The 70,424-nt window shown below is 44.6% G+C and overlaps 4 protein-coding genes, 3 long non-coding RNA genes and 1 other non-coding gene across 15 annotated transcripts; 4 read left to right on the top strand and 4 right to left on the bottom strand.

The window, feature by feature from the left end:
• The first annotated feature begins 17,192 nt into the window (after window positions 1–17,192).
• Window positions 17,193–21,851, top strand: LOC127293218 (uncharacterized). The gene is made up of 6 exons (XM_051322797.1): window positions 17,193–17,715; window positions 18,710–18,827; window positions 18,966–19,345; window positions 20,743–20,859; window positions 20,938–21,036; window positions 21,113–21,851. Exons 1-6 carry the CDS (start codon window positions 17,288–17,290, stop codon window positions 21,666–21,668), a joined length of 1,698 nt encoding a protein of 565 aa, XP_051178757.1. The 5' UTR covers window positions 17,193–17,287; the 3' UTR covers window positions 21,669–21,851.
• Window positions 21,852–22,318: 467 nt separating this feature from the next.
• LOC127297810 (small nucleolar RNA U3) lies at window positions 22,319–22,540 on the bottom strand. Its single transcript, XR_007849498.1, has one exon. It is a non-coding gene; the product is annotated as a small nucleolar RNA U3 (small nucleolar RNA).
• Window positions 22,541–22,761: 221 nt separating this feature from the next.
• Window positions 22,762–32,914, top strand: LOC127293216 (uncharacterized). 4 transcript variants are annotated; one of them, XR_011742616.1, is made up of 5 exons: window positions 22,762–23,167; window positions 23,251–23,348; window positions 24,364–24,528; window positions 32,231–32,420; window positions 32,504–32,910. XR_011742616.1 is itself a non-coding variant. In XM_071818687.1 (4 exons), the coding sequence occupies exons 1-3, from the start codon at window positions 22,859–22,861 to the stop codon at window positions 24,521–24,523; spliced, it is 567 nt and encodes a 188-aa protein (XP_071674788.1). In that variant the 5' UTR covers window positions 22,762–22,858; the 3' UTR covers window positions 24,524–24,528; window positions 32,231–32,914. The 4 variants fall into 4 exon arrangements, 1 of the variants encoding a protein (XP_071674788.1); XR_011742617.1 differs by lacking the exon at window positions 24,364–24,528 and adding an exon at window positions 31,992–32,154 and having other exon boundaries at window positions 32,504–32,909; XR_011742615.1 differs by lacking the exons at window positions 32,231–32,420; window positions 32,504–32,910 and adding exons at window positions 24,605–24,791; window positions 24,875–25,215.
• On the bottom strand, window positions 27,360–31,431 carry LOC127293217 (uncharacterized). 5 transcript variants are annotated; one of them, XR_011742619.1, is made up of 4 exons: window positions 31,080–31,431; window positions 28,408–29,237; window positions 28,022–28,109; window positions 27,360–27,937 (listed from the first exon to the last, which is right to left on the bottom strand). It is a non-coding gene; the product is annotated as an uncharacterized lncRNA (long non-coding RNA). The 5 variants fall into 5 exon arrangements; XR_011742621.1 differs by having other exon boundaries at window positions 27,360–28,109; window positions 28,408–28,503; window positions 28,595–29,237; XR_011742618.1 differs by having other exon boundaries at window positions 27,360–28,109.
• Window positions 32,915–40,676: 7,762 nt separating the features above from the next.
• Window positions 40,677–41,456, top strand: LOC139830484 (uncharacterized). The gene is made up of 3 exons (XR_011742614.1): window positions 40,677–40,836; window positions 40,957–41,102; window positions 41,186–41,456. It is a non-coding gene; the product is annotated as an uncharacterized lncRNA (long non-coding RNA).
• A 2,108-nt stretch (window positions 41,457–43,564) lies between these two features.
• Window positions 43,565–44,683, top strand: LOC127293215 (uncharacterized). The gene is made up of 2 exons (XR_011744372.1): window positions 43,565–43,971; window positions 44,298–44,683. It is a non-coding gene; the product is annotated as an uncharacterized lncRNA (long non-coding RNA).
• Window positions 44,684–48,413: 3,730 nt separating this feature from the next.
• On the bottom strand, window positions 48,414–50,900 carry LOC127293214 (uncharacterized). The gene is made up of 4 exons (XM_051322783.2): window positions 50,724–50,900; window positions 50,553–50,628; window positions 50,281–50,453; window positions 48,414–48,786 (listed from the first exon to the last, which is right to left on the bottom strand). Exons 1-4 carry the CDS (start codon window positions 50,834–50,836, stop codon window positions 48,702–48,704), a joined length of 447 nt encoding a protein of 148 aa, XP_051178743.1. The 5' UTR covers window positions 50,837–50,900; the 3' UTR covers window positions 48,414–48,701.
• A 4,762-nt stretch (window positions 50,901–55,662) lies between these two features.
• LOC127293213 (basic blue protein) lies at window positions 55,663–56,517 on the bottom strand. The gene is made up of 2 exons (XM_051322782.2): window positions 56,122–56,517; window positions 55,663–56,028 (listed from the first exon to the last, which is right to left on the bottom strand). The coding sequence occupies exons 1-2, from the start codon at window positions 56,312–56,314 to the stop codon at window positions 55,829–55,831; spliced, it is 393 nt and encodes a 130-aa protein (XP_051178742.1). The 5' UTR covers window positions 56,315–56,517; the 3' UTR covers window positions 55,663–55,828.
• Between the last annotated feature and the right edge of the window lie 13,907 nt (window positions 56,518–70,424).

Below are 70,424 nucleotides of genomic sequence, written 5' to 3'. Positions count from 1 at the left end.
AGCCTTGAGGAATTGATATGCAATAAAATTGCTAGATAGGCATAGTTGGGATGGATGAATCATGAGCATGATTTAGTATACTTCCCAACAAATGCACTCATCTCAAATTACTCACATTCACAATAAAGAGGATTCATTAAGACTTTTGCCAAAAAGCACAATATTTGCAAATCAAGAAATTCATGCCAAGATGCAACCATAAGGTTGGATACAAGAAAAGTATGCATGAGAAGATACTTGTTACCAAGATAGCATTGGTGTGGATGTAGTAGATATGTGTTCGTTGACCATCCTAGCTTGCCTCAAGTTACCATTGAGTCACCACTTATTCCCAAGAGTGAGACAAGCATCCAATGCATATCCATTGTACCTAACACAAAGGGAAAGTACAAAAAGGTCCCCAAACTAATTGGGTCCGAAGTAGTTAGACACACTACAACATATAGGACAAACTCCACAATTCTATGTGCATATAGATATGAAATTGAATTTCATGCACATCTTAGCCAAATTAGGATTTGATGGAGTTTACCCTATATATTGGATCAAAGAAAGTGACACATGACATAAGATATACATATATTAAATATGCATGCACAATACTTTCAAGAGCCAAAGGAAGATACAATTTGGACAAAACACCAAATAAACCAAGAGACAATGGTTGTCCAAATTATATCAAAGAATCAAATCAACACAAGATTGACCAAAGACTTATCTCATTATAAGAAGCTAATTAAACCTAATCACAAAGGAATGAGATAACCAACTCCCAAGAGAGCAAGGTTCCAACAAATAAACCAAACCCTCGACACTTTTTATGATGGCACAAAGTACCAAAAAGAAAATTTTATGTCTCCCAAAACCAAATTTTTGATAAAGATCAAGAGATGTTAAGCATTCTAATAATATAGAAGAGCTCCCCCAAGTTTGGTGCATTATCTAGGATTTTTTATATGAATACAAAATGCACAAAACTAGGATCATCACGCTACCTATATCTTCTAACAATGCTATGAAAGTTTGAATAGACAACTTAGATCCATAAGATGCAAAGAAGACACATGGGAGTCAAAGCACAACAAATTCATGGCAATAAATAAGGCAATATAAATACAAGAGCCAATGTAGATATGATCAATAAATATCTACCTCATAATTGATTACCAATTGTCCTAGGACAAGAGGTATTAGGAAATATTTACCGGTGGTAGTTTGTAAGTATACATAAGATCATATTTACAACGAACAAAGCATATGGTAAAAGATAAGAGTTAACCATCATGCAAAGATAGTTTCTTGATAGCTTCATTTAGTCATACCAACATGCAAGGCAATTAATAGTATTCATACCAACATGCAAAGCAATTAATAGTATGACTTGAAGCACATGGTTTTCCAAAAATATATTGAGGGACACGTTGGGAAAAACCATGCCAAGAAAAACTTTCACAAATAAGATCCACAAAGATATTAGCAATGAAGCCATTTAAGCAAATTGGAGCTTGTTTGAGCAAACATGCCACATAGGAGAGAGATAATTTACGGTATCAATTCTATGTGACATAACCTCAAATGTTCACATTTTCTAGGCTTGTAATATGCACAAAGCTTATTACTCCCCCATAATGTGATAAGGAATTTATTTTCACAAGAGGCAAATAAGATCCAACTAGAGATATTAATGAACATTAGAATTTGAATTTCTCATGAAGATGACATACCACATAGAGACTAGATAATCTTGCAATATCAATTCTATGTGATATTCCTCATGTACACACATTATTAGGATTGTGAAATTCCTAAAGGAATATCACTCCCCCAAAATGTTATAGTCCATTAATCTCTCATAAGAGCCATATAAGATACAACAAGATGCAAAGAGGCTCCAACACAAACACAAATACATGGTGTGCAACCCAACATGCATAGACTTGATTTCTCAAGAAAAAGCAAGTAGGAAGCACAACATATACAAACACATGTTAGGAACAAAACTAACACATGCAAAGGGGCGAGTAACTTTCAATATAAATGAGTTGAGCACATGTTACCGCAAGGAGGAACATTGAATATATGATAGAAGCAAGATAACCAAGACTTGGCTTGAGATAATATAAATGATGAAGATCCCTTAATTCTTCATGATGTAGCCAAGTCTCCAATGCCCTCCAACAAGCACCTATTGATCAAGTTTTGGATCGTTGGTCCCCAACTAAGTTGGGTCCTAAGAGGTTAGTCACAATAGGCTTGGCAACCCAAATGGTTCTTTTCTTGACACCACTTTGAGCACCAACAAATTTGGCAAACACATTGCCACCCTCATCCTTACGAAGAGAATAAACATCATCAATGGTGATAGAGTTGGATGAGGTACCAATAGTGCAAAAGGAGGAGATGTGACCCTTCTCACGGCATATGTAGCAAGTTCTTTTCTTCTCCTTCTTCTCACTAGATTTCTCCACAATGGGAGCATTGGCTTGATTCTTCTTGGGAAGTGGCATTTCTTCAACTTGAGGTTGAATATGAGTTTGAGCTTGAGGCCGCTTCCTTTTTGCTTCTTCTTCAAAGGGCAAGATCTAACATGATGCCCTTCAATTTTGCACTTGAAGCAAACAATCTTGGCCGGGTCTTTGACTTGTAATTGGCCCTTCTTAATATTGTTGATCTTGGACTTGTTCTTGTTGTTGGAGTTGAATCCAAGTCCACTCTTGTCATTGGGGGATTGTTGCACACTCAACATCTTGTCAAGTTTGCATTTCCCTTCATGACTCTTTACCAAGTCGTTCTTCAAAGAAGAGACTTGGGCCTTGAGCTCTTTGATTTCCTCTACATGGTTAGTAACAACACAAGTACTAGAGGAAGTAGAACCTACATTGTTAGAACAACAAGGCAAGGAAGATAATTCATCACAAGATTTAGCAATACTATGAGTGGATGAATTACTAGGACTAGCACATGGCAATATAGCATTTTGAGTAGTAGTGCTAGTATTCACATGAGGCTCACAAGGTGTTGCCTTTGATATGATAGCCTCATGAGCTAACTTTAGCCTATCATGAGAAGCTAGAAGATCCTCATAGGAGCTAGAAAGCTTTCCATGATTTTCTTCCAATTTCCCATAATTGCTAGTTAGCAATTCAAGTTGAGCCCTTAGCTCAACATTCTCCTTCAAGATAGATGCTTCACAAGAAGTAGAGTTAGTAGCACAAGCATCATTATTAATAGCAATGGGAGAAGGCAAGTTGGCATGCTCTTTTAAATAGGAAGCTTGAAGTTGCTCATGGGACTTGGTGAGGATAGAGTGTTCGCTCTCCAAGACCTTGTGGGCCTTGTCTAGATCATCTAGATCCTTAACAAGTTTATCATGACCAACACCAACTTTGGAATTTTCCTTTTTAAGCATTTTTACTTGAGCTTTAGCATGGTCTCTTTCCTTAGTGAGTTTAGAAACTATTTCATTTTGAGACACTTCAAGGGTTTCAAGTTGCTCTTCAAGAGAGGCTACGGTCTCTTGTTCTTCTTCAAGATCATTCTTTAGGGATGCTACATCATTGGCATACTCTCGTTCAAGAGCACCCTTTTTATCAATGGTGTTCTCATGCATCCAAATAAGTTTTTTGCTCTCAATAGCGGTAGTCAAGATTTCAAAGAAGTGAGTGCTAGCAAGTTTATCTTTGCAAATAACCTTGAATACGCTCTTACCCTTATCGCGTAGAGAGACAACCCAATCCTCTTCTTCATATTCATCCTCATCCTTATCACCACGAGACATATTAGGTTCCATGGTAGGAGGTACCGTGGAACCCTTGGCCATAAGGCATATATGAGGACCGTGAGATAAAGATGAGGAGTTACTTGAGGCTCCTTTCAAGATCTTGTCTTGAACAATAGAATCTTTGGTTTCCTCTACATTGTTAGACACACAACAACTAGAGGAAATAGAATCATTTTTATCATGGCCACAAGACAAAGCAAGCATATCATCATTAGATTTATTCAAGCAACTTACACATGATATGCAAGGACTATCAACACAAGCATGTAAATCATTTCTAGTGCTAGATGTGTTTAAGTCCATAGATGAAGCATTGTAATGAGATAGAGATGAAGAATCATCAATAGAAAGCTCAATATCAACATTGCAATTTTTATCACCACTCACCATATCATTACCTTGTGTCTTGACACACTTTGGTGAAGTGGATGAAGATGAGAACTCATCACGGCCGGAAGTGGAAGTAATGCAATCATCCTTCATAATATTGGACACATCATATTTATCTTGAATTTTTATCCATAACTCATGAGCGCTCCAAAAAGGCAAGTATGGAAAAAGACCTACATCTCGCAAAGCATTCATAAGAACATAAGAAGCTTGAGAATTGAGATATAAATTTTTCTCATCCTCTAAAGATAGATTTTGTGAATCCATAGGAGGAGAAAAACCTATATCTACAATTTTCTCCATATGAGGGTCAATGTCCCGAAAATGACTAAGCATGCAAATTTTCCAAACATCATAATTTGTGCCATCTAATATAAGAGTGTTAACGTGCACTAATCCTCTAGCCGACATCTTTACTCTCAAGGCGGTGAAGCCTAAGAATGAGAGACCTTGCTCTGATACCAATTGAAAGGACACGGATGTCGCCTAGAGGGGGGGGGGTGAATAGGCAATTTAAAACTTTTACGAGATGGGCTTAACAAATGCGGAATAAAACTAGCGTTTACTTTGTCAAGCCCAAAGCCTATATACTATTGTTCACCTATGTGCACCAACAACTTATTCTAAGCAATGCAAGCAAGTATGTGATAGCAAGATATATATAACTTCAAGCACGATGGCTATCACAAGGTAAAGTGCATAAGTAAAGAGCTCGGGTATAGAGATAACCGAGGCACGCGGGAGACGATGATTTATCCCGGAGTTCACACTCTTGCGAGTGCTAATCTCCGGTGGAGAGGTGCGGTTGCTTAGTGCTCCCGAACGCCACAAGAGGCTCACCTTGAGGTGTGGTTGCTCGATGCACACCAACGCCACAAAGGCCTCACCCCAAGATGCGGTACTCACACCACACACCGAACACCACGAAGGCGCCTCACCTAAATCTCCGGTGACCCTCGCCACAAAGGCCTAGGTCACGGTTCCACTAAGGGATTTCCTTCGAGGCGGAAACCGGGCCTTACACAAAGATTGGGGCACACATCCACAACTTAATTGGAGGCTCCCAACAAATCGCCACAAAGGCCTAGAATCCGTCTAGGGTTCCAAGAACCCAAGAGTAACAACTTTCTTGCTTTCACCTCCACGAATCACCGTGGAGAACTCAAACCGATGCACCAAATGCAATGGCAAGAACACCACAAAGATGCTCAAGTCCTTCTCTCTCAAATTCCAACAAAGCTACAAAAGCTATTGGGGGAATAAGAGAGGAAGAACAAAGGAATTCACCAAGAACACCAAGATCAAGATCTAGAGAGTTCCACTCACAAAGAGATGGATTTGATTGGTAGAATTGTAGATCTAGATCTCCTCTTCCTTTTCCCTCAAATGGATTCAAGAATCATTGGAGGAGTAGAGGGATGTGGAAAGCTCTCAAGGTCAGCAATGGTGGAGAGCCAAAGGAGGAAGAAGAAGTTGGGAGAAAGAGGAGGAAGAAGGCCTTAAAAAGGGGCCTCAGATTTCTGCCCGTTGGGGCAAAAATCGCGACAGGCCGGCAGTGCCGGCCTTGTGCCACCGGCAGTGCCGGGGTGGCCGGCAGTGCTGGCCATTTTCCACCGGCAGTGCCGGGGTGGCCGGAAGTGCAGGCCTTGCGCCACCGGCAGTGCCGGGGTGCTCCCGGCGGCAGTTCCGGCGGCAGTTCCGGCCCCCCAGTTTTTTTGCCCAAACACCCGATACGAAAACTTTAAGAACTTTTGCATCCGGACTCCGATTTTGATGATCTTGGGCTCGTTTCGAAGCTAGTAACAAGCTCTACAAGATCATGCAGGGAACCATCATAGTCCAGTAAGGTAGGATAGAAATAAAAGACGAAAGGTTTGACATGTCTAAAAAAGACATACCGGTAAAACCTCCAACCTCGAAAATGCAACAAGTTGAGTTAGGAAACTCGGATTTAGGTGAAACCAATTTTGTTGTAAAGGGTATGACAAGAGCTACCCAACAAAGAGTGAAAAGCTTAAGAACAAGTGGGGTAGGTTTTTCTATGTATTTTAGAGTGAAACCTCTCAATACGAGAAACCGAGAAAAACTCCAATATCGAAAACGCAACAAGTGATTCATGCGGAATCCGTTTTCGATGAACTAGAGCTTGCTATGGAAGTAACCACAAGCTCTACATCACCATATGGATAAGATCCAAATAACAACCAAGAAAGATGATGATGAACCAAACTCGAAAACGCAACAAGTGATCTATACGAAATCCGTTTTCGATGAACTAGAGCTTGTCATGAGAATAAGCACAAGCTCTAAAACATCACATGGATAAGATCCAAATAACAACCAAGAAAGATGATGCAAGGATGCAAAGGTTTGAGCTCTCTCCGAATGATACGATCGAGTTACTCACTCGAGAGCCCTCTTGATAGTACGGCAACTAAACTATAAACCGGTCTCCAACTACACTATGAGACCGGTGAGAAAGAAACCCTATCAAGAGCAAACCTTAAACTTGCGCATTCCACTTGAGCTCGATGATGACGATCTTGACCGCAACAAGATGGAACGCCTTTCTTGCTTGTGCTTTCTAGATGAAGTCTTGTAGATTGCTCCCCCATAAACCACCATGGGAGAGCTTCTTCTTCGGCGCAACTTCACATATCCATGATCACCATATGGATGACAAGAGTCAATCAAAGGATCTCTTCGAGATGGCTCATCTTGAACTAGCACTTCATTTCTCCATGGCAAGCTTCAAGCTTATGATCTCTTCGAGTTGGCTCATCTTGAACTTGCACTTCAATTCTTCATTCTTCATCATGTTGATGTCTTGAAGTAACTTGAGGGCACACTTCATCTTCATCTTCAAGACATACTTGACACTTGATATACTTCATCAATTTCTTCTTATTGCAACCTTGAAGCCAACATATGGTTCAAGAATTGCCTATGGACAACTCCTACAAATATAACTCAATGCAAACATTAGTCCATAGGGATTGTCATTAATTACCAAAACCACACATGGGGGCTCCATGCACTTTCAGCGCCGCCCTAGGGTGTGGCCACCTCGTGGCCCCACTTCGTCTCCTCTTCGGACTTCTGGAAGCTTCGTGGCAAAATAGGACCCTGGGCGTTGATTTCGTCCAATTCTGAGAATATTTCGTTACTAGGATTTCTGAAACCAAAAACAGCAGAAAACAGAATCGGCACTTCGGCATCTTGTTAATAGGTTAGTTCCAGAAAATGCACGAATATGACATAAAGTGTGCATAAAACATGTAGATAACATCAATAATGTGGCATGGAACATAAGAAATTATCGATACGTCGGAGACGTATCAGGATGCCCAAGGCATCCCCTTCTTCATCAACTTATCAGGTTCCTCCCCTGAAACTATATTTTTATTCGGTCACATCATATGTGCTTTACTTGGAGCGTCTGTGTGTTTTTATTTTTGTTTGTGTTTGAATAAATTCGGATCCTAGCAATCCTTGTTTGGGAGAGATACACGCTCCGCTTTTTCATATGAACACTTGTTCTTCGTTTTACTTTTAATGTTCAATGATAAAAGTTGGAAGCTACAATACTTATCTTTGTTTGGTTGGAAATAGAAAATGCCTCATATGTTTTGGATAATTTGATACTTGGCAATTGTTTTGAGCTCTCAAGTAGATCATAAGTTTTTGCATGTAGTTTAAACCTATTAGTGGAGAACTACCGTAAAGCTTGTTAAAATTGGTTTGCATAATTGATCTCTCTTAAGGTCTAGATATTTTCTGGTAAAGTGTTTGAGCAACAAGGAAGACAGTGTAGAGTATTATAATGCTTGCAATATGTTTTTATGTAAGTTTTCTTTGTCGGTTCATACTTGTGTTTGCTTCAAACAACCTTGCTAGCCTAAACCTTGTATCGAGAGGGAATACTTCTCATGCATCCAAAATACTTGAGCCAACCACTATGCCATTTGTGTCCACCATACCTACCTACTATGTGGTATTTCCTGCCATTCCAAAGTAAATTGCTTGAGTGCTACCTTTAAACAATTCAAAATGCTTCTCAATTTGTGTTTATGTTTCATAGCTCATGAGGAAGTATGTGGTGTTTAGCTTTCAACCTTGTCATTTACTTTTGACGGACCCTCACATGGACTAGTGGCACATCCGCTTATCCAATAATTTTGCAAAAAGAGCTGGCAACGGGATTCCCAGTCCCAAATTAATTAACTTAAATAGACACTCCTCCATGGTTTGTGATTGATGGACGGCACCCGAAGGATTCGGTTAGCCATGGCTTGTGTAAGCAAAGGTTGGGGGGAGTGTCATCATCATAATAAAACTAAAATAAAAAGGCACTCCTTCATGGTATGAGATTGTTGGCAGGCACCCGAGGATTCGGTTAGCCATGGTTTGTGTAAGAAAGGTTGGAAGGAGTGCCACATAAACAAGCAAATAATTCATGGGAGCCACTCTTGGAAGTCCGGTTGGCGAGGTAGTTAGTGTACCCATTACCATTCGTTGACAACAACAAACACCTCTCAAAACTTTACTTTTATGCTCTCTTTATGTTTTCAAAACCAAAGCTCTAGCACAAATATAGCAATCGATGTTTTCCTCTTTGAAGGACCATTCTTTTACTTTTATGTTGAGTCAGTTACCTACTTCCTTCCACCTTAGAAGCAAACACTTGTGTCAACTGTGCATTGATTCTTACATACTTGCATATTTGCATTCATCATATTACTTTGTGTTGACAATTATCCATGAGATATGCATGTTGAAAGTTGAAAGCAACCGCTGAAACTTATATCTTCCTTTGTGTTGCTTCGATGCCTTTACTTTGAATCAATTGCTTTATGAGTTAACTCTTGTGCAATCTTTTGATGCTTGTCTTGAAAGTACTATTCATGAAAAGTTTTGCTATATGTTATCTATTTGTTAGCAACTATAGATCATTGCCTTGAGTCACTTCATTCATTTCAGATGCTTTGTAATAGTATGATCAAGGTTATGTAAGTAGCATGACACTACATAAATTATTCTTTTTATCGTTTACCTGCTCGGGACGAGCAGGAACTAAGCTTGGGGACTGATACGTCCCCGACGTATCCATAATTTCTGTCGTTCCATGCTTGTTTTATGACAATACTTACATGTTTTGCTTGCACTTTATGATGATTTCATGCGTTTTTCGGAACTAACCTTTTAACGAGATGCCACAGTGTCAGTTCCTGTTTTCTGCTGTTTTTGGTTCCAGAAAGGCTGTTCGGGCAATATTCTCGGAATTGGATGAAATCAACGCCAAACCTCATATTTTTCCCGGAAGGCTCCAGAACACCGAAGAAGAGTCGGAGAGGGGCCAGGGGGCCACCACACCACATGGCGGCGCGGGCCAGACCCTGGCCGCGCCGACCTAGGGTGTGGCGCCCCCAGGTGCCCCCCTGCGCCGCCTCTTCGCCTATAAAATCCCTTTCGACCTAAAAACACCGCACCAATTGACGAAACTCCAGAAAGACTCCAGGGGCGCCGCCACCGTCGCGAAACTCCAATTCGGGGGACAGAACTCTGTTCCGGCACCCTGCCGGAACGGGGAAGTGCCCCCGGAAGCCATCTCCATCAACGCCACCGCCACCTCCATGCTCCGTGAGTAGTTCCCCCATGGACTACGGGTTCTAGCAGTAGCTATGTCGGTATACTCTCCCCCATGTACTTCAATACAATGGTCTCATGAGCTGCCTTACATGATTGAGATTCATCTGATGTAATCGGTGTTGTGTTTGTTGGGATCCGATGGATGATACATTATGATTAGTCTATTTATAAAGTTTGTGAAGTTATTGTTGCTGCAATCTTTTTATTCTTAATGCTTGTCACTAGGGCCCGAGTGGCATGATCTTAGATTTGAGATCTATACTTATTGCTTAGATTGTATCTACAAGTTGTATGCACATGTCACTGTCCGGAACCAAAGGCCCCGAAGTGACAGAAATCGGGACAACCGGAGGGGATGGTGGTGATGTGAGGGACACATGTTTTCACGGAGTGTTAATGCTTTGCTCCTGTGCTCTATTAAAAGGAGTACCTTAATATCCAGTAGTTTCCCTTGAGGCTCGGCTGCCACCGGCTGGTAGGACAAAAGATGTTGTGCAAGTTTCTCATTGCGAGCACGTACGACTATTATTGGAAAACATGCCTACATAATTAATAATCTGGATATTCTTTCTTAATGCCTTTGATTCCTATCAATTGCCCAACTGTAATTTGTTCACCCAACACTTGTCACTTGTTATTGGAGAGTTACCACTAGTGTAGATCGCTGGGAACCCCGGTCCATCTCTCATCATTATATACTCGTTCTACATGTCATTGGAAGTAGTATCAACTATTTTCTGGTGCCATTGCTCTCATATTGCTATTCTTTAACTGTTATTCTTTGTTACTCTTTGCTCTCATATTACTGCTACTTTCACATCACCCCTGTTGCTAGTGCTTTTCCAGGTGCAGCTGAATTGACAACTCAGTTGTTAAGGCTTATAAGTATTCTTTACCTCCCCTTGTGTCGAATCAATAAATTTGGGTTATACTACCCTCGAAGACTATCGCGATCCCCTATACTTGTGGGTTATCACTAACCTATTAACAAGATGCCACAATGCCAGTTCTTGTTTCATGTTGTTTTGTATTTCAGAAAAGTTGTACAGGAAATATTCTCGGAATTGAACGAAACAAAAGCCAACCCTCCTATTTTTCCTGACACGAAGACGGAGTCCGAAGCAGAGACGGGAGAGGGCACCAGGGAGGGCACACCATGCCTAGGTGCCCCCCTTACCACCCCTAGGGGTGGTGTGGGCCCCTCGGGCGCCCACCGACCTCGCCCTTCCACCTATATACTGCCTTCGACGCGAAAACCCTAAATACCAGAGTCATATTCCCCGAAAAGTTCCATAGCTCCGCCGCCATCGAAGACAAATTTCAGGGGACAGAAGTCTCTGGTCCGGCACCCTGCCGGGACGTGGAATTGCTCCCGGAGCCATCTCCATCGACTCCACCACCATCTTCATCACCGTTGTTGACTTCCATGATGAGGAGGGAGTAGTTCTCCCCCGGGGCTGAGGGCTCTACCAGTAGCTATGTGGTTTCTCTCTCTCCCATGGTGTGATCTTTATGTGATCATGAGCTTTGTAATCTAGTTGAATAAGTAGATGTTACTCTTCATCTATTATGCTACTCAAGTGGTTTTATTATTGTGATCTTCGGAGACACCTTGTCCCACGGTGTGAAGGTCACAGTGTGCGCACTGTGTGTGGATCTTAGGCTAAAGATTACATAAATACTTATCATGAGTTATAATTTGAGTTGGATGTCTCTATGAAATTGTGGTATTTGTTAGTACTATCTTTGGATGCTCAAAGTGACAGGGTGGGGTGTCCCTAGGTTGGGAATGCGAACTTTAAGGTGTGCTTTTCTAGCCCTACACGGTGAATTTGTGTTCGTTATACAACCAGAGAGTGGTTTAGAGTAGCATAGTGAAGAGATGATATTTATGTATTCAATTATGATATCATTGTTGGGAGTGTCCACTGGTGAAAGTATGGTCCCTAGGCCTTGTTTCTAAGCATTGAAACACCGTTTATACCAGTTCTGTTACATGTTTGCTTGCTGCCATTTTTATTTTAGATTGTAATTACCACTTATAATCATCCATATTACTTGTATTTCACTATCTCTTCGCTGAACTAGTGCATCTATACACCTGACAAGTGTATTGGGTGTGTTGGGGATACAAGAGACTTCTTGTATCTTAATTTCAGGGTTGCTTGAGAGGGATATCTTTGACCTCAACCTCCCTGAGTTCGATAAACCTTGGGTGATTCACTTAAGGAAAACTTGATGTTGTTCTACAAACCTTTGCACTTGGAGGCCCAACACTGTCTACAAGAATAGAAGCGTGCAAAGACATCAAGCTCTTTTCTGGCGTCGTTGCCGGTGAGGGAAGGTAAAAGGTACTCACATTCTCTGGCTACTAAGCTATCTTCTAGTACTGTTCCTGGTGTGTGAGTGCTCGAAGTTATTTCCTTTAGATTCTGCAATTATATCTTTTGTTTCTTGTTTTAATTTTCACTAGTTAGACTTAATGAAAAACAACAACAAAATTAGAGAATTTTATAGTCTTTATCTTGAGTTAGGACATGAGTTGTTTGAAGAGAAAATTAAAAAAGCCTATGGAACTTTATTTGCATACTAATAGCAATGTTATTAGTATGAATTATTTAAACACCATCATTACTAATGCTATGGAAAAGTCTAAGCTTGGGGAAGCTGGTTTTTTTACCCTTTTAGTTCCCCAGTTTTAGAGGAGAGAATTTGCTCTGATGATACTTTATCTCCCATATGTGATAATACTAATGATGCTTGTGATATTTTTCCTCCTACTAAAAGTATTCATTTTAAAATACCTATGAAGATTGTTGAATGTCTTATGAATAACTGCTATTTTGGAGATTGAACTGTCCATCATGGTGATCATTTACTCTTTATGCATGAATTATGCAAGTTGTTCAAGTGTGCAGGTATTTTTATGGAACAAGTTAAGAGGAAGCTATTCTCTTTATCACTGAATGGCTGATACATCTCCAACGTATCTATAATTTTTGATGTCATGCTAGTTTTATGACAATACCTACATGTTTTGCTCACACTTTATAATGATTTCATGCATTTTCCGGAACTAACCTATTAACAAGATGCCACAGTGCCAGTTCCTGTTTTCTGCTGTTTTTGGTTCCAGAAAGGCTGTTCGGGCAATATTCTCGGAATTCGACGAAACAAAGACCAAACATCATATTTCACCGAGACGGACCAGAACACCGAAGGAGAGTCGGAGGGGAGGCCCAAGGCTCCCAGACCACAGGGCGGCGCGGCCTGGAAGAGGGGCGCGCCAGCCTATGGTGTGGCCCCCCCAGGCACCCCCTTGCGTCGCCTCTTCGCCTATAAAATCCCCCGAGACCTAAAACCCCGATACCAATTGACGAAACTCCAGAAAGACTCCAGGGAAGCCACCGCCGTCGCGAAACTCCGTTTCGGGGGACAGAAGTCTCTGTTCCGGCACGTCCTCCTCCGTGAAGGAGGCGGCGGGAGCGGCGGCGGAGGAGGTAATCCCCCCCCCCCCGTTGTAGCTACTATCCCCGGAGGGGGCCGGGAGGAGGTCGAGTGGCGCTCCTCCTCCTCCCTATCCCTGGGTGTTGGCATGGCGGCGCTTGTTGGCGCTGTCGGGGCCCGCGAAGGGGGAGTTGGCAGCGTGGGCGGGGTCCCAGAGCCGGGAGCAGAGGTGGAGCACGTCGCGGTCGTGCGGGGCGAGGCGGGGGTCGAGGCCGTTGGCGACGCGGGCGGCGACGGCGCGGTGCTTGTTCTTGAGACAACGCAGCTTCTCGGAGAGCTGGGAGCGCGTGTAGGGCTGCGGCATGGACTCAGAGAACTTGAAGGCGGGGTTGGAACTTGAAGGCGGTGTTGGGGGAGGCGGGCCGGAGGAGGAGGGTGAGGCGAGGGGCGCGGCGGGGAGCGGCGCTTGATGGGCAGCTTCCGCGCGGCGGTGGTGGAGGTGGGGGGCGGGTCGGGTGCGGTCGGGGTGGTGTGGATCTGGTTGTGGTTAGGGTTGGACGGGGCGGGGAGTGGGAGGGTCTGGTCCGAGGCCATGGATGGATCGAGGTGAGACGATGCGTGGGGATCGATCTGGATTGGGTCGCGGCGCGGCGCGACCGGACGGGAGAGGGTTGGTTGGGACTTGGGGGAGGTGCGAGCGAGCTGAGGTTGGAGACGGCTAGATCTAGACGAGTAGACGGCACGGTATGAGGTCCATCCCGTTCGCGTGCGTGGATTCTGCCTTGGGATTGGGTGCGTGCGCAGATGTACCTTCGGTGGGACTAGCCATCGACGCTGATTCGTGGGCCGCGACAGGGTTCGACGAATTCTTTTATCAAAACCAACTATTTTGTTTCATAATAAAGAGCATATATTAATATGCATCAATTACACCAGTCTCTACAACCACGCATTGCCCTAACGACGTTACGGATGCACATAGCGCAAAAAGCAAGTAAAATTATATAAAAAACTACATGGATCAATTCTTGTAGCAGCAGACCTAACATCATCAAGACAACACTATAAATCCAGCTTATCGAAAAGTGACATCTCCAGGAAGGAAAATAATGCACAAGCGTTGTCATCGTCCAATCAAAAATCATAGGTTTTCACCCTGTAAAATGTTCGCTCACAAAACAATGCATCCAACAAGGCAATTGCCACGCACAACCAATTAAGGTCAGACCTTGGATTTTCACCCTGCAATATAAGACTTTGAACTCCTCACGTGATGTCGCCTCCACTTACAGTGTTGCGGCTCCAAATCAAGAATAACCAAACCAGTTCCGCAACACCACAAGGACAAAAAAATCACCATTGCTAGTCCTCATATCATGGTTGTCCTGACATTCTTCGCTTCTGACTTCAACATGGAACGTCAAAGACGTGTCACGTACATGATGGTAACAAACAGCAGAGCTGCGCAACGCTACCTCTGAAACCAAACAATTAGAAAAAAGACGGGCGCGCACGACCAAATTCAATCCGATACAACGATCTCCAGGCCAGATCTGTGAGGGCAAGCATGAAGCTGATGTTCATCTTCGCGTGGAAGGAACCCTAGCACCACCCGCTTCCTTTGTTCTGCAAGTCATGAGATCCCATGATCCGCCATGTCTCGTTGTGCCCCTCCAGCGGAAGGAGGAGGTCATTGCGCCATATCCGGGGCCACCACCCTGGCACCCAGGTGATGCGGGCAAAGCAACGGGCCATCAGTGCCACCGGCAGGAACAAAGGCAGAAGAGTTCGGGGCCCTCGGAGCACCTGCAGATCTAGATTGGCCCTCGTTGTCGGCTAGCACCACCACAACAGAGGAGAAGCAGTGTGCATCGCCGCCACCTCTCCTAGGCTCAGCCAGCAGGGGCCCCGCCGCGCCACATCGGCTTTGCCTAGTGGTGCCTCCGGCGGTGGCGAATGGAGGGGAGAGGGTGAGGGAGATCTTGAGCAATGGGAGTAGGAGCTTCGGTGCGGCGTGCGGCGCCGCCGCACGGGGTTAGGTCGGTGGAGATTTTTCATGTACGAGTGCTGAACCGGATACGTACCGTTGCACCCCAGGTGTTAGTGCGTTACTCTTAAAAATGGGAGAATTTCACTTCCCGACCTCTGCACCAACTTAGGATGCACACATCCATTAAACATTAGCACTAGGATTTTTAATCTTGGTTAAGATTAAAGCATAGTTCTCAAGATAAATTGCATGAGTACTAGGTTCAGCCTAGGGCTCAAATATAAATAAAAACCTAAATCCGCGTCTGTGGGGATTTAAACTCTGCTGTTGGGTTTGCACATCCACTCCTCAACCAGTTGAGCTAAGCTCACTTCCCAAAACCAATTATTGCATCATGTAAAAAAAAAACATCTCCCTCCGGCTTAAAATACTTGCCGTGGGTGTTTCCCTATGTTAGTCATCTGAGGGCACGTACAATGCGGTGATGTCAGCCTTCACTTAGAGATGTCACGTCAGATTTTTGCTTAGTTGGAGGAGCGAAAATGAAGAGAGAGAAAACTGTCTTCTCTTAGCTAAGAGGTCATCTTTTAGAAAATAAGGGAAGACTATTTTCTCTATTGTATCATATATTTCTCCCCTTAGTAACAAATTTCCTACCAAAATTTAATTATTCGTATTAATTGCTAGAGATGGCTCTAAGAGATAATGAATTGTGTGACTTATATCTAATGCCATCTCTAGCTGATATGACGGGGTAAGGGAAGACATGCCTTCTCTACCATTGTACATGCCCTGATACTTCGCGAAAATCACGCGATGGTACACCCAACATATACTATGTTATCAAGATCTTTGATGTTATTACCTGAGAGAAAAAACGTTGATGTTATATCATTGGTTATTTTTCTCCAACGCTGTGTTTGGATGCGTAGAATTGGGCTCGGAATCACCGAATCTGGAATTTGCAGTCAGTTTCTACCGTTTGGACAGGCCTCGGAATCATTGCGTGGAAAGTGAGCCCAATTCCATGGTACCGCTTCGGCCTGTGTAAACCGCTCGCGAGACTTTCCGAGCTCACACCCTCGGAATCCCGTGGAAAGTTTGCGTGCCTCTTCGTCCCTCGAGAAACAGAGCGAGACCGTCGCCGCCTACCTCCCGACGCGGTCGTCACCGCCTACCTCCCGACGCGAGCGATCGCTGTCGCGTGCCCCTGCAACGTCGCTGCCTCCCTCCCAACGCGACCGCCTCCGCAGGCCCCTGCAGCGTCTCCGCCTCCCCCCGCCGCGACCGCCTGGCGTGCCTCTGCAAGGTCGCCGCCACCCTCCCAACGCGACCGCCGCCGCGTGCCCCCGCAACGTCGCCGTCGTCCTCCCTAACGCGACCGCCGACGTGTGCCCCTGCAACCGCCGCCGACGCGTGCTCCTGGAGGAGATCCGTCCGAATCTGGCCCGCCCCAACCACCGCCGCCGCGTGCCCCTTCAACCGCCGCCGGCGCGTGCCCTTGGAGGAGATCCGTCCGACTCTGCCCTGCCCCAAGCACCGCCGCCGCGCGTGCCCCTGCAACCACCGCCGCTGCGTGCCCCTGGAGGCTGATTTCGACCACCGCCTGTCACCGGCTCCCTCGCGTGCCATGGGGAACTCGAGCATGTTGGGGACGAGCACGGCCCTTTCCATCCAGTCAGGTCGTGTGCAGCAAATTCAGAAATACATCGAATTCCAAGTTTATACATCCAAACATGATTTGGAATTGGGTACACTCTTTGATTCAAACAACAAATTCTGAGCACATCCAAACAACAGAATTTGAATTGGAAGCCAATTCATTTCCATCTTGGATTTGGAATTTCTAGTCCAATTCAATTCCATTTTCAATTCTATGCATCCAAACACAGTGCAAGTGATAAACTATAGTGCAACAACGCTGTTCTCGTTCCTAAACCCTTTAAACCCTAATCCTTCTATCCATTCCCCTCTCTGCTCTCACCCCGCCTCCATGCTCATCTGAGGAATCCCATACACGCCCATCTGCCATGGCCTCCTCCAAGCTCCTAACCATGGCCATGAGCGCCTCCTTCCGGCGCTTCTACCGCCTCGCCTCCTCCCCCCTCCTGCCCCCGGCCTCCCGCCGCCTCCCGCCGCCATTCCTCTCCGCACGCTTCTGCTCCGCCGCCGCCGCCGCCACCGCCGACACCAAAACCGCCCCCGAAGCGCTGGATGTCGCCTACTCCGCCGTCGCCGCCGTATCCACGGGCCACCCGTGGCCGGAGTGGGGCGACTTCCTCGAGAAGCTCCGGGCCAAGGGGTACTTCGAGCGGCCCCCTCCCCCCGGCTCTGATGCTGCCAAGGGCGCCGCCGGAGATGGAGAGGTGGCCACGGCCGACGCTTACGTCGTAAGGGACCAGAACAGGGTGAAGAACGCGTGCCTCAAGTTCGCGCGCGAGCGCTTTGATCTCCTCAGGTTGGGAACCCGTGAGATGGATTTTGCTTCTGTTCATGCATTGCACTTTAATTTGGTGCATACTGTACATATGGTCTGCGAGGCCTCACTTAATCTGGAGTATGCTGCTCTCTCTTATAATGGTTGGATACAACCAAATTGATACGCAGCAAAAACTGAAAATTTGGGCTTTAATCTGTTCCTGAAGTATAACATACTCAATAGTTCTCCATGTAGTTTTTTTTCACCTGGCTTGGGTGTTTTAGTTAGTAAGCTGTGGAATTTCTACTCCATTTCTGTTCCGCACTTTAGCATATCCTAAGGGCACTTTGCGATGATGCCAGTCTTGGAGCATCAGCTAAATTCGTTGCTGCAGCTATTTGTCAAACATTTGTTATAGTTATGATCCTAGTCATAGGATCTTATGATTCTATGATCACACCAACACAATATCAGTATGTCTTAAAATTGTACCCCGAGTCACAGTACTCGGCTCTCCTAGCATGGTAGAATCCTGCATACTCTCAGATCTAGTGTATTCGGTTCCGTCCTGTCCTGCAGTTTAAATTGTATGTTATGTAGTACTTGTTAGAAGAAACTCAGACACAAAGGTCCGAAATAACAAATATTAACTTTACTTTTTAAATGGTCTGGTAATCAGGAGATTGCTCAAATCGACATTGATAGCATCAGATGGCACCAAAACAAAACCAAGATTCTAGTGAGTAATATATAAGTCAAATTACTCGCAAGATGGCAAAGAAGAACACTGTACAGTTGTGAACTGTGATATGGCCCTAAACTGAGACTGTCTTTGATTCAATTCAGATGCTAACAAAATTTCCATTAAGATTAATGTTATCCAGAACATCATATGGTAATTAATTTTAGTATCCTGGTTGTCGACATTTCAGCAGTGGCTCTGTGATTGGTTTCTCTGTTTATGCCTAATACCTCTCTGTATTATATGTTTCTAGCTTGATTGGAATTTAATTTGACTGCATTATTATCGCAGCTCTCTTCCAAAGCAGGATATTCAAGCTATTGTTGAGTGTGGATGTCCCAATATCTTCCGAAAGGCTGTCTGTTCTGCAAAAAGGCTGAGAGAATTTGTGCAGGTTGACGAAAGCGATGTAAGTTAAAGCGTTCCTTTTGAGCATGTGTTCCCCTTGTAACTAGTCTTAATTTTGTTTTAACATACAACAGGTTTCTTTCTGTACTCAGTTTATTTTGATCTCAAAAGGACAGTCATGTTTTCTGCTTTAATACAGGCATGCAGCGTTTGCAAATTACGTGGATCTTGTGATAAAGCCTATGTCATTCCAAATGCTGAGGAAGCTGCTCGGACCGTTGATGTTGTGCGCGTACTCCTAACTTATGCAATAGATCCGACCAGCCTTTCAGGAGAAAATCCTGTTGCCGGGGGTGTGCAAGAATCTGCAAGAAAGCTTCTCTCGGATCTTACAATGCTTTGTGACACGACAATTGATCCTTCTCTTCCTGAACCTGTATTTCAAACTTCTAGCAAGAAGGAGTCATCGACCAAGGTTGGCAGGGGCACACAATCACATGCAAAGTCTAGGGTATCAGCTGGAAATGGTAGAGAAACAGCTGTGACTGAAATGAAGAAGGGTGATTGGCTGTGCCCAAAGTAAGTTTGTTTTGCTACATTAACTGAGTGTTATTCTGCTCTGCTTCTGTTTTGTGAACCTTGAAGTTTGTTTTCTTAACATTGCACTGTGAGATTCCTAAGATTTTTTTTTTGACGCATATGAGAACATAGATTGACAATTAGTTGCGTGCTGATATTTATTTTTCATTTTGATCAATGGTTCAGTCACCTCACATTGTGTAAACGTTGGTGTTCAATACCATTATTAGCATCAGTTATGTTTCCCCTAAAAAAAGCATCAGTTATTTCTGCACAGGTTTTGACTAGTTCTGTTTAGTGGTTGCCACAGATAATAAGATTATAGAACTACTGCATGCCATATTATATAAGGCCGTATTTATTGTTCTTTGTGGTATGATGATCACTTTTTCCCATTATAATGCTTTCACTGTTTTATAAAAAAAAAATCCATTTCATGGCAGTCGCTGTATCCTCATGTACCACTAACCACAACTCATTTTGTCCTTTTCTTACTGCATCTTTTATATGATTCAGAATACCTCCTTTTGTTATTACTGTATGGCGGTCAGGTTTTTCTCCTAGATTTTGCTCCTACCATGTTAAAAATTCTGAATTTCTTGGTGAAATTGTCCTATTTTTTCTGTTTCATTATTTGCACTTTCAGCTTTTGACTTGCTTAGTTACAGTGTATTCTACTGTACTTAACCCAATGCTCCTTAACAGTGTCATCAAGCTCCTGCTGCAATCCCGTGCCTCAGTTTCAAATATATATATTTTTACGAAAGAGTTTTTGAAGTAATATCAGTTCTGGATTGATTTTCTATAGCATAATATATTCTACTGTACGTGCAGTGTTTAGCCAAGTCTATTTGCATGTTCAGCCATAGTCTCTCCATGGAAACTTGGACAAAATTCAGATGTATCTATTGTTTCTTGAAGGCAAGCTTGAAATACCTAATGTTGTTATAGGATTCTCGACTCCCTAGCATATCCATAGTATCTAATAAAAGATTAGGAGGTGATCTCAGAAGCAAAGGGAACCTTCTAAAATCAACTTATAAACCTCATCCCTGAGGCTGTAGTTAAAGTTTGTTGGTACTCCCTCCGTCCCAAAACATAAAGTGACCTTGATTGGATCCTAGAATCAACTATTACTAGGAGGTTCAGAACCTGTGCAAATTTCGTCAGCGGGTCATAATGCACCATTTAGATGGGATGCATGTTGTTTATGATCAATTTTCTATTTGGTGCCTTTTATATTATATTTATACTATTGTGGGAAAGCTAAGTTTAATTGGTGGCCTTTCTTCTTCGTCCCACTGTCTTACTTTTATTTTCTTGTGTGTGTGGAAAGGAAGTTGGACTATTAGTTGCTTGTTATTGTCTCATTAATAATTTTTTCTGTATTCTGCCAGCTGCAACTTCTTAAATTTTGCTCGGAATCGACAATGTCTCGAATGCAAAGAAGCTGGACCAAAGAAGATTGAAGCAGACACCACTGAAATGAAAATGGGAGATTGGATCTGTCCACAGTAATTACCTAGTCCTATATAATTTTTCTCCTAGTTTCACTGCTCTATTTTATTTAATCATTTGAATGTGCTTTTCAGGTGCAACTTTATGAACTTCTCTCGCAACAAGATGTGTTTTAAATGTGAAGGGCATCGGCCAAAGAGGCAGCTCAACCCTGGAGAGTGGGAATGCCCCTCGTATGTGACTTCACACTCATCCCATTTGGTACCCTTCCCTGCTTATGAACTAATCAGACATTATCTCCCTTTATAGATGTGACTTTGTGAACTTCCGTCGCAACCAGGAGTGCAAGAAGTGCAGCCACGACCGCCCTGAAGATGATACCCAGGATAGTAAGCTTGGGTATGATGTATGGAGAAACACCAAGGGAGCTGACAGTGGCAGAAGTTTCGACGCTCATGAAGATGACGATGGCGACGAAGAGGTGATGCGAACAGAGCGCAAGCATGTACCGAGTAGAAGGGCGCCACCGGCCCAGAGGGGGTACGCTGGCAATAGCAGGAAGGGTGATGATGGAGACGACGCCTTGCCATATGAAAGGGAGCGCAGGCATGTATCAAGCAGAAGGGAGGCACCAGCCCGTAAGGGATTGAGGAAAGATGACGATGATGTCGAATTCGATGTCTTGCCATTCGACGGGGAGCGCAAGCATGTATCAAGCAGAAGGGCTGGACCAGCTCGGAGGGAATTCAGAGAGGATGATGGCAGCGAAGACGATGTCTTGCCATACGAAGGGGAGCGTAAGCATGTAGCGAGCAAGAGGGCGAGTCCATCTCCAAGGAGATTCACTGCTTCTAGAGGCCGTTGATAATATGTGATAGCTATACAGCTTTGATTTTTTTTTTTGATTGCAGATACTGTATTGCGTAAATTTTAGGTGATTGACGAAAATAACAGCGTTTGGGAAATGTAGGGACAAAATATTTGGCATCCTCATATATTCTGCTGATGTATGAGAAAAACGAGATCAAATGCAACTGTTTTTTTTTTTTGAGGGGTGCTGATGTATGAGAAAAACGATATCAAATGCAACTGTTTTTTTTTGGAGGGGTGCTGATGTATGAGAAAAACGATATCAAATGCAACTGTTTTTTTTGGAGGGGTGCTGATGTATGAGAAAAACGAGATCGAACACAACTATTTTTTTTGGAGGGGGAATACACAGCAAATCAACTAATCAAATGCTTTGATTAAAGAAGAGCTTTTGTGGCTAAAACCTGAAATACCAAAGGATTTTTAAAAAGCAAATTTGTGGAGTCTGTACAACCTCAGAACTGTAACTCTATCCACTGCAGCAAACACACAGAGATACCATCACAAAATGCATTTCGCTTCCATCGCCATCAGAGAGGAAAGGGGACAGAACATATCGGTTGCCAAACTCTCAAATGTTTTGAACTTTTGTTTACAGAATAAACGTTATGTGGTTAAAATCCGAAATAGCAAAAAAATGTGTGGAGCCTGTCAGACAACCTCTGGGCCACCCTGCACCAGGGGTTAGCTGGGCAGGAACGATCCTCTACAGCCGTCGGATTGCTCCCATCAGGAGAACCCTGGCCGTTAATCACGCTCTGGCCCAGAGGTCAGAATGCATCAACCAGACTTAAGTGCTTGCCTCCTTATTGGTAAAGGATGCAGCGGTACGATCCTATAGAACAGATCCTGTTCAAGTAAGGTCGTGCTACCCAAGCTCAGTCTCCGCCTTATAAACCGCTCCGGCTGCTCCTAGACTTCCGAGGTGGGACTAAAGTTTCGCACCCGACGCCTCTGTGGTACGAGCTTGCGGTGATTCGCGTAGTTGGGCTTGGAAAACAGAGACGGCCCAGCGGGTCCAACAAAATATTTTGCATCCTTTCGTCCTCTCTCCTTTTATTTTTCCTTTTCGTTTCGGAGAGGCTCGCTGAACTCGTGACGAAACCTTGCTCCTTCGGAGCCCAATCAGATCGCCGTCGACGTCGTCGTCGCCGCCGCCGGTTCGCGTCGCAGCGCACCTGCTCCATGGCCTTCGCCTCTTTCACGTGGCCGTTCCGCCGCCGGAGCAGAAGCGGAGACGGCCCAAGCAAACCCGTCGCCCCCTCCGCCGCCGAGGAGGAGGAGGAGCTCGGCATGACGCCACCGCTCCTCGACTTCCTCCGGACGCTCTCCTCCGACGCCTTCAAGTCGTCCGCCCTCCAGCTCCACCAAGCCACTCCTCCAGACCCGGTTTCTGAAAGTGGTTTGCCGCAGGTGAACTCCGCGGAGGCGGCGGACGGCGAGCTTTCGGACTGGCAGCAGCGGCACGCCGTCCTCGTGCTCGCCAGAGCCAAGGTAGGTTTCCCTCCGGATCTCGTGTCGCGTGGCCACTTTTTTTTTCTTAGGCTCTGAAATGTCTGTGTGTGTGCTCTCTGCAGGAACTCGCTAAGATTCGGTATGACCTGTGCCCACGCCAAATGAAGGATGAGCAGTTCTGGACATTATACTTCCTGCTCGCCAGGAGCTACATCTTACCGTAAGCTCTTTTACCTTGTTTTGCTTTCGCCCATGTTTAAGTGCATAATTGTGCAAGTCGGAGAGCTTAGTTAATTAGCTTCATCGTGTTGATCCCCATCGCAGTACTGGTTATGTGTAGAAATTAGCCCCCACGATTCAACATCGGGTGCAAACTAACTTGAGAATAGCTCTGATTTTGTAAATATTCAGCGAGGAATTGTAGTCTTGCTATCCATAATGCAATTCGGTGTCCAAACATAGCTATTTCCCTCACGCACGGTGACATTTTCTGTACTTGTACACAAAAATTCAACAGATAAGGGAATAGATCTTTTATAAGATCAATCATGCAAAGTGCCAACCTCTGTATACGCAGTTCTCTTACATATCAGCTTTGATTTGCCACCCATGTATGTAAAACCGAATTTCATCCAAAGAAATTAAAGTATGCCAAATGTGAGTACCTCTGTTTCGATACATTCAGCAAAAAGGGATCTCCAATGTTTCAAGGTCATCATTTAAACTGTCTCTGTTTGCTCAAGTATTTGTTCAGGTGTAACTCCACTAGATTTAGCTATAATACTAGTCCTGTTGGTTTCATATTTTTTTCTCGAATAGCATCATTATCTCAATAAAGCAACTAGTATCATGGATTATTGGAGCCATGGAGACGTTTTCATTGCAACAATTCACTAACTTTTACTGCCTACATCGAATGGGTTTACAAAGAATCTGAAAAGCAGAATTTACCGTTCTTAGTTCATCCTGAAGATGTATTCACTAAGTTGTGCAAGATTTAAGAATTATCTACTGAAGCTACCCTATAGTGCAATCTTGACATGCAGCCATTTTGCCTACACCATGCTGTACTTCCATAATTCAGGCTAGCACAATCATGTATGATGGTAGACTAAAATGTCAAACGTGCAGTGGTCAGAAAAATTTAGCTGTAGCTGTTGTATGATAGTCTCATTTTCTCTAACCATGGGTCATTGACAGCATCAAGATTTTGAAAGTATGTCATGTTCTTGCAGGTACGAGCTACGTGCCATACAGAAAGAGAAGGTAAGAAGGATGGAGACAGAAAACAGGAAGCCCACAAATGCGAGTACTGTTGAGGTGGAGATGCAAGAATCGAAGTGCAGTAGAGAATCTCAAACGTTAACAGATGATTCAGAAAATCATGATGCTTAGTTAGTGTAAGAAACTACAATCTGTGCTCTGATATTTTGCTATCTTATTCCAATCCCAATTTTGTTATCTGAACAATAACAGGTTTACAAGTCTGGAACCTAAGGAAGGGCGCTTGATATCACTAGGTTTAGTAACTATCGCAAACTATATAGAGAACTGGGGCGCCTATTTATCCTCCAGGGCCAATTGGAACACCCATGAGATCATGCTGGCAGCTTGTATTCGTTGACTAGGAGAACGATGTCCTCGTCGGTGATGACCCTTGGCAGTAAGTTCTGCAACCATCCTCCTAATGATGTTCTGTGCTTCTATGCTGTTCCTTATAGTGCTGCCGCACCTTCGCGCGTGCAGGGAATTCGTGAACAGCACGTCCTGTATAAAGAACCTTCTGTTGGATATTTTGGTGATCTAGGCTGCTCTCCTAGGTCAGATCTTTTTGGGTTGCTACAGTAGGACGGTGCTACAGTAGGGCGGTGCTACAGTAAATGGCCACCTATCCTTATGTGTTGTCTTGATCGGAGACATCGATTTTGATCCAACGGTGCTGGTTCCCCTAGTGCATAGTGCTAAACATATAAAAGGGGTCAAATGACCTAGAAGAGGAGAGGTTGAAGACGGCTGCTGCTCTCTGCCTTCTCTCTTACACACTCTCTCTCAAGAACAAGCCACCGATCAAAGTTAGCACTAAAGCACTAGGAAGAACCTAGCACAAATTGCTCCATCCTGGTGTGAGCAATTAAACAAGAGGAGGCATGGCATCATCTTCGCACCAAGGTATTTCGATCTTATTCTTTTGTGGCTCAAACTAGAGCTAGTTGATCTCTTTGGATCCAACAATGGTATCGTAGCACCTAGCTCTTAAGTTTGAGCCCTCTTATGCTCAAGTTCATGCTTGATTTATCAAGTTTATGTTAAGTATCAAGCTATTCTTCCTTTTTTTGGCTTGATCTTTTTTCTGGCCCTAACAAATCTTTTGAAGCTCAAGGGTTTCAATTATGAAGTTAAGTAAAAGGGGGTCTGATGCAACAACTGAAAATCCCCTATTTCTAGAAACCCTAGAACAGAAATTCCTATGTTTTTACCCCTAATTTGGATCAAGAGTTTCGGTTATGTAACAAATTGATGGGGAAAGAAGCAAATTTTGCATAAATCTTGATGTTTTTCCCAAATCCGAGACTCTAATTTAAGCAATTATGTGTTTCCCTCCTGCAATAAAGCTTGTGGTTTTGGTTTATGCTAAAGATTTAAGGGGAAACCTATAACGTGATTCTTAAGATGATTTTCCCCAATCCGAAACCCTAAAGTGATGAAAATTTCCCCTGTTTTGATGCTCATGGTTTCGGTTAAGTATGAATTGAAGTGGGGACGGATTGATTTGATGCCATAATCAATCCTAAATTATGAAATTCCCCAAATTTTCGGAACCCTAACCCTAATTTAAGAATCATGGCGGTGGAAACTTACCTTATGGGTGTCGTCGCCGTCGCTGGCCACGGCGGCGCCGGTGCCACCATTTTATGATGGCGGTTCTGCTCGGGCACACACCCGAGAGGACCTGCCGTCCACCGCACCGGACCCCGGCGCTCCTTCCTCGCGCGCTCGTCGCCGTTGAAGGCCGCCGCGGTGCCGGACTTGCGCTGGCCATCGACGCCGTCGCGGGGACGCCCGCACGCGCTCGTTCGCCTCGCGCAGGGCGCCGCTCGGAACCGCTCGACAGAGCTGCGGTCGTTCCTGGCCGTCGGATTGCATCCGACGGTTCAGGTCGTCCTGGCATGTTGCAAATGGGCTGTGGCCCAAGAGGGGATCAGGGGGAGCAAATACTGGGCTGGGCCAATTTCGCCCGGTTAATAATTATTATGCAATATAAAAAAAAAAAAAATTGGGGCTGAAATAATTATTTTCAGGCTGATTTTTCCTGCATAAATTTATTATGTCTATTTTAGGACACATTTTTTTTTAATTACCATGCCTAGTTAATTTACATGTTGTTATTACATTTATTATTAAGTTTGTTTATGATTAATGAATTATGGTGATTTTCATCACTATAATTATTATGTGATAATGCTTTCGCTACAAAATAAAGTTTATGGATCCTCAAATAAAGTGTGGTTTTATGCCTTGTCATTCTGACCAAAGTTGTTTGACGGGCATTTTAACTGCAAAATTCTTTTATTGGTCTGTTTCACTTCTGGCCAAAGCTGATGTGAACCGGGTCGGTAAAAGAAAATAATGAATGAGGATCATTAATGTGTGGCTTCTATTTATCAATTTGGCCAAAGCTAATTGATGAATATTTGTCCACAAAATTTTGTTGTTCATTTTCATCTCTGGCCAAAGCTGATTTGAATTTGATCAATAAAATTTAATGATGATTATGATGATGCTTACTAAAGCATTTTGAATTTTTCTTTTGCAGCAACTAATGTCTCTAATATTGCTGGAATGCTAAATGGCATCGAACAGCTAAATGGCAGCAATTATGTCACGTGGAAGGAGAAGCTTGAGATCACTATGGCCTTACTCAATATTGATTATGCTCTCCTTAATGATCCTCCTGAGGTGCCTAAAGAAAATAATGAAAATTATGAAGCCCTCAAGAAGGAATATGACATTATTAAGGCTAAGTGGGATGACTCTAATCGCAAGTGCCTTATGATGATAAAGGGCTCCATTACACAGAGTATGAGGGGAGCCCTTCCTGATTGTGAGACAGCAAAAGGGTACTTTGCAAAAATTGAGCATCAATTTAAAGGGGGTGACTATCTAACAGATGTCTGTTTTCCAATTGGGGAACAGACACTTTTTTAGAACCAATCAAATGGTGACAACTGTATACCAGAGAAAACAACTCAATTAATCAAAAACTGTCTGTTTCAGTCTAGCAAAACAGATACATTTTCGTTACACGGCATGTGTTTGAGTCCCATTGATTTCTGAGTTGAGTCAATGTTGAGTTCTGAAAAACCCATTACAGAGGAAATCCCATAATCAGTAAAAAGCTCGCGTGCATCTTGTACCTGTTCGACCTTCTTCTCCAGCAAGCAAAACAGTTCATGTGCTCCAACCACTTCTTTCAACCACTACTTCCAAGCAGTCCCTCCTCTCTGGATCTAGATCGAGAAGAAAACAGAGTAACAATGGAGGAAAAAGAAGAGCAGCCATCAGACAAGAAGAAAGGCAAGGAAATACTGCAAGAAACCATGCTTCGAATTGGAGATGCTAAGGTACGGTCCCTGAACTCCCTTACATAGATCCTCATAGCTACCTTCATTTCTTGAAGATTTTTTCGTTCCAGGGCAGAAGATGCACACATGTATTAGAAACGAAAAGCTCAACTTTCATGTGTCAGAAAAACACTTAAATTACATCCTTATACTCGCTGATAGTGCCAAAATCGAACAAAAGATGAATCTGCATGGAGTTTTGACAAAAAAAAAAAAAGTTAGGAAAATGCTGCACCAACAACTAAAGACTGAAAAAAGGTCACAGTCCTACTTTGCAATACATGGGAGTCGATTCACACATCCACATACACAAAACCCTCTAAAATCCTTTTCCACTAAAAAGGATCTTGAGTGTCCCCCTACTTACATTGAAATGATAGAAAATTAAAACATTGCGAAGAAACATAGATAGAACAGTATGACAACGAGAATAGCCCCCCCCCCCCCCCCCGCCCCCCCACCACACACACACACACATCTAGGGTCACTAACGGAGTGAGGGAACAAAAACTGACAGAGAGCATGGGGAGAAAAGGTACATTTTCAGTTTGAGGTGGTGCTACTTGCGCCTGATTTGTACACCAGCAATAGAGGTACGAAGACAAAAATATGAGCAGCTAAAACTGATAAAATTAAATAACAGAAGAAGAAACAGACTTACACAATACAGTGCTACTCCATCCTGGCTTTTAAGAAAATGCTCTTCTTTGAAGAAATGAGACAACAGACCCCATGCGTAATTGTGTAATAAACCTACAGGTGGAAACACATATATCGCTTGAGCAATTACACTGAAAACTGAGAGACTGCGAATAAAGGATAGATAGACACAAGGGCTCTATACCAATAAAGGACATATAGACACAAAGGGACCTATACCAAGAATGGCAGAGAGAGACTGCAAATAAACTTCTGGATGAAAATAGCTAGTTAATTCTGGGACGTATGCATAGTGCTAGACATTATGACAGAGTGTAGCAAATACTATCTGGGTACGGTTTAGCATGGAAAATCCCTTAGGAATACTCAAGCAGGGTCACTGGTCACTTAGAACTCCTCAAGCCGTATGTTGGAGTGGATCCTTGAGGAATTTACACTAAAAAATAAAATAAGTGACAAACTAACAGAATTTAAACTAAGAGATTAAAGAAAATGTCACATCTTAACCCACTGCAAACTGAAAATCTGCAGAAAAAGGAAATACAATGAAGAAGTAACATGGGGAAGAGACGTAGGGGTTAGCCAATCAACACCTGAGAGGACAAAGTAACCAGAGGACTAAAACATTAAAAGAAATGAGATAATAAAGAAAAAAAAACAGTAACACTTTTGAAGATACTCGACAAAGAGAAAGTGAGGGATGCAAGAAACAAGAATCTGAAGAAAAAACAAGATCGAGAGAAATACAAAAGAAGAAAATTACTGAAGAAAGAACACTCTTTCCGCTGGTAAAGGATGCCGGGCAAACCACACAAATGGCACCACATCTGCATATTCGGAATGAAAACTGAAAGTTAACACAGAGAAAATATTAAGTGGTGGACGGAACTCAAGGATGAAGACAAATTTTAGGTAGGGAGTGATACTAGGACAATACTGATGACCTAAGACTAAATAAAAGTAAAACTTAGAGATTGAGGTACTGAGGTACTCAAGAAAGAATAGAAAGAAGAAAGAGGAATTGGAGACTACAAATGGCCAGATCTACAAATGGCCGGCTGCTTGTGGATGCTTGGAAGGCTGCGCCATGTGAGGAACGAATTGAAGACTCGTGAACACATAAAAGTGACAATTAAAGACTTGAGAAATGACTAAAAATAACTACATATGAATGAGTGAAAATGACAGATGACAACAGGAAAAAATATAATGAAATAAATGACTGAGGAGACTGAAGACTTAAAACCAAAAAAAAATTATGACTGACAAAATGAATAAAAGATGACTGTAGGTCAGGGTGGATCCGATCGGCGAGGAATACAAGGGGACCTGGAATGCAAACTGAGCGAATTAAAACTCAGAGACTGAGAGAATTATAATTGAAGAACTAAAGGCTCAATATTAACTGACATACTGAGCAACTTAAACCGAAGAAATGAAAATGTGAAACTGAGCAAACATAAACTGAGAAACTTAACCTGAGCAAATATGAGAAAATAAACTGAGCAAAGCTGAGATTAACTGAGAAAATAACTAACTGAGCAAATGTTATTTTAAATGATTAAATATAAACTGAATCATTCAAAAACTCAGAGACTGAGAGAACTAGAAAACTGAGGAAAGATGAAACTAAACTGGCATACACAGCAGAAAAAAGATCAAGTCAGAGGATCACATACATAACTCACCATGATGTATTTAACATGGATGTGCATCTCCTATATATATACAGTGGATCGATATAAAAGACAGTAACAAAGGCTATCACACAAAAAATGCAGTCCGGCTGCCAGGAGATTCCATGATAAGAAGTAATAATACATGTGTAGAGAAAATTTACACACACTGCCTAAGATTCAGATAGTTCACATGTAAGAATGCTACAAGGGCTTGTTAACAGAAACATAGTGGGCAACTCATTGAGCTACTAAATTTAGACTTGCATCTGCCAAGACAGACATTGGACATCACATGATTGATTCCATGAGAGGTGGCGTATGAAAACCTGCATATTAGCAGTGTTGATTATGTGATGCACCAGCAACATGGACGAAGTAGTATAGCTGTGTATAATCTAGATAGGTGGATCCAGATCCGGGGAAACTTGCATGTGTTGTACAGCCAATTTAATCCTAGAACCTGAAAATCAACTAAAGCCTAATATAATCAACAAGCTAAAACCTATCTAACTCAGAATCAAACTCATACTCATCACCCCCTTGTAATAGAAACCCCCATCTGGCTACCTCCAATAATAATCATGAAACCTTGCAGATGACCTTGAGAGCGCAGGCTAAAAACATATCCAACTACACACCGCATCTTAAATTTCAGAGAATGGATCCTAAATGAGCAAATCTGCCTGCATCCAATCAAACATCAACAAAAACCTGAAGATGAACTTCATACCACAGGCTAGAAACATCTCCAACTTCACAACGAATCATAAATTTCATACAATGGATCCAGAATGAGCACATCTAACTACGTCCAAATCAACATCAACAAACCCTACAGATGAACATGATAGCACTGACCACACATGACCACATACATAGCACGCCACGTACTTTATGAAATTGAGCCAGGAAGCCCCTAATTCCAGTGAAATCGAGACATCAAATTCTACAAACAGCAAACGCAGGAGAAGTAACACCGAGAGAAATTACCCATGTCGCCGGCGTCGAACTTGCCTTCCGCGCTCGATAGTACTGTACATCTTCCCAGATTGACGGCCAAGGGTGCGAGCGGCAACCTCCCCCATCTCCGCTCGCGGCGTCAACCCGACACCAGCGAGGGAGCGAGCGTGACGACGTGTCCCCGCAGGAACTACCCGCATCTCCGCCGAGCGAGGAGCACATGCCGTCCACGCAACACAAGCCGCATCAGGGGCAGGATGAGCAGGATGCGGCGAACCCCCGCCGTTCTCCACCATGGATCCACCTCTGCGACAAAGCGCGAGAACAGAGAGGAGAGAAGCGAAGGAGGACTGAATGGATAACGTGATTCAAAAATAAATAATAAAATGGAAACACCCTGAACGGAAACCACAGTGCCGCGCGACTGAAAACAACTACTCTAGAAGCCTTGCGCGGAGATTCGGACAAGGGACGTACGGTTCAAAAAGTGGCTGTTTACCAATTGAAAAACAGCTAGCTGTTTGTTAGGAAAAGTGTAAAGCAACTATTATCATGGATTTTGGAGCCTTGGAGACTTTTCATTGCAACAATTCACTAACTTTTACTGCCTATATCGAATGGGTTTACAAAGAATCTGAAAGCGGAATTTACCGTTCTTAGTTTGTCCTGAAGATGTATTCACTAAGTTGTGCAAGATTTAATAATAATCTACTGAAGTTACCTTGTAGTGCAATCTTGATATGCAGCCATTTTGCCTACACCATGCTGTACTTCCATAATTCAGGCTAGCATAATGGCAATCATGTATGATGGTAGACTAAAATGTCAAACGTCCAGTGGTCAGAAAAACTTTAGCTGTAGCTGTTGTATGATAGTCTCATTTTCTCTAACCATGGGTCATTGACAGCATCAAGATTTTGAAAGTATGTCATGTTCTTGCAGGTACGAGCTACGTGCCATACAAAAAGAGAAGGTAAGAAGGATGGAGACAGAAAACAGGAAGCCCACAAATGCGATTACTGTTGAGGTGGAATGCAAGAATCGAAGTGCAGTAGAGAATCTCAACCTTAACAGATGATTCGGAACATCATGATGCTTAGTTAATGTAAGAAACTACAATCTGTGCTCTGATTTTTTGCTATCTTATTTCAATCCCACTTTTGATATGTGAACAATAACAGGTTTACAAGTCTGGAACCTAAGGAAGGTCGCTTGATATCACTAGGTTTAGTAACTATCACAAACTATATAGAGAACTGCGGCGCCTATTTGTCCTTGAGGGCCAATTGGAACACCCATGAGATCATGCTGGCAGCTTGTATTCGTCGACTAGGAGCACGATGTCCTTCTTGTCGGTGACGACCCTTGGCAGTATGTTCTGCAACCATCCTCCTAATGATGTTCTGTGGTTCTATGCTGTTCCTTATAGTGCTGCCGCACCTTCGCACGTGCAGGGAATTCGTGAACAGCGTGTCCTGTATAAAGAACCCTCCCCGCAGGAGGTGCAGCAAATGGGCAAGCAGGGTAGGCTAGGTAGTAGCAGCTGTTGCGTCTGTTGGTTCGGTCGAAGTCAATTTCTGAAGAAGAGAAGCCGTTCGCAGCTTAAGGCTAGCTCTGCTGCGTATGTTTCCGTAGCCCTTTTCCTTTCCCTAGTTTTTCCGAGACCTGGAACTCGAAGCACATAGATCATGCCTTTGCTTTGTAAGTTACGATGTATCTGTCTGTTCCATAATGCGAAAACGTCTTACATGCTGAGCACAAGATGGTAAAAAACTTGTCAAAGAACACAATCAGATTAAACTGTTTTAAAAATACAAACTATAATATTTTTATATGTAGAGGAAATTAATGATTGGGATCAAATAATACCGGTACCATGTTGTAAATGATATAAAAGTACTTTTAGTTTAGCGTTATAGAAGCATCAAAAGTTGAGGTGTATGCTTAACTTCAATAAGAGTTTCTCTCTCAAGCAATTAGACGTTAATATGGCAATTACATTATTTCAGCGACATTAGTTATCAGATTATGGCACGATATTGTGTGATATGTTCATTTTCTTCTCTAAATCTATTCCATTTAACTCTCGCCAATCAAGAGGTGATTATGTGTAAGGACATCGTTACCCTTGGGAAGGTTAAATAAAGATCTTACCCAATGGTAATAGATCACCATAGTCGTTAGATCAACCCAAGTGGACGATCCAGAGACATTTGGGAATGTCATAAAAGCTCCTTTTTTACCTGATGTCCACACACATCTCACATAGTTTGATTTGCCCATCCATCTGCAGTGAAGACCACATCACACACAATTTTCCAACCATGAGTGATGCATGTTCTTTCGTACCGTGTGTGATTGTGATTACTATACAAGTGTACCAAAGTGTATATGTTACTCTGACCTGTTTTCAATGGATACCAAAGGCAGTTTCTGATGCTCCACAAGTCCACATGTGTAAAGCAATGGTAGGTTCCTTGAAGACGTCTGTATGTAATGCATAGCACGCGTATCAAAATGCTTGATTTGACACAAGAGTACAAATACATGCTTTTAAGTTTCAACGGGCATGCATGTGAGCTCGCCTGCACTATTATGTAAACTATGGTTATAAGTTGGAAGTGTGCGAATTTGATATGGTAGGTAGGCCGATGAGCCTCGCTAGTCTCCCCATCATGAGCAAATAACTGTTGTTGTGAACTTGGAGAACCATATATACAGATTGCTGAGTGCAAAAGGGGTGACCTTCACACCACACAACATATGCATTTTCACATTACTACATTTTGCCAGACTCAATAGCTATTGTGAAAACTTCCGTCAGAAACTAGAATTGTTTGTCAATTGTAGCTTAAATATGATGCATCAGTCTAATGATCGATCTGATCAGTGGTAAGCACAAAGTGCTAAAACGGGAGCATGCACCTGAGTAGTTGTCCATGAGAATGAGAGGCATCAGGATGTTCCCTTGAAGCTGTTGAAATCTCACCAGTACAGAAGAGGCACTTTCACGAAGTTTCTTATATGTGTGTGTTGGGCTTTTTCTGACAGAGAGATATGATTTAGGCAGGCCCTAAAAGATAATCTTTCTATCCTCCTCATTTACCAGCAGACTGCCTACTGCAGAGGGAAGATCAATTGGGTAACTTTGGGAGACTCTAATTTAAAAAATCCACTCTTTGGCTTCAGTTCGGCACAAAAAAATTCACATTGCATCCTTTACAGATCCTTCTGGTACACAGCTTAGGGCCACTTCTTTTGGGCTTATGCTTATGAAGAAGCCAGCTTATAGATTTCGGTGGGGAGAAACTCCGGTGGAGAGAAGCTCCCTGGCAATTATTCAACCCTTCTTTTGGGCTTGTGAAGTCTAGACTTGTTTGTTGTGTAATGTCCCTACTACCCCTAAATTTGATGTGCAACTAATTATTTGTTTCAAATCAGTACAAAGAAATCTGCAATTGTTTGAAGTAACACTGTCTGAACTCACAAAGAGAATCCTTTCGTATAAACAGGACAAGATCAAATCTGAACATTAGCAATAGCCTGACGACGTGAGAACTTTTCCAGATTCTAACAATCTGAAGCACGGACCTTCTTCCAACCTTCTTCCAAATACACAACATAGGAACATCAGTAGCAACAACGAGTACGGTCGGTTGCAGGAGAGGCCTTCAGGCCGAGGCGGAGCTCGACGGCGGCGGCGGGTCGAGGAACTTGTCCTCATAGCGGCGGCGGCCGTGCTGCGAGCGGAGATGCGTCCGGGATTAGCGGCGAGGGGCGGGACCGGTACCGGTGAGGGGCGGGTAGGCTGCGAGCGGCGCCGGATCAGCGACGGCAGCTACGAGCGGCGGGGGCGCCGCCGGCAGAGCAGCGACGGCGGCTGCGAGCGGCGGCACTGCGGCATGCCTCTTGATGCAGGAGATGCTCGATGCGGTGGTTATTTTGCTTTTGTTTTTTCTTTTCTATTTCTGTGGCCAACCGTTTCCTCACGTTGAGTGGAGTGGCAATCTGCTGTAAAATGTTTCAAACTGGAGGGCAGGTTGGTGTACCGCTTCGGTTCCCTCAGCAGAAGCTCGGGAAACTGCTTTGGACCAGTTTCTGGAATTGCACTGCAAGTTGGCTTCTAGGTGGAAATAAGCCCAGGTTAAGCTAGAGACTTCTTTTGGGCTTCAGCTGTTTGGCACCTAGAAGCAGCTCTAGAAGCCCAAAAGAAGTGGCCCTTATAGTCGTGAGGAGAAAGCTACTCTTCTGGAATCTTATACTCCCACTTTTCGGTTTTATCAGATGTTTAGTCTTTTGAAGGAGTACTTTTGTGTGTATCTAGTCCATTTTTAGTGTGTAGATTCACTCCCTTTAGTTTGTATCTAGTCAACTTTAAAGGTATCTACAAAATCAAAATATTATATTACCGCATGGAGGGAGTAAAAGATAGGCTTTGTCAGTCATAGCCTGCTTTTCTTGCCTTGTGGATAGTTGTATGAGAACACGAACTCGCATAGAAGCTGAGATTCGTCGGAGGTAACAAGGAAAATAACAGGAGATGACGCATGCCAGACAAATGAAGTTCACAAGGAGACATAAGATAGTATATAAAACTGACATCAGACGGTCTACAAGAAAAAACATGAAGAAACCAGTAGGTGGAATTGTAATTCTACAACTGGTATTCTCTTATTCTGTGAGAGTCGAAGTCAAACACAATGACACACATAATTCTCTTAACACCAAAATATATTACGAGACTACCCCATCTAAATGACAAATCGCAGCGCCTCCGCCACCGCGGCGTCCTCGGCACGCTTGGCCTCCTCCTCGGCGAGCTGGGACACGGGGGCGGCCTCTGCGGCCTCCTTCTTCGAGGTATTCCTCTTGCGGCCGCGTGAGGGAGACGATGAGTAGGGATGCAAGCGGACGCCTGCCAAACCATCGATTCTTGTCCGCCTCGTAACTTCATTCTATAATCACCTAATCACAATCACTAGTCTTTAGCCAATTTGCACCACACACCTAATCCAGCGGGCTGTCCGCCAGGCCCACTGGACGGTCCACTTGCATGCCTAACGATGAGCAGTGCCCTTGGTCGCGGATGACGAGGGCGCCACTGCTGCGCCCTCTGGTCGGCGGTGGAGAGGCTGACTCCTTCTTGACGACGGTCGGCATCGCAGGTGGAGAAACCGACCCGCCGGACCTCGACGCCGACCTCGACCCAGACGACGAGGAGGACGGCACCATCCATCACGGCGTCCAGGAGCTACTGTGTCGGTGCGACGTGATAGGCGCCACCGGCGGCGGCATCCCCAGAACAGGGGAGTTGCCACCCTCAATGTGCGCGAGCACGTTCTCGAGGGTGCGGCCAGGCCTGCTCCACCAGCAGCGGCGGCCGACGACATTGTTTCGCGCGGGAGAGGAGGAGGAGGAGGGCCATTGTACGCGTTGAGTTCTCGCTCGTACCTTTTCCGGAAGAACTCCATCCAGGCGTCGTAGTTGTCCGGGAAGAAGCGTTCCTCCGTGCGCTGCCCGTCACTGAGGGTGACGAGCACCACGTCGATCTTCATCTCTCGGGCGGCGTGACCGATTGGCGGCGGCGGGATCAGGACGTCGCCCGTGCTAAGGCGCCAGCCTCCGGGCGTGCGGAATTCCGGTGGCACGGGGCAGCCTGCCGCGTGCAGTAGCCTCCCCTCCCATTGGTGGAGAGAGCAACGGCCGAAGCCGTTGTTTGCCGCGCCGTCGCCGAAGTTCGCCATTGTTCGCTCGTGAGATTGGGGGAGGGAGGAGGTGAGAATAGGGAGACGGCGTGGTGAATGCGACCAGACACGGTAGTTCCGCGATAAATAGAGGGAGACGCGCGTGAAACCAAGGCGACGACATTAACTCACCGCGTGGAAGCTACGCATCCGGCGAAGACTGATCGGCGGCATGCTTTTACAGCGCGCGGAAGGCGATGCGATGAGGACGAGGATCAGCCTTTCTCGCCGACAAGTCGGGGCCACCAGCCACGTGGGAAGTTTTCTCGGTGTTTCCCGCGCTTTCGTTTCCTCCGGACTCCCCGAGCGCTCCCCGGGGGCCTGATACGTCCCAAACGTATCTATAATTTTTTATGTTCCATGCTGGTTTTGTTACAATTCTTATATGTTTTATGTGCACTTTTCCACACTTTTTAGCATTTTCTGGGACTAACCTATTAACGCAGTGCCGCAGTGCCAGTTCCTGTTTTTTGCAGTTTTTGTGTTTCAGAAAAGTTCTACATGAAAGTTTCTCGGAATTGGACGAAACAAAAGCACATAGTATTATTTTTCCGGGACGAAGACGGAGCTAGAAGGACACGCGCAGGAGAGCTGCCACGTGGTAGTACATAGGGCAGGCGCGGCCCCACCCTTGGCCGCGCCTGACCCATGTACTGGCGCCTCGTCGCCTCGTTTGCTCCGCCCTTCCGCCTATTTATTCCTCGTATCGGGAAAACCCCAGGGATGAGAGCCTCCATCCACGAAAAGTTCCGATGCCGCCGTCAACCGAAACCCTAGTTTGGGAGGGTTCTGCCGTCCATCCCGGCACCCTGCCGGAGAGGGAAATCACTGTCGGAGGCCTCTACATCGCCATGTCTTCATCCGAGGTGATGCGTGAGTAGTCCTCCACGGGACCATGGGTCCATAGCAGTAGCTAGATGGCTGTCCTCTCCTTGTTGTGCTTCATGTATAGATCTTGTGAGCTGCCTAACATGATCAAGATCATCTATTTGTAATTGCTACACGTTGGTTTGATGTGGATCCGATTTATAGAGAGATTGCTTTGGTTGAGATTATGTATTATGTTATTATGATCTTGCATGCTCTCCGTTTATAGTAGATGCCCTGGCCAAGTAGATGCTAGCGACTCCAAGAGGGAGTATTTATGCTCGATAGTGGGTTCATGCCTCTATTTAACCATGGGAAGTGACCTTATTCTCTACGGTTGTAGATGTGATGTTGCTACTAGGAAGAAAACATCGGTGTTCTATTCAAGGGTAGTTTCATCGTTTACTTTACACACATTGCTTAAAGCGATAGTCTGTTGCTTGCAACTTAATACTGGAGGGTGTCACAGATGCAATCCTGAAGGTGGATTATTAGTCATATAGATGCACTTGGATTACGGTATATTGTTGTAATGCCCGCATACTTTCATAGCATGTATTCTGCACCAACCATTAGCGTAGAATCTCTGTTTGTCAATTGCCCATATGCAATTTGTTTATCCAGCATATTTATTTTATTGGGGAGGCGCCTCTAGTGAACTGTGGAACCCGGTCCTTCTTCTTTTAATTGCAATCTTCTACAGCATTTTTCTGTTCTGTTCTCTGTAAACAATTCTTCTTCCACACGGTTCGTTTAATCTTTTATTTTCAGCAAAACCAGTGAGCTTGACAACCTCGCTGAAAGTTGGGAACAAAGTACTTAGTTTTTTGTGTGCAAGTCTCCACGTTCCTGCTGACGCCGGCAGTGCGCCCTGCCACAAGTTGTTTCGCAACACCTTAGGAGAAAACGTTTTTCTCCTACTGGTCGATAAACCTTGGTTTCTTAGTGAGGGAAAACTTCCTGCTGTGCTCATCATACCTTCCTCTTGGGGTTCCACCCAACGTTGGCACGTTGCGCATAAATTCTCCTTCATCAACTCTGCGCTCAGCAGGGCCAGGATGACCTGGGCTCCCCGGATGGATGAAAGCCCAAATCCGGACGAAAACGAGGATCCGGGGGGCGCGACTGGACCGTTTTCGTCCATCCGAATGAAAAAAAAGGCGTCCTGGGGGCCTTCCCAAGGAGACGGCTGGAGATGCTCTAAGTTGTTCCAACTCTCTCCCAACTAGCAATATGTTACTAAACTTCATATCTCATAGCTCCCAAGCTGCCACCTAAGGTGGCTCATAAGATTTCGGAATTTGTAGGCTTCATGGGCTGTCTAGTTAGGGCATCTCCAACGGCGCGGCCCAAACAGACATGCCGCGCCCGAACAAGTCTGCGCGGAAAGGAGGACAGGGCGTGCACGCTCCAGCGGCGCAACTCTAACAGACCAACCTGTTCGGCGGGACCCATTGGTCCACCGAATTTGGGGGGCGGTGGTCGATGTGTGTGCGCGGACGCGTCGCACACAACAGGCATGTACTGCCGTGCGTACCCGCCAGCCCACATGACAGTGACCCGATGGGAAAAGGCTGACCGGCGGCAGCAGTCATAGCCATCAAATATGTTGCTGACCACTGTGACCGCCACCTCAACTCCTGCACCGGCACTGATGCCGATGGCACTAGAAGCTGCCCGAGCATTGATGGCCAGGGCTATTTAAACTGGCCCTGCACCCGTCTATCGACCCCACCACCATCGCCATTTCTTGCAAACCACCACCGCCATCTACTCCGATGAAGATACCGTCGTGGCTAAAGAAGACGATCAATGCCCATGAGGCAGGCTCCTTATCGCGCCGCCATTGTTGGTCGTCTCCGCCCGACGATCACCTCCACGCGAATGAAATATGTCGTCGCCTCCACATGTGACATATTTCACTGGGCCACAAGTCGTTGTGGCGGTGGCGCGCCACCAGCCGCCCCAACCACAGGAGTAGAATCAGCACTATGTCCACGTGCTAGAGTGCTAGCATCGGTGGGCATAGGCCGATCCTTTCCTGCAGCGCGGCGTCATGCTGCCCGGCGGCTGGCAGCTCAACCGCACCAGGATGCCAGTGTCGCATGCTCTGATGGACGAGTTGTCATTGGAGGCGGAGATGGGTCACCGCATCCCTCGACTCCTACATGCGCTGATGTACGATCGCGCATACCTACGAGTGACCCTATGCCAATTGGGACAAGGATGTGCATGCAAGTTGCAGCTGGGGTCCTATGATTTTCTGGGGACTCTTCCAAAACCAAGGATGAAGAACTAAAGATAAAAACACGTCTATGTGTCCAGGAGGTTGAAGAAGTACTTCGAAGCTACCCCTCCATGCTGTCGGTGAGATCATCATGCAAAGTGCAACCTTTGTATGCCGCAGTATGTAAAACCGAATTTCATCCAAAGAAATTAAAGTATGCGAAATGTGAGTATCTCAGTTTTGATACATTCAGCAAAAAGGGATCTCAATGTTTCAAGGTCGTCATTGAAACTGTCTCTGTTTGCTCAAGTCTTTGTTGAGGTGTAATTCCATTAGATTTAGCTATAATACTAGTCCTGATAGTTTCATATTTTTTCTCAAATAGCATCAGTATCTCAATAAAGCAACGGGTATCGTGGATTATTGGAGCCATGGAGACTTATTCACTAACTTTTACTGCCTACATCGAATGGGTTTACAGAGAATCTGAAAGGGGAATTTACCGTTCTTACTTCGTCCTGAGATGTATTCATTAAGTTGTGCAAAATTTAAGATTATCTACTGAAGCTACCTTGTAGTGCAATCTTGACATGCAGCCATTTTGCCTAATGCTGGACTTCCATAATTCAGGCTAGCATAATGACAATCATGTATGATGGTAGACCAAAATGTCAAAGGTGCAATGGTCAGAAAGACTTTAGCTGTAGCTGTTGTATGATAATCTCATTTTCTCTTACCATGTGTCATTGCATCAACATTTTGAAAGCATGTCATGTTCTTGCAGGTACGAGCTACGTGCCATACAAAAAGAAAATGTAAGAAGGATGGAGACAGAAAACAGGAAGCCCACAAATGCGATTACTATTGAGGTGGAGATGCAAGAATCAAAGTGCAGTAGAGAATCTCAAACCCTAACAGATGATTCAGAACATCATGATGCTTAGTTAATGTAAGAAACTACAATCTGTGCTCTGATTTTTTGCTATCTTATTTCAATCCCACTTTTGATATGTGAACAATAACTGGTTTACAAGTCTGGAACCTAAGGAAGGTCGCCTGATATCACTAGGTTTAGTAACTATCACAAACTATATAGAGATCTGGGGCGCCTATTTGTCCTTGAGGGCCGATCGGAACACCCATGAGATCATGCTCGCAGCTTGTATTCGTCGACTAGGAGGACGATGTCCTTCTTGTCGGTGACGACCCTTGGCAGTAAGTTCTGCAACCATTCTCCTAATGATGTTCTGTGCTTCTATGCTGTTCCTTATAGTGCTGCCGCACCTTCGCATGTACAGGGAATTCGTGAACAGCGTGTCCTGTATGAAGAACACTCCCCGCAGGAGGTGCAGCAGATGGGCAAGCAGGGCAGGCTAGGTAGTAACAGCTGTTGCGTCTGTTGGTTCGGTCGAAGTCAATTTCTGAAGAAGAGAACGTAGCCCTTTTCCTTTCCCTAGTTTTTCCTAGTTTTTCCGAGACCTGGAACTCGAAGCACATAGATCATGCCTTTGCTTTGTAAGTTACGATGTATCAGTCTGTTCCATAATGCCAAAACGTCTTACATACTGAGCACAAGATGGTAAAAAACTTGTCAAAGAACACAATCAGATTAAACTGTTTTAAAAATACAAACCATAATATTTTTATATGTAGAGGAAATTAATGATTTGGATCAAATAATACCGGTACCATGTTGTAAATAATATAAAAGTACATATTAATTTAGTGTTATATATAGAAACATCAAAAGTTGAGATGTATGCTTAACTTGAATAAGAGTTTCTCTCTCAAGCAATTAGACGTTAATATGGCAATTGCATATTTCAGTGACATTAGTATCAGATTATGGCACGATATTGTGTGATATGTTCATTTCCTACTCTAAATCTATTCCATTTAACTCTCTCCAATGAAGAGGTGATTATGTATAAGGACATCGTTACCCTTGGGAAGGTCAAATAAAGATCTTACCCAATGGTAATAGATCACAATAGTCAACCCAAGCGGACGATCCAGAGATATTTGGGAATGTCATAAAAGCTCCTTTGTTTACCTGATGTCCACACACATCTCACATAGTCTGATTTGCCCATCCATGTGCAGTGAACACCACATCACACACAATTTTCCAACTATGTATGATGCATGCTCTTTTGTACCGCGTGTGATTGTGTTTTCTATACAAGTGTACCAAAGTGTATATGTTACTCTGACACGTTTTCAATGGATACCAAAGGCAGTTTCTGATGCCTTACAAGTCCACATATAATGCATGGCACAATCATAGCATATCAATATGCATGATTTGACACAAGAGTACAAATCCATGCTTTTAAGTTTTAACGGGCATGCATGTGAGCTCGCCTGCACTATTATGTAAACCATGGTCATAAGTTGAAAGTGTGCGAATGCGATATGGTAGGTAAGCCGATGAGTCTCACTAGTCTCTCCATCATGAGCTGTTGGAGTATCTGTTGGGCTATCTTCTTGTTCTCTGTTGTGTCCCATCTGGCCCAGCCCAGTCGTGACCTATATAAGTTGCTTCTATCTCTGTAACCCTAAGCTGAGTGAGTTCCTCCCTGCAGCCTCCTTCTACCTCAGGTTAGGCCCTCACCTCTGTCCACATGGTATCAGAGCAAAGGGCAGTGAGGGCAACGACGGGAAGGATTGCCGATCTGGAAGCCTAGTCTGCTGTGGCAGCTAGGAGGAAGTGGAAGAGGAAGAAAGTAGGCTGCTGCGGCGGCTAGGAGGAAGAGGAAGGGAGCAGGCTGCTGCGGCGGCAAGGAGGGAAAGGCAGTGACGAGTAAGAAGGCGAAGAGGGCATCCTGCGGGTAAGCCCTTTGGTGTTTCTGAGAGGTTAGTTTGGTGTCAAGCATGGGGGACAACAGGGATTTGGCTAAGGCTCTGGAGAAGCTGGCAGAACTTATCACTACCAAAGGAGATGGAGGAGGAGGATCTGCTGGAGGGGGAGCAATCGTTCCTCATACCAACATCGGTCAGAAACTTGAGCTGCCAGCGAATGAAATCAAGTTGGAAGGAGTGGCCAACTATCTCCGGTGGTCAAGGAGGGCACTGTTGATTTTGAACTCAAAAGGGCTGGATGAACGTGTGAGTGGTGAAGCTGCAGAACCAGCGAACAAGGCCAGTCTGGAATGGAAACAGTGGAATGCCCCAAATTCTCTGATTGTGGCATGGTTGCTTAACTCTTTGGTTCCTAACATTGCTGCTTCTGTAGAGGCACTCACAAAAGCTTCAGAGGTATGGGACACCTTATCAAATCTATATTCTGGAAAGGGGAACATTATGTTGATTGCTGAGATTGAGGACAAAGTGCATGACTTGCAACAAGGAAACAAATCTGTGATGACATATGTGGCTGAGTTGCAGCATCTTTGGGGAGATTTAGATCATGTTGATCCTCTGGAACTTGCCCATGGGGAGTGTGTGAGTGCTGCTGCAAGCTGGATTGAACGTCGGCGAGTCATGAAGTTCTTGAAAGGTCTCAATCAAGATTTTGAGGGGAGAAGGGCTGCTTTACTGCATCAAACCACTACCCCTTCTCTCAAAGAAGCCATTGCAGCTATGTCTAGAGATGAAGTGAGACTGATTATGAAAAAGGTAAGCGATTCTGTCACGAAACAGACCTTCTACACAACCGAGAGAGAAGAGAAGAGAGACTGCTATACTTGTGGACAAAAGGGACACTTGAAGCATCAATGTACCTCCTTTGCTACACCCAGTAGGGGGAGAGGAGGATACACACATGGCAGAGGAAGCTACAGAGGAAGAGGTGATGGCAGAGGTGGTGGACAGCCATATGGACAGCAGTATGGAAGAGGTGGTGGACAGCAGTATGGCAGAGGTGGTGGACAGCCATATGGACATCAGTATGGCAGAGGTGGTGGACAACCATATGGACAACAATATGGCAGGGGTGGTGGACAGCAGCACGCTATATCACCCAAGGCACATATGGCAGCAGCTTCAGAGCTAACTACCAGTACCTCTCAGGGACAATCAAAGGAAGAAGGACAGAATGAAGCAACCTTTGGGAACTTTGCTCACTATGTCTACAAAGATGAAGGTAATATTGATCGAGTTTCTATAGCCACTCATAATGCTAATTCAGATTGGATTCTTGATTCTGGAGCATCCAAACATGTTACTGGGAATATTACTGAGTTTGACTCTTATACTAAGTATCCTCCAACACATAGAGGCACTATCCAAACAGCAGATGGCACAGCACAATCTATAAAAGGGGAGGGGTCGGTGCAATGTACACCCAACATAAAATTGTCATCAGTTCTACATGTTCCTGCCTTTCCAGTAAATCTGCTATCTCTAAGTGCCCTGATTGATCAGCAGGACTACCGTATAATAGTTGACAGATATATGTGTTTAATTCAGGAAAGGGAGAGCAGCAGGAAGATTGGGACTGCAACCAGGCATAGGGGTCTTTGGCACATAGATCGTGACAAGATGGGGCATGATGCTAGTTCTGTGTTTGCTGCGATTGTTGGAGGAAAGGAGAGTATGGCCCTAGTTCATCATTGTCGAATGGGCCACATGGCATTTGATAAAATGTTTCGAGTTTTTCCTGATGTAATGAATGGAGTGGACAAAACCAAATTATGTTGTGATGCCTGCGAATATGCTAAGCATACGAGAACCTCTTATGTTAGTAGAGGGATCAGAAGTGTATCCCCATTTGTGTTAGTGCACTCTGATGTATGGACGTGTCCTGTTGTGTCAGTAAGTGGCATGAAGTACTTTGTGACTTTTATTGACTGCTATTCCGTAATGACTTGGATTTATCTTATGCGTCACAAAGATGAAGTGTTCACTTGCTTTCAGTAGTTTTTGTGCCTATGTGAAGAACCAATTTAATGTTCAGTGCAAGTGATCGAACTGATAATGGTACTGAATATATCAACAAACCTTTTGCTGATTTCTTATCTTCGCAAGGTATACCGCACTGCACTTCATGTCCCGACACTCCTCCCGTAATGGAGTTGCTGAGCGGAAGAATAGGCACATTCTTGAAGTGGCTCGATCTCTTATGTTTACCATGAATGTTCCCAAATTCTTATGGAGTGAGGCAGTTATGACTGCTACGTATTTGATCAACAGAATGCCCTCAAAGATTCTAGGTATGCAGTCTCCTTGCCAACTCCTTCTAAATAACAATGATTTTGTTGTACCACCCAAACTCTTTGGCTGTACATGTTTTGTAAGGGATCACAGACCGTCTGTTGGCAAGCTAGATCATCGGGCTATCAAATGTATCTTTATTGGCTATTCATCCAGACAGAAGGGTTACAAGTGTTGGAGTCCCACTGACAGGAGGACATTTGTAAGCATGGATGTTACGTTTCGCGAGTCAGAACCATTTTATGACGGTGAGAGCGATCTTAGTGGCTTGTTCCAGGGGCTTGACCATCTTGGTGATGCTCAAGAGGGGGAGCAACAAGAAGGTGGTGACCAAGAGCAGCAAGATGGTGACCAAAGAACATCAACAAATTCCTATTGTAGCGGAGATTCCTGCAATTCCTGGTACACCTACACCACCTAGACCCGTACCACCACAAAGATGGCTGCAGAATCCACTTGTGTACTCTAGAAGACAAGTACAAAGGGAGCAAGTAGATGCTGTGGGGGAGCAACAAGACCAGGGGCAGGGGGAGCAACCTATTGGACCTGACAATCAAGAAAGCACAAGTGTAGATTCTGCTGAGGAGAATCAATCTCAGACTGAGTCCAATAATAGCCTAGACTTGCCAATTGCAATAAGAAAAGGGGTAAGAAAAGTTGGGCCCCCAAAGCGACTGAGTTATGATGACTATGACGTAGGAAACTATATTTCTTACGAGGCATTGTCACCCTCTTTTCGGGCTTTTGTTGCTTCACTTCAAATCGTATCTGTTCCTAAGGATTGGAAGGCAGCTGTGTTGGACCCGAGATGGTGCAATGCTATGATGGAAGAATTGGAGGCCTTGAAGAAAAATAAAACATGGGAGTTGACAGATCTCCCTAAAGGAAAGAATACAGTAGGTTGTAAGTGGATCTATTCTGTAAAACAAAATGCAGAAGGAAAAGTGGAGAGATATAAGGCAAGACTTGTGGCAAGAGGATATAGTCAGACTTATGGCATTGACTATGATGAGACGTTTGCACCAGTGGCAAAAATGAGCACTGTCAGAATATTGATCTCTTGTGCAGCAAATTTCGGATGGCCCTTGCATCAACTTGATGTCAAAAATGCATTTACGCATGGTGATCTTCAAGAGGAGGTGTATATGGAGATGCCACCAGGATTTGTCAGACCTGAAACTAAAGGGAAGGTATGTAGACTGAAGAAATCTCTATATGGTCTCAAACAATCTCCACGGGCCTGGTTTGATAGGTTTAGACAAGTGGTGTGTGGCATGGGATATGGTCAATGCAATGGAGACCATACCTTATTTTACAGACATTCTGAGCAGAAAATCACTATCCTTGCTGTGTATGTTGATGATATTATTATCACGGGAGATGATGATGTTGAAATCGCAAAACTGAAAGGATGCTTGAGTCAAGCCTTTGAGGTGAAAGATTTGGGAAAACTTAAATACTTCCTTGGAATAGAAGTTGCAAGATCGTCAAAAGGGATAGTACTATCTCAAAGAAAGTATACATTGGATCTCTTAGATGATATGGGCATGCTAGGGTGCCGAGTGGCTTCAACCCCTATTGACCAAAATAATAAAATCACAGCAGAGTCTGGAGAACCCATAGACAAGGAGAAATATCAAAGACTTGTTGGAAGACTAATATACTTATGCCACACAAGACCAGATATATCATTTGCAGTGAGTGTAGTGAGTCGCTATATGCATGATCCGAGGGATGGACACTTGGAAGCAGCTCAAAGAATCTTGAGATACTTGAAAGGCACTCCGGGAAAAGGATTGTGGTTTAAAAGTAATGGACACCTAAATGTAGATGGATAATGTGATGCAGATTGGGCTAGCTGCCTAGATGATCGAAGATCCACCTCAGGGTATTGTGTTTTTGTTGGAGGAAATTTGGTGTCATGGAGAAGTAAGAAACAATCTGTTGTCTCGAAATCAACAGCCGAAGCAGAGTACAGAGCTATGTCACAAGGCCTGAGTGAAATGTTGTGGGTACGAAACCTTCTAAGAGAGCTGAAAATTTTAAGGCAAGGAAGCTTGAAAGTGTGGTGTGATAATATGTCTGCCATAAACATAGCAAACAACCCTGTCCAGCATGAGCGCACCAAACATGTGGAGATAGACAGATTTTTCATTAAAGAAAAGATTGATGCAGGGATTATCTCATTGGCTTATGTGAGATCAAGACAACAAGTGGCAGACTGTTTAACAAAAGGACTAGGATCAAAGGAGTGTAATCTTGCCTGTGACAAGATGGGGATGATTGACATTTATCACCCATCTTGAGGGGGAGTGTTGGAGTATCTGTTGGGCTATCTTCTTGTTCTCTGTTGTGTCCCATCTGGCCCAGCCCAGTCGTGACCTATATAAGTTGCTTCTATCTCTGTAACCCTAAGCTGAGTGAGTTCCTCCCTGCAGCCTCCTTCTACCTCAGGTTAGGCCCTCACCTCTGTCCACATGAGCAAACAACTGTTGTTGTGAACTTGGAGAACCATATATACAGACTACTGAGTGCAAAAGGGGCGAGTGACCTTCACACTACACAACATATGCATTTTCACATTACTACATTTTGCCAGACTCAATAGCTATTGTCAAAACTCCCTTCAGGAACTAGAATTGTTCGCCAATTGTAGCTTAAGTATGATGCATCAGTCTAATGATCGATCTGACTAGTGGTAAGCACAAAGTGCTAAACCGGGAGCATGCCCCTGAGTAGTTGTCCATTGAGAATGAGAGGTATCAGGATGTGCTCTTGAAGCTGTTGGATTCTCGCCGGTACAAAAGAGGGGCTTTCACGAAGTTTCTTATATGTGTGTGTTGGGTTTTTCTGATAGAGAAATATGATTTAGGCAGGCCCTAAAAGATCATCTTTCTGTCCTCCTCATTTACCATCAGACTGCCTACTGGGGAGGGAAGATCAAGTGGGTACCTTTGGGAGACTCTAATTAAAAAAATCCACTCTTTGGCTTCAGTTCGGCACAGAAAAAATCACATTGCATCCTTTACAGGTCCTTCTGGTACACTGCTTAGTAGTCGTGAGGAGAAAGCTACTCTTCTTCTTCATGAATCTTATACTCCCTCTTTTCGGTTTTATCAGATGTTTTGTCTTTTGAAGATTCACTTATTTTTGTGTGTATCTAGTTCATTTTTAGTGTGTAGATTCACTCCCTTTAGTTTGTACATCTAGTCAACTTTAAAGGTATCTACAAAATCAAAATCCTGCACGGAGGGAGTAAAAGATAGGCTTGGTCAGTCATAGCCTGCTTTTCTTGCCTTGTGGATAGTTGTATCAGACATGAAAGCATAGAGGCTGAAATTCGTCGGAGGTAACAAGGAAACTAACAAGAGATGAGGCATGACAGACAATTGAAGTTCACAAGGAGACATAAGATAGTACATAAAATAAAACTGATGCTGCAAAAGCTAAACCTCGACATCAGACAGTCTACAAGAAAAAAACAGGAAGAAACCAGTAGGTGGAACTGTAATTCTACAACTGCTATTCTCTTATTCTGTGGGAGTCGAAGTCAAACACACTGACACACATACTTCTCTTAACACCAAAATATATTACGAGACTACCCCATCTAAATGACAAATCGCAGCGCCTATGAAGTCAGGCATCCGTCTGAGAACCTCAGATCGCCTCCCTGATGACCAGGTTGATGCCGAACGACGCCGTGCAGAGGATCAGCCCGATTATCGCCAAGAAGTTGAACCCCCTGTAGCGTTCACCAAAAGGAGAAACGAAGTCAGACAGATTCAGAAAAAACGACATCAACAAAAAAAATGGCTGTCTATGGGGAAAAAGGAGCCGCAAATTTAGATCAGTCAATACTTTTCCATACTCAATCCAGAACTCATTGCGATCATTTATAGAATGAAGTGGTTGACATAGGACATAAGCTTAGGTAGGATTGCAACTTTACGAATACAGAGCACGCCATTACCTACTGCTGAGACTGACCCATGGCGTCTGACCGACTCCACATATCTAATTATCAATGACCTATGGTGCAATGTGACCGAGCCCCACACCTACCAACCAAGATCTTCACCTATTGCAGTGAGTGACCCTATGCCAATTGGGACAAGGATGTGCTTGCAAGTTGCAGCTAGGGTCCTATGATCTGGTGGGGCCTCAGCGGCCAAAAAGTAAGGATGAAGAACTGAAGACAAAGACAGGTCTATGTTTTCAGGAGGTTGATGAAGCACTTCGAAGCTACTCCTCCATGCTGTTGGCGAGCATCAATGAAGCCGCTGGCTCCTTTGACATGTTCAGTTAATTAATGGAGTTGAGCACTGTCCACCCACTCACCGCATTAATGAGTTGATTGTAGTACTTGGTTGACAAATAGGATTACTGCTCACTATCCTATCCATATAATATCAAATGGGTCATGTATTTGCAGGGCTAAGAATTTCCTAAGAAATTAAAACATAATAGAAATCAAGTGGATCTCTATTGCCTTACCATAGTTGCCAGGTTCGGGGTCGATGCCGCGTTCCACGATCCCGGATCGATCGACCCGGATCGAGGATCGGGAACGACAGTGGGTCGACCTGATTCGTGGCCGGATCACGACCCCGTTTGATTGATGTTGAGCACGGCAGTTGCAAGGCGGCGAGTACATACCAGGCATGCCGCCGCAGTTTCCGCCCGCACGCAGTCTGTCTCCGTCCTGCCATGTACGCCGGCGGCTGAGCGACGATCTCAGTCTCACGGCGCCGTCGCATTGCGGCCGGCCCTGCTCCGTTCCTCCGTCGCCGCCTGGTCGCCTGGAATTCACTAGGGGAGGTCGGGCTCTGACCGTGGGAGGCAGCGCTGGACTCTGTCACCGGAATAGACGAAGGAATTTGGGAATTTGTTTGGTGCTTCGTCTTCCTGGAGAAGAAGTACGGAAGGGATGAGTTTCCTGTGAATACTAGTCAACTGACGTGGTGGTGGGCTGATGGGCTGACTTGCTGATCGGATCGACCCAAAATTAAATGGATCCCGACCCGCGTACCAAATTGGCGTACCGGAGATGTATACTCCATGTCGATCCTTGTTCGCTAGGATGTCGATCCTCGATCCTCGACCCCGTTCCTCGATCCGCACGATCCGGATCGCTGGTAACTATGTGCCTTACATCGACCAGGATTTGGATTGGATGTCATTATCATCTAATAAATTATCTGTTGGAGGAAAGATATTTTAAGCAAAGAATCCGTACCCGAGCTTGAGGCGGTTGTCGGGGACTCCGGTGGCGTAGCCCTTGAAGTAGAAGAACCTGGCGAGCGTGTAGAGGACCCCCAGCGCGGCGGCGATGACCGGGTGCTGCAGGCCTCCAACCAGCACCGTGACGAAGAACATCGGCATCATCTCAAGCGAGTTCTGGTGCCCCCTCTGCATTAATTTTTTCCACAACACGAATTGACAAGAATTGAGCCTACTTTTTACACAGGCAAGAAAACAGCAGAGAGGGGGGCAATCTGTGTGACGGACCTGGACGCAGTTGAAGAGCTTGGCATCCTTGTTCTCCGACTCGATGGCGTACAGGGTGGGGTAGGACACCTTGTACCTGAGCAAACATCATCAGCGTCAGATTTCTCCCAACACAAGAAAATCGGGGCGGAGATGAACAGGGGAGAGGGGAATTGGCGCGGGGGCACCTACTTCCGGCGGGCCTTGCCGACCTGGAAGCTCATCCAGAAGTTGAGGAAGGCGTAGGCCACCACGGTGAGCACCACGTAGCCGTACTCCTTGGTCAGCTCGATCGACACCGCCATCGTCGTCTACCTTGGTTTCCTGGATTCGTTTTCCTTTGTTTCTTGGAAATGCTGTGTTGGCTGGAGAGGATGGGGAGGTGGAGGTCTATCTTATAGGAGGCCGGCCGGAACCGGAAGGCTCTAGAGCTATGGAGGCAAGTGTGCCTGCCCTCCGGCCCAAGTAAGCTTTGACCGATTCCTGGGCCCCGTTTCTGCCACGACAACCCATCCAATGGGCCGAGTGATCCTTTTCTTTATTCCTATTGTCCCCACTTTTTCAACGGAATATTTGTTTTTGCGAGAAATCCACCAATATATCTATACCTAATAATAAAGGAGCTAAGGTTTCTGCCAAAATTTTCGTCCAACTTTTTGTTGAACCGTTTTGCCCTCCCACCAATTCGCATAATACACAGAATTGCCACCGTACCGGTTCGTCCGTTTTGCCCTTTTCCTTCCTCCTCTAGCCGAGAGACGAAGCAGAGAACTGATGTGCCGCGTGGGCGCGATGCGCACGCCTCCCGTCATCCGCTAGCCTCCGGTCAGGCCCCGCTGCGGGCAACACCTCCGCGCCCCTCTGGCCAGGCCGCCGCCGCGAGAAATCCTTCTGCGCGTCTCCCGTCGCCGGCAGCGCCCCTCCGGCTAGGCAGCCGCCGCCAGCGCACCTCCTACACGTCTCCCGCCGCCGGGCAGGCCCTCGAAGACCGCCGATGTACAGGACCCTGCCGCCAGCGCCCCGCGCACGTCGCCATGGCCGAGACGGCAGCAGAACGACGCGTCGCCCCCGCTGTGTCCCTCGCGTCTTGGAGTCAGGAGATCCTTTCCACAGGGCGGTGTGTGACACCGCCCCGTCTCCGTCTCCGTCGCTTGAGCGGCAGCCGCGTCACGCCCGAGCTCAGACCTCCATGGCGAGGACGGCGCACTTCCTGATCCCCGTTTATCGCGTTGCAAGGAGGAAGAAAGGGGGCAGCTTCGTCTTCAAACGTGGATCAAAACGTGTGGTCCGGGACGTCCGAACGTGGTGTGGGCCGGACCAGTTGATGTTGCTCTGCCGGACGAACGGCCTGGTATTTCGTCCATATCAAACACGTACAAGACGAAAACTCTGCACCGTCCGTCGCGTTTGAGTTTATGCCCGTGATATTCCTAGCTGGTTATTTCCTCCATCCATCGTGTAAAAAAAGAACTCCTCTCGATTTTCTATATAGCGACCACGCTATAGAAGAGGATACTGGCCGGATCGACCATAACGCGAGACGGACGGCCCATCAAAGCTCGGAAGCGAGAGAGAGCCAGAGAGGTTGGTCGATCTGCCAAGATCTATGCCCTCGGAATCTCTCCACACCGTATGAAGTCAATGATGGTGACGCCGAGAATAACGTCTCTAGCGCTATGGGGCGCACCTTCATGGCCTGCTGGTCGCGTGTCCCAAAGTTCGTCGGCTGCATGAGTAGTTGTGGCCACCTTCAAGCATGGCATGTACCTGCTGGCCGCCTGACCCAAAGTTCGTCGGCTGCAGAGGTTCGTCAGCTTGTACGTAGTATGTACATCGGTCGAAGAAAAGTTCGATCCAGATTAAAACGGATGGGAAAACATGTCCGTGTCAGTTTCACCTTGAAACACCGGAGCCACACAGGAGATCAAATCGATTCCGGACCTCCTTCCTCTCGCGCTAGATCAAATATCATCTCCCTGCTTCGCTGGATTCTGGCGCGGCCGCTGTCGCATCGATTTCGAACTGCTATAGGAGTTGTTCTGCAAGGGCCGCTACGGATACAACGCTGCCGCCGTCGCATCGACTTTCATCAGCTCTTCGAGTTGTTCTGCAAGGACATCTATGGATACAGTTCGGCTTGGCGGTGCGCCGCTGGACTGCGCTGGCTGTCGGGTGCCGCTGCCGTGGCTGGACTTCGACCGTCTCTTCGAGATTTTTGCAAGGGCCGCAACATCCGGAAGCAGGCTGAGTTAACCACATGGTTTTGTCGACGGTGATGGTGATGGTGATGCTATATGGGATTTTGGAGGTCGCTCTGCAACCTGGGGCACATGGTTTTCGTTCACCAAACCGTACAGACAGCGCAGGCAAGCCAAACTTAGAGACACTTTGCCATGCATGATGTCCGTGTCTGCTTGTGTGTTGAATTGCGGACTAAATCACGCAGAACTAATGAACATCCAGATAATGCGATGAAACAGAGCCTCTAAAGTGTTCCATCTCCCCCAAGTCCGTAAAACATGACTAAAGTTGATGTCTTTTGTGGCACGATGATGGAGCCAAGCAATCCATCTGGTCAATCCGGTTATCGATTGAGCTAAGCAGGTAACTCTATGGCTGTTTCTATTTCCTTCTTATAGTTTCTGTTTAATCAACGTATCATGTATCTAAACTATTAGGAGGTTCAAAATTCAATACAAAATGGTGGAAATTAGTTTTTTTTTTGGTTCAATGCCACATCATGATACAATATGTTATAAAATATTCCCAACAATTTTTAGTATAACTTTTGTTCTCCAACTCTCAAATCAATTTTGTTGTTTAAATGGATTTTGATCCCCAAATAAGTAATGGTTGCATCCCAAAATTATGAACATTTGCAATTGTATTATATCTATTATTTAAAAAATGAGTAGGGGTGGAGATGGACAAATGATTTATCCGCTCCGAGGGAGGAGAAGGCCTTAGCGCAGTGGGGTGGGGTGGCGATAGCGGCAGACGACCTTTGCTAGCACAACTTCAGATGCACGTGTATTGGGTGGCCTAGCTTAAGGGCACGTGTATTGGTCTATTGGATAGCCTAGCTGAAGCGGCGAACAAAAGAGGCAGTGATGATGCGTCCGAACACAATGCACACCTTTATCTCTCCCGTTGCAACGCACGGGTATTTGTGCTAGTTAATAATCATCAACAGTACTACAAATAGTCTAGAAAGTAAATAAAATTACAAATTGGTACTCAGACCACCTGCGATGACTACATACACTAGCACGAGCCGAAGACGCGCCGCTGTCCTCGCCCCTCCAACACCGGAGTTAGGCAAATCTTGTCGTAGTAGAGCTTATTGTAGTAGACAAACGGAAAGTCGTCGTGCTAAGATCTCAAAGGACCAGCGCACCAGAGCAGCAACTGTAGATCGAAAGAGACTGACATGAAACCACACCAACAAACAGAAAACCAACCGGATCCCAGGAGATCCGATGGGCATACAACTCCACACACCCTCCATCAATGCTAGATGCACCACCAGAGCGAGGATAGAGCGGGGAGTACCTTATTCTGACTTCAGGATGTAGCCGACGCCTCACCATCCCAAAAAAGAGATTGAAAAGCAAACTAAATTAAGAACGAAAATCCCCGCAGACGAGGGACCGTGGTCCGCCACACCTCCCAAGCCCAAGGCCACCAGAGAAGAAGCGGACCAGCGGTAATTCTAGCGAGGAGGATGGAACCCTAGATGGGGTTTTCAACGGGATATATTTTGAAATGAAAAACAATATATTGAATTTCACCGATAATTTATGACAATGCATAAGCTGGAAAGAACACGGCCGTTCTTACTTGGAGAGTAGGCTACAAAAATTGTTTGGAGAGAGCTTGCTCAAAGTCAACGGGAGGCTTTTGCGTCACGGGTGATGTCTGCCAACGTCCACTGAATAGTGAATAGAATACTGATCATGGTTTTTAAAAAATTGGCCATAAGAATCATCCCCAGAGATCGACATCTCGGTGCTTGAATCTGCTGTTGGTCTTTCAGATTTCGGTGGTTTCAGAGAACACGGCCACACAGAGAGGTCCAAGTCTTGGGCTGGAGATCGTGCAGACAGCCGATTGCCCAGCCATTCTTTTTCTTCACAACGGATCTATAGAGGAGACGCCTCTGCTGTTCAGCTTTCGGAAAAGGAAAAAAAAAGAGGGAAATAAATCGCGGGCCAGTAATTCTTCGGAGTGTGAAAAGCGATTTGGGGATGAGTCTCGAGTTCGTTTGGTGGCGCTAACCATTCGGATTTTCAGTCATTTTGTCTAGTTTCTCTGTTCGTATCTGATGCAAGTAGCACATGGTAGCAGGTAAGTCGTATAGTAGAGAGCACGCAGCATGCGAAAAGCGAGCGGGATCAATCAGAGTTAGAAACGACCGGGGATCCTGCAGCGCAGAACTGAAACCAAACGTTCAGAGTGTGCATCGCATTTTCAGTGCAGGATAAGCAAATAGTCGTTCACCAAAAAGTACTATCTCTTTTGACACGAAGATCGAACGAGTCACTGAAAATGGTTACAACGGATCATCGTCAGATCAGGCGGAGACATGGGCTCCTTTGTCTTCAGAACACACAACATTCCGTTCAAAGTCAACATGGCATGCACTAGATAGTCGTCTTAATAACACCAATAAAAGACGAATGCAATCACCTAATCAGGTAGAATTAAGAGCCAAGTGTCACACTCACGGAATCTAAAGGAGGGCCTAATTTCCTCGTTCATATCTGGGGCGAGTACAAGAGAGCAGGTGAGTCGTGATATAAAAAGGGGGATCAATTGGAGTTAGTACAAATGGCTATGTCCTTACTGTACTTGTGATTTCCCGGTTCAGCCAGTGTTTACATCGGCAAGATCATCCACAAGTGCGGAGCTGTGACCAGCCAATCAGAGTGCGCATCACAATTTTAGGCATGACTAAGACTAACCAGGTAGCCGTTCAGCAAAAAGTGTGTTTTCTGATGAACACGAGGACGACTAAACGAGTCACTGAAAATGGTCACAACGAATCGTCATCAGAGTCGGAGGCATGGACCCTTTTCTCTTCAGAACACAAGCATTCCGTCAGAGTTCAACAAAGCACACACCAGGCAGATAGTCGTCTAACACACATAGTATAAATCAAACACAATCAGGTAGAATCAAAGTGCCAACTCTCACACAATCAGGTAGAACTAAGAGTCTAAGGAGAGCCTATTAAGTGGAACGAGGAAACCATAGTGCAGAACTGCAGATAGGGCCGGCGCGGCGGTCGTCAGTCGTCACACGGCGTTCACCACCATCTTCATCCCGAGGTAGCAGTGGCCGTAGCGGGTGCAGATGAAGCGGTTGTCCCCCCTGGCGAGCGTGACGCTGTCGCTGCCGGAGGTGTAGGTCCTCGACCCCGCCGGCGTCGTGCAGCCGTTGTAGCCGTCCTCCCCCACCGCCACCACGTTGTGCATCCACGTCATGTACCTGAACACTGCGCGCGGCCGGAGAACGGAACAGACTGTCAGACTTTCAGTACAACAAGAATGCACAACAGGATGCTCAAGATTTGCACGCTTATTAGTACCGAGGACGTCGCCGGCGTGGAACTGCTTCCCGTTGGGCCAGCTGGCGCTGCTCAGGGACCAGCCATTGCCGTCCCCGACGTAGTAGGTGGCCGCGCTGACGCCGCAACCGGCGATGCAGCAGCACGCCACGGCGAGCGCGGCGGCGGCGGCGACGGCGCGTTGAGCTGCACTGCCTCTTCCCCGAGCCGTCATTTTTCGCTAGCCACCGGAGCAGGCTCACCACACTTCTTGCTAGCTACTTTTGGGTGTTGAAACTCCGGAGGCGATCGAAAGGAGAGGGATTTCTGCACTTGTGTAGTGTGGGTGTGGCAAGGCTGGTCTGGCTGGCTGGTTGGCTGCCTCGGCGCGTGGGAGCACAGTGCGATCAATGTTGTGGACAGACGACGAGCACGAGCAGTGTGGCAGGAGGCTGCAGCGTATGGCTTCAATGCGGTGGCATAGGACGCGAGCCCGTGATCACATGGCCGGTCAGCTAGAAGGACAAGTGTGTATCACGGCGCAATTGTAGACAAAAAAAAACGTCGTCGTATAAGAGCATCCCACTCGTTGGCGCTCCCCACGCCCAAATCCGGCGAAATTTTCGTCCGGATTGGAGGAAGATTTGGCGTGGGGAGCGCCGAAGTTCCACATATTTCAAACAAATTTAACATAAAATTTAACAAGTTCGGCGACTAAAAGTACGAAAATTGCTGAAACAAATTTGACGATAATCAGTACAATGTTTAACAAGTGCTGAAACAAATGAAGCACACAATTTCACAATTTTTCAAACAAATTAAGACAGACTAGTTGGCGTCGGCGTTGGCGTTGCCTCGGAGCCTCCATATGTGCTCCACCAGATCATCTTGCAGCAGCTGATGCATTGTAGAGTCTCGAATCTCCTGGCGCATAGCAAAGAAGGCGGCCCATGATGGAGGCACCTGGTGATTAGGCTGTGCAAGAGGACCCTCTCTCTCATATGGTGCTTCTTGCTCAGCCAGAGGAACCGGATGCTTTCGCTCATTTTCAATAATCATATTGTGTAGGCACACACAACAGTTCATCACCTCCCACATCTGATCTTTCGACCAAGTCATAGCGGGGAACCGGGCGGCTGCTGCCATCTCTTCTTGCATAAGCTCGACGAACATCTGCTCCTCCTCTTCGTCCGAGTCCATGGCCGGCGAGGCAAATGGACGAACACCTGACGGGCGTGGTCGAGGCAACCCGAGCCGCGAGCGACGAGGAGCCGGCCAAAGTCGGAGAACAGGCCGGCGGAAGAGCAGCCAGATAGGCCGTCGTCGAAAGGCGGCGGAATCTGGGCAACAAGCCGGCGGGGTGGTGCCGGCGGCGAGAGAGATACGAGGGGTGGGGGAGATTTTGAGCGACGTGGCGGTGGGGTTCGTGCGTCGAGTCACCGACAGATCGGGTCCTTCCCCGCTTTTCACTCGTCCGGAGTCCCCGAGCGCGCCCCGGGGGGCCGGGGATGGCGTGGGCTCGCCGGATGGATGAAGGGCCAAATCCGGACGAAAACGAGGAACCGGGGGCGCGACTGGGCCGAATTTCGCCGTCCGGATGGAAAAAACGTCGCTCGGGGGCCTCGTCGGGGGGACGAGTGGAGATGCTCTAACGTTCATGTATATACTAGGTACTCTTTTAATACCAGCACATATGGACAAATATACATAAGGCTTGGGCTCTCGATGTTAATAGTGAGAATGTAGATATCTAGCAAGCAAAAATTAGATTGTTTAGAAGACTTGTAAAAGGTTGAAGTTGGAGTTATATAAGAGATCTGATGTTGGAGTATGATACTATTGACATCTAATCTGAAACTTGTGTTATTTTCTCATCTGAATGTGGTAGATGGGAAAGTATACTTAGGGAGTTAAATACCTTTTGGATCCTTGAGAAAACTAAGGCCAAACAAAGATCTAGAGATAGAAATATTGTAGAAGGAGATAGGAATACTTCCAAATTCTACATCCATGCAGTTGCTAATCTGAGAAGAAGAAAGAAGCTAATTCATGTTCTAGATGGATCTGATGGCCCGTCACTGAGAACAAAGACATGCTTAAGGTAGCAACAAATTATTATAAGGATCTGTTTAAATTTGAAGACAGACTTGATATTAAACTCAAAGACGACTTCTTCTCTAAAAATGAGAAGGCGATAGTCGAGGAAAATATCATGCTAGAGAGTGTATTTACTGAAGAAGAGCTTAAGGAGGTTGTCTTTGGCTCTTTTGCTGATGGGGGCCCTAGGCCTGATGGCCTCCCTTTCATGTTCTATTACACCTTTTAGGATTTTATTAAGGATGATCTTATTACCATGTTTAATGCCTAGTTTAGAGATAATTTAGACCCTTTTAGACTAAAATTTTCCATGATCACCTTTATTCCTAAAGAAAATGATGCTAGGTCTATGAAGAAGTTTAGACCTGTTAGTCTTTTGAACTGCTCCTTAAGATTTTCACAAAGGTTTTGACCAATAGATTAGCTAGGATTATAGATAGATTAATTTCTTGTCATCAATCTGCCTTTATAAGAGGAAGATTTATCCTAGAGAGTGTTGTCACTGCCCATGAAATTATCCATGAGGTGCACAGAAAAAGGTGACAAAGGTTAATTTGGTGTTAAAAATTGATTATGAAAAAGCTTACGGATACAGTCAATCTATTTATGAGATGCTAGAGTTAAAAGGGTTTAATCCAACCTTCATTAGATATATCAAACAGATCACCTAGGGGGCGGGGGGTGAGTCAAAGTCAATGATGTAGACGTCGATGTCTTCGTGACTGGGAAATGACTAAGGCAGGGTGATCCCATTGCCCCTATTCTGTTTAATTGCATTGTTGATGTTTTCTCTAGGATGTTAGTGAAAGGGACTGAATGTAATCTCATCAGAGGACATTGTCCTAATTTTCTTCTCGGAGGGGTGGTTAGCTTACAATATGCTGATGAAACCCTTCTTTTTTTACAAGATGATCCAAGGGTAGCTTTAAATTTGAGATGGATCCTCACCTCCTTTCTAGCATGAAAATAAATTTTCATAAATGTGAACTTATCCCCATTAATATGGATGATGCAGAAACCGAGCCCTTTGTTGACATTTTTCAATGTGTTATGGGTAGCTTTCCTAAATACCTAGGAATTCATCTACACCATGATAGATTAAAAAGAGAGGATCCCCAACCTCTCATTGAGAATATTCTCGAAAGAATCACTGGGTGGAGAGGGAAATTGTTGTCCTATGCCGCAAAAAGAATTCTTATCCAAGCTTGTCTTGCTAGCATCCCTATATATTTACTTTCCTTATTTAAGTTCCCTGAATGGGCTTTAAAACTGCAAGACTCTTAGATAGCCAAATTTATGTGGAATGATGAAGAAGGCAACCATAAAATTCATCTATAGCAAACTGGCCTTCTATTTGCATGAAGAATGAATTTTGCGATTGACATAGGCATCCCCAATGGGCCTGCCAAAGATGGTACCCGAGGTTTACTAAAGGCCCACGACTCGATGAATATGAAGTTCGGAAGCCCAAGTTAGTACTAAGAAAAGCTAGAGTTGTATTAGGAAATACATACTTGTAATCTTACGGGATGAGGTAGAAACCCTCCCGGACTCTGTAAACTTGTGTATTACAAATCCCTCGGCTCCGCCTCCTATATAAGGGGGAGTCGAGGGACAAAGAGAGGATCGATTCATTGTTTTACGCAACCCTAGTCTTCACATCGTCGAGCACTTTTCGGCTGAAACCTTCGAGATCTACTTGCCCTCTACTTCCGACTAAAACCCTAGTCTACAATCTGTAGGCATTGATAAGTTAATCCCTTGTCAGCGATTTAGCCATCCCTAATCTCCAATATTTAAATATATGTCTAAGGCTCCTAGATTAAGAGATACATTCAGAGTGAGGGAGCACTCTGGAAGAAAGTCCTTGATGCTAAATACATATAATACAAATAATCCAATTTTTTTGCCTTGCCATGATATCCAACTTTCCACCTTCTGGAAATGAGTGACGTGGGCATCCAAGGAAGTGAAGATACTATATAAATGGCATGTAGGAAATGGGAAATCTGTAAATTCTTTGGGAAGATATCTGGTTTGGGAATTCTCCATTAGCAACTCAAATTTGGGATATTTATTTTGTCTCTAACCAACAAAACAAAACAATAGCTGAAATATGGGATGGAAATGAGATTAGAGGGACTTTTATAAGAAACTTTACTGGTGAAATGATGGTTCAATGGCAAGAGCTCCCGGAGGTTTCCAGATCCATCTCTTTTTGTGAGGAAGATGATCAATTGATCTGGAAATATAACTCATCTGGGTTTACTCTTCCAGTTCTCTCTATGCAATTATAAATTTTCGAGAAGTAACACCAATTTACTTACTAGCTCTTTGGAAACTAAAAATTCCACCTACGGTTTAGTTTTTTTTGCGATTATTCTCTCAAAATAAGATCATGAGTAGAGATAACCTTAGAGCCAAAGGCATTCCCAAGCCTCTAGAATGTGAGATGAGTAGTGAATTTGAAACTTTCCAACACCTTATGTTTGGTTATATAGTAGCTAGCTAGAGCCCTCCGGGACATGGTGTATGAGGTTTTTGATATACATGTGATGAATTTTGAATCCATTGCTTCTATATGGTTGTGCAATAAGAAATTTACACATTTCAATGTAGTTTCCTCTACCATTCTTTGGGGCTTTTGGCTAAATAGAAATAATCTTGTCTTTAACAAGGTTACATGGATTAACTTGATACATGTCTAGCGTCTAGTTTACTACCTCCTTCGAGATTGGAAGTAGCCTTTCAAGGGGTTAGAAGGTGAAAAAAACGCACAATTCATGGACTTGCTGCTTGCTGACATGGGTATACCCTATCGGGTACCCATTATTGCTATACCCGGTGCAGCCAATTATGGAGGTGAACCATCACAAGGACTCAACAAGCTGAACCCGCATGTAATATCGACTTAGCCTACAAGAAAGAGGACTCCAATATGTAATATACTAGGACTCTTGTAAACCCCATTTTAGAGTCATATATAACGCCAGACAGGGGCACCTCTTGGGAGCATGTAGGATCATACACGTAGATTAGATTAGACTAGATACAACTACGCCTACGGCGGCATCCTATACAAAACTATGTTCATATATTGGATTGCTAGTAGGTGATACGTCTCCAACGTATCTATAATTTCTGATGTTCCATGCTTGTTTTATGACAATACCTACATCTTTTGCTCACACTTTATAATGTTTTTATGCGTTTTCCGGAACTAACCTATTAACAAGATGCCACAGTGCCAATTCCTGTTTTCTGTTGTTTTTGGTTCCAGAAAGGCTGTTCGGGCAATATTCTCGGAATTCGACGAAACAAAGACCCAGTATCTTATTTTTCCCGGAAGGCTCCAGAACACCGAAGGGGAGTCGGAGGCGGGCTAGAGGGCCACCACACCATAAGGCGGCGCGGCCCCAGGCCTGGCCGCGCCAGCCTATGGTGAGGAGGCCCCAGGCACCTCCCTGCGCCGCATCTTCGCCTATATAAGCCCTTTCGACCTAAAAACGCGATACGAATTGACGAAACTCCAGAAAGACTCCAGGGGCGCAGTCGCCATCGCAAAACTCCAATTCGGGGGGATAGAATCTCTGTTCCGACACCCCGCCGGGACGGGGAAGTACCCCCGGAAGCCATCTCCATCGACGCCACCACCTCCATCATGCTCCGTGAGTAGTTCCCCCATGGACTACGGGTTCTAGCAGTAGCTAGTTGGTACTCTCTCTCCCATGTACTTCAATACAATGATCTCATGAGCTGCCTTACATGATTGAGATCCATCTGATGTAATCGTTGTTGTGTTTGTTGGGATCCGATGGATGATACATTATGATTAGTCTATCTATAAAGTTTGTGAAGTTATTGTTGCTGCAATCTTGTTATGCTTAATGCTTGTCACTAGGGCCCGAGTGGCATGATCTTAGATTTAAGCTCTATAATTATTGCTTAGATTGTATCTACAAGTTGTTTGCACATATTGCTGTCCGGAACCCGAGGCCCCAAAGTGACAAAAATTGGGACAACCGGAGGGGAAGGCTGTGATATGAGGATCACATGTTTTCACCAAGTGTTAATGCTTTGATCCGGTGCTCTATTAAAAGGAGTACCTTAATTGCCAGTAGATTCCCTTGAGGCCCGGCTGCCACCGGCTGGTAGGACAAAAGATGTCATGCAAGTTTCTCATTGCGAGCACGTATGACTATATATGGAAAACATGCCTACATGATTAATAATCTTGATGTTCTATCTTAATGCTATTTCAATCCTATCAATTGCCCAACTGTAATTTGTTCACCCAACACTTGTCACTTGTTATTGGAGAGTTACCACTAGTGTAGATCGCTGGGAACCCCGGTCCATCTCTCATCATCATATACTCGTTCTATATGTCATTGGAAGTAGTATCAACTATTTTTACGGTGCCATTGCCTACGTGTTATCATGCTCGCTGTTGTGTTACTGTTACTATTGCTCTCATATTACTGTTGCTTTCACATCACCCCTGTTAATAGTGCTTTTCCAGGTGCAGCTGAATTGACAACTCAGTTGTTAAGGCTTATAAGTATTCTTTACCTCCCCTTGTATCGAATCAATAATTGGGTTTCACTTCCCGCGAAGACTGTTACGATCCCCTATACTTGTGGGTCATCAAGACTATTTTCTGGCGCCGTTGCCGGGGAGGCATAGCTCTACTCATAAGTTCACCTGGGGAGTACACTCTACCTCTCTCTCTGTTTTATTTTATTTTGTTTTGCTTAGTTTACTTTTGTCTAGTTTACTTGTGCTTAGTTTATTTCTGTCTAGTATTATTTTGCTTAGTTTACTTTTGCTTAGTTTGTTTTTGTCTTGTTTTACTTTTCTCATATACCCAAAAATCCATAAAAATTTGAAAAACCTAAAAATTAAAAACTGTTGCTATGGGAGAACCCACAACCTATTTGGAGCTTATTGAAATATATAATAATTATAGAGAATCAAGAACGGGTAAAGTAATAAGTGATGTGATAGAAAAATTGAATACAATTGCTAAAATCTTGCTTAAACGCCATGATATAAACTGTTGATCTCAACAGGATACTAAACATCTTAAATTCCAATGTGGCTTTAGTGAAGAAGTTTTAATTAAGAACTATAATTGGAATAGCTATATTCATCTTGGGTTCGAAGAAGTAGAACAATTTGTCTTATTTGTGGGAGCCTCTGAGATCGAATCCTTCATGTCTAAAAATTATGAAACTTGTATCGTTTGTAAGGACCTTAAAGATTATGTCTCTTCTATCCTTATATTTTGCGTAGAAAGTTACAGTGATAATCCTTATATCATTGATTATAAAGAGAGACTCATTAATGCACAAGAATGCACTCACAATTTGCAGGAACCTGTGGAAGAAGAAATTGATGAACCTGAAAGCTCATTGGATGAAAAAGAGGAGGAAATTGATGAACCTAAAAGCTCATTGGATGAAAAAGAAGAGTAGAGTGATGAACAAAAGGAGGGAGAATGGATTAGCTACCCAAGCCAACCTTCTAGTGAGAGTAACTCTTTATCTCTTACACTATATGATTGTCCTCCATGCTTACCAAAGGAGGTTGAATGTTATGTTCCTGTGGATTCTCTTGAAATAGTACCTATGAGTAAAACTTGTGAGAATAATTATGCTACTATTATCTATGATAATCCATGCTACTTTGATAAATCTTATGATAATGCTTTGTCTGTGCCTGATGTCGAAATGCATGGTACTAAAGATTTTTGCTTGGCAAATGTTTATGATAAAGCTCTAGATGACGGTCCTATGTTACTTGATAATATTAATTGTACTACTAATGAAAATGGGATTGGAGAAGTCTTGATTTTATCTAGGAGTCCCATATCTCTTGAGATTGATCAATCATCTTGTTATATTATTGATAAAAGTGGATTTGAAAGTTTTAATCCCATTATTTTTGAGCTTGATAAAAATTATGTGTTTGAAAATCATGAAAAGCATGCTTTATGTGATAGTTATATTGTTGAGTTTATTCATGAAGTTACTGAAAATTATTATGAGAGAGGAAAATATGGTTGTAGAAATTTACATGGTACTAAAACACCTCTCTATATGCTGAAAATTTTGAAGTTACTCTTGTTTTATCTTCCTATGCTTGCCACTTTGTTCTTCATGAATTTATTTGTGTACAAGATTCCTATGCATAGGAAGTGGGTTAGACTTAAATGTGTTTTGAATTTGCTTTTTGATGCTCTCTTTTGCTTCAACTCTTATTTCTTGCGAGTGCATCATTAAAATTGTTGAGCCCATCTTAATGGCTATAAAGAAAGCACTTCTTGGGAGATAACCCATGTCTTTATTTTGCTACTGTTTTGTTGTGTCTTGGAAGTTGTTACTACTGTAGCAACCTCTCCTTATCTTTATTTTATTGCAATGTTGTGCCAAGTGAAGTCTCTAATAGAAGGTTGATACTAGATTTGGATTTCTCCGCAGAAACAGAATTCTACCTATCATGAATTTGGGCAGGGTTCTCTGTAGGTAACTCAGAAAAATCTGCCAATTTACGTGCGTGTTCCTCAGATATGTACGCAACTTTCATTAGTTTTGAGTTTTCTGATTTGAGCAACTGAAGTACCTCTTAAATTCGTCTTTACTGGCTGTTCTGTTTTGGCAGATTCTGTCTCTGTTTTTTTGCATTGTCTCTTGTGGACTTTAAGCAAGGCTTTTTAGACGTGGAGAGCTGTAGCTAATGTTTTATTGAGTTCTTGAAATGTGTCACTACAGGACTAAAGTGGATTAAAGTTTTTTGAGTACTAACCCCTCTAATGAAGTTTATGAGAAGTTTGGTGTGAAGGAAATTTTCAAGGGTCAAGAGAGGAGGAAGATATATGATCAAGAAGAGTGAAAAGTCTAAGCTTGGGGATGCCCCCCGTGGTTCATCCCTGCATATTTCAAGAGACTCAAGCGTCTAAGCTTGGGGATGCCCAAGGCATCCCCTTCTTCATCAACAACTTATCAGGTTTCTTCTATTGAAACTATATTTTTACTCGGTCACATCTTATGTGCTTTACTTGGAGCATCTGTGTGTTTTTATTTTTGTTTGTATTTGAATAAATTCGGATCCTAGAAATCCTTATTTGGGAGAGAGACATGCTCCGCTTTTTCATATGAACACTTGTTCTTCGTTTTACTTTTAATGTTCAATTACAAAAGTTGGAAGCTATTGCATTTATTGTTATCTGGTTGGAAACAGAAAATGCCTCATATTGTCTTGGATAATTTGATACTTGGCAATTGTTTTGAGCTCTCAAGTAGATAAAGTTTAAGCTCTTTCATCATGTAGTTTGAACCTATTAGTGGAGAACTACCGTAGAGCTTGTTGAAATTGGTTTGCATGATTGGTCTCTCTAAGGTCTAGATATTTTCTGGTAAAAGTGTTTGAGCAACAAGGAAGACAGTGTAGAGTCTTATAATGCTTGCAATATGTTTTTATGTAAGTTTTGATGTACCGGTTCATACTTGTGTTTGCTTCAAATAACCTTGCTAGCCAAAGCCTTGTACTGAGAGGGAATGCTTCTCGTGCATCCAAAACCTTGAGCCAAAACCTATGCCATGTGTGTCCACCATACCTACCTACTATGTGGTATTTCCTGCCATTCCAAGTAAATACTTCATGTGCTACCTTTAAACCTTCAAAATGTTTCTCAATTTGTGTAAGGGTATTTCACCCTTATCCATTATTTTGGTAACGATGACACCGTGCTAAAGTATTTGGCCTAATATGTTCATAAGGATAATCTCAGGTATTAGGCAATGAGGCGTAAATGGTGTATCAAAGGAACAAGAAGGCTAAAGGAGACCCCCCATTTCAACAACAATCAAAAAGGGGTTACAGGAGAAATCCGGTCACCAGCCCGGTCCAACCGGGCCAGCAACCGGCCAGTCCGGCGTGCTGGCCGGTCAACCGGGCGGCAACCGGGCTCCAAAGGAGGAGCCAGCAGATCCGGTTTGCGCCCGGTCAACCGGGCTCCTGACCGGCGGGTCCGGCGCTCCGTCCGGTCGACCGGGCGACAACCGGGCGGCAACCGGGCAGCAACCGGAGAAGCGCCAAGACGACGCAAAGGAGCCCCGGTCTCTGATCCGGTCTGACCGGCCTCACGACCGGGCTGTCCGGTCTGTGGCCCGGTCAACCGGGTTTGTCGAGGAAAAATGCTGAGGTGGCAAGTGGCAACAGCCAGATTTTGAAGAACACTATAAATACCCCTTCTTCTACCTTGGAAGGGTTAGGCAACATACTACAAGCTGTTCTTGAGCTCTCTCTCTCTTACCCCATTGTTAGAAACACCAAAAGCCTCCGATCTCCCTCCTCCTCCACCCAAACTCAAATCCCTCCGGGGAATCACTAGAGGAGGACCCGATCTACTGTTCTACCAAGCCAAATCTCATTCCCCCTTGTATTCATCAAGAAGCTTGCTTCCTAGGGTTCCTTGGAAACCCTAGGTGGGCAAGAGGAGTCCGGAAGCATCCGGGCTGTGGATTTGCTCCGGGCAAGATTGTGAAGGTTTGGAGACTACCTCAAAGTCTACCACAAGTGAGTGAGCTATTCCTTCGTGGGATAGGCTCTGGAGAATAGGGTGAGCCTTCGTGGCGTGGGGAATCCTTCGTGGGACCTCCACCCCTCCAAACGTGACGTACCTTGTTGCAAAGCAAGGGAACACGGGAATACATCCTCGTCTCCGCGTGCTATCGGTTATCTCTAACCGAACTCCTTACTTGTGATTTAAACTGCCTGAGAGAGCCTTCGTGCTCGAGATAGTTGTATCTTCATATAGGTTGCTTCACCTAGTTTGCATTAGGCTCATCTTTATATTCCGCAAAGCCTAATATTGCAAAGAAAGAATTAAAATTTGTAGAAACCTATTCACCCCCCTCTAGGTTTACCATCTCTATACTTTCAATTGGTATCAGAGCCTGGACTCTTATTAAGGGCTTCACCGCCTTAAGAGTGAGATGGAAAAACTATTCGAGGGTCTAGATGAAAACTCTAACCTTTCGGTTAAAGAGATGAAATCTAGATTCTTGGCATATGATGCCGAGAAGAAGAAAAAGGAGGATGAGCTACAAAGCTAAATGGCAGAAATGTCTACCATGCTTAAGAAATTGACTAGTGGGCCTCCTAGTACGGCTTCGGCCTCACTAGGAGCTATCGCGAAGTCAACCATGAATATCCCAAAAACACTTCACCCATGCCTCATATAAACCATACTGGGAATGTTCCCCATTTTGATGGAACTCACTTTCCTTTTTGGAAATCTTCTATGGAGTCTCATATTCGCAGCTGCAGCGTGGAGTTGTGGGAGATCATTGTTCATGGATACCGGGAGCCACAAGATCCCATTCGGTTGACCTCCACCGAATTCTACAACCGTCAACTCAGCGCCTCCGCCCGTGACAAGATTAGGAGTGGCATCAACCGCAAGCTCCTTGATCAAGTCAATGACATAGAGTCCGCTAAAGAGTTGTGGGATCGAATCGTAGTACTCCAAGAGGGAACCGATTTGATCCAATCCGCTCTTTATGAGACCGCAAAGCAAGAGGCTCATCAATTCATGATTCGAGAAGGAGAGTCCATGGCCGATGCTTATGCAAGACTTGGTGCTCTTAGAGTAAGGGTCAAGGGACTCGGTGTTGAGAAGTACAATGATGGCTTCGAGATGAATGAACAATTCATAAAGTCCAAGGTCATTGCTATGATTGCCGTCAAACAAGAAGACACCAACCTTGCACTCAACTTACAAATCATGACCAAGAGTGCCGACCTCAACTCCGATGATCTAGTCTCCTATGTGGCCGCCAATGAAAACATGGCCAAAGCGGGAAAGAGGCTCATGGCAATGAACCGTGTTGATGAAGCCTCATACAACCATGAAGCGCCACGTAATCTTGCTCTCAAGGCTAGGGCCGATCATGGAGGAGAGGAAGACTATGAGATTGAAGAAGAGGAAGAGATGACCTCAACTAGTGACATGGCTACCGACTTTGCTTTCTTTGCCAAGAAGTACAAGGCTAAGTTCCCTATGCTCCTCAATGACAAGAAGAAGAAGAGAACTTGCTACAATTGTGATGAAGATAGCCACTTTGCAAATGAGTGCCCTTATGAGAAAAGGGTGGACAAGCCAAGATTCATCAAAGGGGTCAAGCCAAGATTGAAGCCAAACCCAATCAATGACCGATACAAGAAGAACAAGGGAAGAGCCTTTGTTGGGGCCGAGTACTTGTCCGATGATGAAGAGGAAGATGAGGAGAAGGAGGCCGGGGTGGCCGGTTTGGCTTTCTCTAAGCCCGGGTCACTCTTTACATATGACTACTCCAAGGACTACTCCACGGAGAATGATGTTGGATCCTCCTTCATGGCAAGGATAACTCAAGATGATGACTCCGATGACTCTACCTCATCTACAACCATTGGCTCTTGTCTTATGGCAAGGGAAACCAAGGTAATGGAACCTCCACCTTCCCTATCTAGTGTTCTAGATGATGAGAACGAAAATCAAGATGAATTAATTGTGCTTAAGGAACTCTATGATGTTAGATGCACCCTTCGTGGTGAAGCTCTTGTCAAGTTTGATTTCTTGATGGACTCACTCAAAGAAAAGGATGAGTCCATTGAGGAATTAGAATATCAATTGAATGAGAAGGAACGGAGATTCAATCTCCTAAGACAAGAGCTAAAAACCGAAAGGTGCATATCTCAAGGCCTTAAGCAACAAATTGAAACTTATGAACTTGATAAAGTTAAGGACCTAGAAACTATTGATAGGGCTCAATTATTGACCCAAGAGCTCAATGCCTCAAAGGAGGAGCTTGAAGTTGCTCATGCTTCTCTCACTAGGGATCTTGACCACCTTGAAAGAGCTAACAAGCTTGTCAAGGATGAGCTCAAGAAACTTGGATAGAACCATGATCTACTTCAAGAATCCTACAAAAAGGTTCTTGGATCAATGAAGGATCCCATTGATGTTGAAAAGCTTGCTTGTTCCTCCATTTCCTTTACTAGTGAGCATGCTAAACTTGTTGAGGAACATATTCGTTTACAAGAGGAACTTTCTTTGCATGTTGAGACCAATGCATATCTTGAGTCCTTGGTGACCAAATATGGTCTTGACTATCATCCTAATGAATCTTCTTGTGAGCAAGCATCTATTCTTGAGGAAAATGTTAGGCTAACAAAGGAACTTGCAAAGTTCACCACCGCCAAGAACAAGATGGGATTGGATGACCTCTTGAGTAAGCAAAGGTCAAACAATCAAAAGTATGGACTTGGATATGCTCCCAAGTCCCACAAGAAGAACAACTACAAGAAGGAGAAACCCGCTCAAGATAAGAACAAGAAGGTCACTAACAATGGCAAAGCCTCAAAGGGCAAAGCCACTAGTGGTGACCGCACGGGGCCAAACGATCACTATGCATTATTTGTTGATTATTATGGTGATGTCTATGCTAACTATGTTGGCCCTCCTAATGGCTATGCTTATAGAGAGTACTCAATTTGGGTACCAAAAGATATTGTTGCCATTGCAAAGGAACCCATTAATCGATGGGTTCCTAAATCCTCTACTTGATTTTGTAGGGGTATTCCTCCGGTGGTACAAAATGGGTGTTTGATAGTGGATGCACCAATCAAATGACCGGAGGAAAAGGTGTGCTTGATCAATTCATTGAAGATATCAACAAGAAGTCAAGCATTACCTTTGGTGACAACTCAAAGGGAAAGGTACTTGGGTATGGCAAGGTAGCAATCTCTAAGGACTTGTGCCTTGAGACGGTTATGCTTGTTGAACACCTTGGCTATAACTTACTTTCTATATATCATCTTGCCGATGCCGGTTACAATTCATATTTCACTAAATATTATGTGCAAGTCTTTAGGAGTGACAATCTCAAATTGGTCCTTGTTGGATATGTGGAGAACAACCTTTACGTGGTTGACCTCTCGAAAGAGAGCCCCTCCTTCTCCACATGTCTAATGGCGGCCAAGCATGACGAAGGTTGGTTGTGGCATCGCCGCCTTGGTCATGTTAACATGAGGAATCTTAAACAACTCCTAAAGGGTGAGCATATTGTGGGACTAACCGGCGTTTCTTTTGAGAAAGATCGTGTTTGTAGTGCATGTGTAGCCGGAAAGCAACTCAAGAAGAAGCATCCCATCAAGAGTATTGTTACCACATCTAGGCCTTTGGAGCTCCTTCATTTGGATCT

The sequence above is a fragment of the Lolium perenne genome, chromosome 4 (genome assembly GCF_019359855.2).
Source record: "Lolium perenne isolate Kyuss_39 chromosome 4, Kyuss_2.0, whole genome shotgun sequence".
NCBI classification, from domain to species: Eukaryota; Viridiplantae; Streptophyta; class Magnoliopsida; order Poales; family Poaceae; genus Lolium; species Lolium perenne.
Note: the sequence above shows the minus strand (reverse complement) of the source record. Positions and strands in the feature narration are given on the sequence as shown.

Coding starts and splice junctions, on each gene's coding strand:
- LOC127293218 (XM_051322797.1), top strand. CDS start 17,288: ATGGCCTCCTCCAAGCTCCTAACCATGGCCATGAGCGCCTCCTTCCGG. Junction 19,346..20,742: donor GGTGATTGGCTGTGCCCAAA/GTAAGTTTGTTT, acceptor GTATTCTGCCAG/CTGCAACTTCTTAAATTTTG. Junction 20,860..20,937: donor GGAGATTGGATCTGTCCACA/GTAATTACCTAG, acceptor TGTGCTTTTCAG/GTGCAACTTTATGAACTTCT.
- LOC127293216 (XM_071818687.1), top strand. CDS start 22,859: ATGGCCTTCGCCTCTTTCACGTGGCCGTTCCGCCGCCGGAGCAGAAGC. Junction 23,168..23,250: donor TCGTGCTCGCCAGAGCCAAG/GTAGGTTTCCCT, acceptor TGCTCTCTGCAG/GAACTCGCTAAGATTCGGTA. Junction 23,349..24,363: donor GCCAGGAGCTACATCTTACC/GTAAGCTCTTTT, acceptor ATGTTCTTGCAG/GTACGAGCTACGTGCCATAC.
- LOC127293214 (XM_051322783.2), bottom strand. CDS start 50,836: ATGGCGGTGTCGATCGAGCTGACCAAGGAGTACGGCTACGTGGTGCTC. Junction 50,454..50,552: donor AGCTCTTCAACTGCGTCCAG/GTCCGTCACACA, acceptor AAATTAATGCAG/AGGGGGCACCAGAACTCGCT. Junction 48,787..50,280: donor GACAACCGCCTCAAGCTCGG/GTACGGATTCTT, acceptor TGAACGCTACAG/GGGGTTCAACTTCTTGGCGA.
- LOC127293213 (XM_051322782.2), bottom strand. CDS start 56,314: ATGACGGCTCGGGGAAGAGGCAGTGCAGCTCAACGCGCCGTCGCCGCC. Junction 56,029..56,121: donor CCACGCCGGCGACGTCCTCG/GTACTAATAAGC, acceptor GGCCGCGCGCAG/TGTTCAGGTACATGACGTGG.